The sequence below is a fragment of the Dendrobium catenatum genome, unplaced genomic scaffold (genome assembly GCF_001605985.2).
Source record: "Dendrobium catenatum unplaced genomic scaffold, ASM160598v2 fragScaff_scaffold_637, whole genome shotgun sequence".
NCBI classification, from domain to species: Eukaryota; Viridiplantae; Streptophyta; class Magnoliopsida; order Asparagales; family Orchidaceae; genus Dendrobium; species Dendrobium catenatum.
The window spans coordinates 2349983-2422071 of NW_021319099.1; the positions used below are offsets into that span (position 1 = coordinate 2349983).

Genomic DNA, 72089 nt, shown 5'->3' on the forward strand with positions numbered 1-72089 from the left:
TATATATATATATACTGGTAGGGATGACCGGGAAAAGCTCCTATAAAACCTTGAGATAATTTAATTATTATTTTACTGAAGTTCGAATTGGATTTAGATTTGTTACTAGTATTTGAATGATTTAATATTATTTGAAGATTTTTTAAAAAATTTCTTAAGTGTTTAGGAATTTTTTTCATCCTAACAAATCTAAGTGAGAATGAAAAGGTAAAAGCAATCATGTGTATTGTATTTTGCTTAGAGATCGATCGGAAAGAATATCTATAATATTCATTCAGGGTATACTAATTATAAGAAAATATACACTTTTGCACGCAAAGATTTTGTTTGGGAAGACATTTTTACTATTTCGTAAAGCAATTTTTTAGTAACCACATAAAAATCATATGATGATGCAAGTAAATCCTTCGATTTCACATCAGTTTCTAGTTGATTATAAAAAAATTCATCAAAGGATTGAATTTCTCCTTCTTCCCAATTAGTATTTATGAAAGGGGAATTTTCGTCATAATTCAACATAGGATATTTCAACCGCACAAATTGAAGGAATATGAATAGAAATAATAGGTAACATATTAGAAACATCTAAATTATTGGAAGGTTTAGAAGCTTCCAAAGCATTGACCATAACAATAGAAACCACAGATATATTTTGATCCCCGTTATTCTTTCAAAACAAATAATGTCATTATGCAAAGTATTCTCATAATGCTCAATGATGCTATTTTCATAAACTACGTATCTTTAGAGGAATTGTTTGACTCAACCTGAAACTCAGAAGAAATATTATTTAATAGAGCAATTGTGACATTAGGATTAACTCCAATACTCTCATTCCGACCATCCTTGTAATTGTTAATACTATTAGGAATAACAAAATGATTATTTTCATTCGATATAGGATCTTGGGCAATAATCTTATTTCCGATAGGAACATTAGCAACTGAAAAAAAAAAATCATTAATTTTCTTCCTCAAATGGTGATGAAGAAAATAGTATTCATTTTTAATGTGACTCAATATTTTATAATGCTCAAAAAAGAGAGGGAACTCTTCCATCACAACTTTTTGCACATCTCCAAACATTTCTGGACCAAGCCATTCAAAGTTTGGGTAGTTGCTTAGTGATATCAAGTTCCACTAGGACTCTAACAAGTAGCAACAGAGGGTCAAGTATCGCAAGCATCAGTATTATCAGTTTTAAGAGGACACCCAAGAAGGGACCTTAAGCCATAAAGAATCCTAGGTGAAAATAAATTGGGCCTCAAATCGAGGAATGAAATCCAAATAGCAATAATAGATGATTTTACAACAATATAAAACAAAGGTGACCATTTAATCAGCTTTATAAAGCAGTTTGAAACATAATACGATCAGTGACAAAAAATCCTATTATTGTCAAAATCATTAGAGAGTTTAATTAAAACATGATTTTTTTGAGGCTTTGCTCTGATTTCGTCTTTGCTAGGGTTTCTCTCGCCCCTGCGTGGTGTCTCTGCCCGTCGTGGAGTTTCTCAATTTCGCAGTCAGGGAAGTTTTCCTTCATTTCTCTTCATTGTCTCTTAATTTCTATATGTTTTTTTAGCCGGCTTCCCGATTTGTCCTCCTCCAGCCGACTACCTAGAATGGATGTAAATTGAGTGATTGATCCGAACTTTTTGAATGGCCATTTGAATTCTCGTTGTTTTTATCGGAGGAGGAGTTTCTTACTTTGGCAGCACCTTTGAGGTCATTTATTATTTTAAAGATTTCTTGGTACTTTAATAAACTTACACTTTAGTTGTATTATACTTGTTAGATTCATCTAACCAAGACTGTCATCTGAAATTTTATCACACAAAAGCTTGAGGGAATTTGAACTCTTAAATAACCTTAAAAATTTTCAAATTATACTTTTGAGTGTTTGGCATAGACCATTTAGAATAAAATCATGGTGTTGTTTGCATGGTTATATTTATCTCACTAAATTATGATCTTAAGTTTGATGAAAAGGGAGTTTGGATGGTTTTAAAATCAATCTCTAAAGTTTTAGCCAAAATATTTGGGTGCTTTATATCTAATAATTATTTCAAAATGTGTGCTTAGTCATATGCATTTTATGGCGATGAATTAGTTTGATCATAATTTCACCTTTTAGAAGAGTCATCAAGTCTTTTGAGATGTAGGTTACAAGAAAGTGCTTCAGGAGGTTTTCTAAAATCGCTTTGCTTAAAATTATTTAAAATGATATAAAATATTACCTGCAAGAGACTTATTGGAGCTTTTATTCTGTACGGAGATCGGACGGGAGAATCGTCTGGTTAAGCACTGGGTACCCAGTTGTACCGAGTGCGGGTACCGAGATGGATACCCACCAATGGAATGACGTGGTGCATTTTTATTGGTCTCCGGACGCCCTCCGTGCTCCGCACAGAATAACTCTTCGACTTCTTATTGGGCTTGAATGTGTCAAATTTGAGTACATTTTATAAAATAATAATAAAAAAAAGCCATATGGTTAAAAAAATGCATATAAAGGTATGTTTGAGCTCAAAAATAGGTCCACATAACTACAAACAAACCAGTCAATTCATTGGTCGATCAGCCAATGAAGCTAGTGCATATAGTTCGCAATTTATAGACATGTGGCAAGCGAAAATTTCATCGCTTTTAATTTTAAATTTTCTTCTTTTTTACTTTTGAATTTAATTTTTTTTAATAAAGTTTGACTACATAAATTTAAAATCTTAAAAAAAAATTCAACATATATTAAAAATCTCCAAAAAAATTTAAATATTATTTCCCTCCACAAAACCCTATAAATGCATTATTATGTTTGAATAGAGATCATAATTTTGTTGTAGACTATAACTTCACTTCAAAAAATGGCCAAAAATTTTCTTTTGAGAGACATAGCTATGAGTGACACCCAAGATTTATAATTTTTATTATGAAGCTCTAAGATTTCTTTGTTGATAAATAGATTAATCCCATTTGAATGATTTTGAATTGATGAGAGACATTTGATGTTCCAAAATTTGCATTGATGCTCCACATCTTTTCCCCCAACTAATTTCTAGTTAGTCATCAGTCATATCAATTAGTACTTTTTCAATTAATAAATTATTATTATAAGCGGCTTTATTAAATCAATAAAGAGTCATTACTCTCTGTCCGTCAATATAATTGTTCATCTGTTATAGGCTACAACCGGGATAACATCACAAATCATCTTTAAAAGAAAGCCAGTCAGCCCACCCTCATGCATAGGGTATTATGTTTTAACAGTAAACCCATTTTATAGTGTTAATAGCTGATGTGGGGAGAATCACCAAAGAAGCATGATGGAGAAGAAGGAGAAGAGCTAAACATCTATTGGAGACCAAAAACAGTGAAAACTGTTTCAAATTCCAAAAATACTAATTCATTCATAATTCCTTCATACAACTATTATATTTATAAGCTAGCAAAAGGCACCTAGAGAAACCTAGAAAGTTCTAGAAACTTGTAACAAACTCATAACAAACTAATTAATATATGTCTAAGGAAAAATTTAGTTAAGATGCTCTGCATCAATAGCTAGCATTTCTCGCTTATTCAAACGACACAATCAAAATGCAGTAGGAAATAAATCAATTTTGATTAATACAAGAAAATTTATAAAAATAATTAAAATCATTGAAAGTTAAAATGAGATTTGAGTTACTTAGAATAAATAGAAGAAATCTTTAAACATAAATGACAGATAAAAAAGCCCAAAACAAACTTTTCTCCATTCCCTCTCTTCTTCGACAAGACACACGTTGAAAATCAGATTTTTTTATCTAAAAAAAAAATCATTTCAAAAAAATTTGGATTATTATAAGGGTTGTGACTTGTGAAGTAGTAGAAGCAATGGTGTGGTATTGATTTGTTACTAGCATATTTTATTCCAATTTTTCTCTTCCTATTATAGTATTATCTCTCTTAATATTATGTGATCTTAGTTTATTGCTTAATTATTTTCTCTTGATTATTCTTTTCATTTCTTTCTCTCTTTATATTCATTCATGATTATTTTTACTTATGATATCTAATCATTTATATTTTTGACACCTTTAAGTATCTACTAATTTTAAGGTAGATCATTCATTCATGATTGATTGATTTAAATGCTATATATAAAAATAAGATAAAAAAATAAAAGACTAAGATTTAATAATCAAAAATGAAAGTTGAGATATAATCTTGTTGGAAACACTAGTAATTTTTTTGAATAAATATGGAAATACTCAAAATATATTTTGATTGGTTATTTTATTTTATTTTTATTTTTATAAAATAAAATAAGTTTATACATATATTTATCATTTATTTTCATAATATCCTTTAAAAAATAAGTGAAAAATCTCATATGTTATTTTAAGAAAATTATAAATTACACAAACTTCTATATTTTTAAATACTTGGTTAAATACATTTTCTAATGTAAATATTATTTTTGAAAATAAAAAATAAAAAATTTAGCGACATGCCCTGTAATTATAACAGCGGCTGAAAATTCAAATGACCGGGTCAAGTCCAATAAAAGATACCAGCAACCCAAATCAGAGCAACCAGGCAATTTGGAACAAGATCGCGAGCCCGCGGCGGAGGAGATAGGCAATTGCAGAAACAACAGATAGGCACGCAAGAGGAGATTTCGAAATACCAAATGTGAACACTAAAATCTCTTGCCAAATTGATCGATTCCTCGGGGTTTGAGTTTTGATTCTTTTCGTCTCTCTTCGTCAATTCATCTCTTTTATATATCTTGCGGGTGATTGCCCTTGTTCCAGGTATGCCGAATTCTTTTGATCCCCAAAAAGTCATTCGTCTTTGTTGGTTTTCCTCTTCTCTATTTGATTTAGGGTTTGTTTTCCTTGTTATTTTGGAATAGGATTGGTGGGGTATGAGTTCTTAATTAAAACGCCGGTTTTGTTTGGGGATTTGGAAATACGTTATGGAGAAGGAGAAGAATTCTACGGGCGGGTCTAAGGTTTTGGAACCTAAAAAGGAGAGGAAGCGACGGCTTGTGCTGAGCAGCGACTCGGAGACGGATGGGTATGTAACTTCTAAACCATTGAAGGCAGATGAGGCTGTCAATGGCGCCCCCGGCTGTAGTGGAAGCGGAAAGGAGGAGATTTGTGGAGTAAAGGAGGAAATTGAGACGAAAGTTGATATTCCTGGTCCGAAACTGGGCATTGAGGAGAGCAAAGCGAAAGCTTTGGAGCTGAGGTTGGTTAGGAAGAGTAGGGAGGCAGATGACGTGAAAGTAATTAAAAAGAAAATGAAGTTAGATTCAGAGGATTGTGCTAACAAGCAAACAGAGAAATCTTGGTCAAGTAATAAGCGTTTGAGCTTGAAACATAGGGATACGCATATTCATCGTGCCTCCAATAAGGAGAAGTTTTCCGAATTTGGTTCTGATCCAAAGAGGGTCATGGAGACTGGTGATGCAGAAGTTAGTAAAAGGAAAACAAAACCAGAGCTTGTTGGTAACACTGTTCTGAAGACTGGAGGCAGTAATAAAATGTTGGACTCTATGAAACACAGGGGTTATAGTAAGGATGGTGTCAAGGGTATCTTGGAGGGTTCGAGATTGACAACTAGAGAGGCTAAACAGAGGGGCATCGACAACTCCATGGAAAGAAAATTTCATGTCAATCCAAATAAGAGCATAAAGAGAGAGGCTGAAAATATAAGGTCCATTGAGCAATCGGATCAGAGAAAGTTTCAGAAGCGAATGGATAATAGAGTTGCTGGGGTTGATGGAAAAATTGAGAAGAATGGTGGAAGATCACCACATGAGTACGTTAGGGTGAAAGGTAAGAGTGGTGTTTTGAGGGTTTTGCATGGTAATAAGGTGGGTGTCTCTGGGAATGAGACTGTTCGAGGTGACATTGAAGGTCACGCTACGGGGCTGACATCTTCAAATACGGAGAAGTTGAGTAGATCAAATGACCAAGTTGAAAGACACCGTCCTGAGAAATCAAAGTTCTTGATCAAGTTGGGTAAAAATACTGGAACAGTTTCTACAGAAGGAAGAAGCAACATAAAGGTTGTTAAAACAAAACCAGATAGCCCATCTCAACACACAGGTTCTAAAAGTGTGCATTCGATGCATAACAAAATTAGCTCTGCAGCCAAAGGAGAGAGTGCTTCTAGAAGCTCTCCTACAGTTAAACGTGGTGCAAAAGAATCAAATGCAAGTCGTAATGAAGTTAAAAGGAAAGTCAGGGAGCAAATTAAAACTCTTCTTTTGGATGCTGGGTGGACTATTGAATTAAGACCCAGAAAGGGCAGGGATTATGAAGATGCTGTGTATGTTTCCCCTCAAGGAACAGGGTATTGGTCAATTACAAAAGCCTATGATGTCTACAGAAAGCAGTTTAACAGTACATTTGATGACAACGAAGGTCCTACAAAGCAGTCTAAACCTAATTCTGGAGCTGCCATAGCTCCTGAAGTCTTAATTTTATTGAAAAGGAATGTGGTTAATAAAAGAAAACTGAAGAAAGAAGCAATAAAAGTTAAACAAAAGGTTGGTATTAGCAGAACCAAAAAGGCCAAGGAAACCGTCAGAGTAAGTTGCTCTGGAGATAATGAATCTAGCTATGTTGTTAGAGAAAACAGGGTCAGGAAGAGGCAAAGCAAGAGTATATTGCTTGATGGGCCCTCGGCTAAGAAAATGCAACTAATAGCTAGAAACAGAAGGAGAAGCGGTTGTTCTCTCTTGGCTCATGGTTCTAACCAATATGAAGAATCAGAAAAGAGTGATTATGCTCATTATGTTTGGAAAAGAACAGTTCTCTCTTGGATGATAGATATGGGCGTATTACCTGTTTATGCGAAGGTTAGGTATATGCACAAAAGTAAGAACAAGACATTGCTTGAGGGACGGATTACAAGAGATGGTATTCATTGCAGTTGCTGCAGTAAAATTCTCACAGTACCAAAGTTTGAGATTCATGCGGGCAGCAAGCTAAATCAGCCTTATGAGAACACATTAGTGGAGGTGTCTGGATACTCCCTTTTGCAGTGTCAAGTAAATGCATGGGCAAAGCAAGAAGAGCATAAAAGACGTGGTTTCTATAAAATAGACACTGATGGGAACGACCCAAATGATGATACCTGCGCCATATGTGGTGATGGTGGCGACTTAATTTGCTGTGATGGCTGTCCTTCAACTTTCCATCTCAGCTGCTTAAACCTTCAGGTGGGGAAATATCTTTATTGTTAACTGTTGAAAAGTTAATTTTATTATGACATGTAAGCAAATCATTAGATTGCATACAGGCCAAGGCAGACTTCCCTTTGCATCTTGTTTTTTTTTTTTACTTTCATTATATTTTACAGGCCATATGTGGCGACTTCCCTTTACCACAAATACAAGGTTCTGATTAATTAACCATTTTCAGAAGCCGGTCCCTCCCTTTCTTTTTTGCCTGCCTTCTCAATTTTAGCTCTGTTGTTGTGCTGGAAGGAAAAAGGAGGTTTTTTTATGGTGTTTTTTGTATCATTCAGAGCCTTTTCTGTTAGTTGGTTTGGTTGTGGTGAGTTTGATTTGATGTTTTTGTGTTAAACATTTATTGTGGACGAAGATGTGCATATTGAACTCTTTATTGCCCTGATGACTGTATGCCTGCTCTATTGTATAGCTGTTTTAAGTACAGGTCTTTCTCTATGCAGACGCTTCCTCTTGGTGATTGGCATTGTAAAAGTTGTTCGTGTAAATTCTGTGGCATGCTTCATAGTTCTGCCTCTCCGTGTAAAAGTGTGTCTACATTATTCACATGCTCCCAGTGCGAGGAGAAATGTAAGTGTTTCTGTCAATCTCATCAGAACATTTTGTATTAAATCGCTCTTTTTAAAAAAAAAAAAAAGTAGCAGTGAGTGATTATAAAGTTATAGTTTAATTGCCTACTTGCTTTCACGTACTCTCTGTAGATCATGAAGAGTGTGTTGCTGAGAAGGATGCTGTTTCTGCTACACCCAACGGTTCATCCAATCTATTTTGTGGGAAAAGTTGCCGAAAGGTAAAATTAATATATATAATGTTCTAATTTCCAGAGCCTTTTTTAGTTTGAATATATTTTATCATTTTTTATTGTGAACTGATATATATTTTTAATATATTTCAAAATATCTTATATATTTTTGGTGGCAAGCTTTTTTTTATTTATGCGGAGAAAAAAGATGAGCTATGCATCATGAACACGGTAGGCAGCATTTTGTTAAGTAGAGACTGGCTAGGTGGATTTATGTACCACCATAAAATTATTATATATTTACATATCTATCACATAATTTTTTTTATTTTATTTTACATTTTTAATAGTATCTTATTCTTTAAATCACATAAAAATACTATTAATATGAATTTATCTAAAGCGCAATGCACTTTTACATGCATTTGTTTTGCTGTGATTTAGATACAAGGGTGTTATATAAATAAATATAAATATTTAGATGTTATATGTGTAAGGACATTAGAATTTTTCATACGCATTTAAATTCCCCTAAAAACTAATGTGTAACTTTGGGTATTATATATGATGCAAAGGTCAGCAAGAAAACTAAAATATAATAGACAAAATGTTGAATAACTAATTTACCATTTCCCACCATTTTTTAGTTGCCATTTTTGGAAATGTACTACTATTGTTTTGAATTTTTTAGCAGGACACTGCTATTGAGGCATCCACTTGCTCTTTTTGGAATTTAACATACCTTTCATGCCACATAAGCATGGTGTTAATGCTTAAGTGACATTGACGTCAAGGCCATGATAATTATTAATATATTTGTGTTGCATTGATGAACTAAGATCATAAGTCATAGTGGTAGAACATTTCTTTTACTGAAATTAGTGGAAATTCCATGTATGGGCTTGGTAGGTATTTTTTCTTAAAAGTAACATAGCAAATTGATTGGTTGCATGCCAGCTTTCGAGTCATCTCAAACTTTAACATGACCGAAAATGAATCCAAATATTGTCATTTCTTTAGGTGTTCAGAAAGTTGCAAAAGCTTATTGCAGTAAAAAATGAGTTGGAAGCTGGATATTCTTGGAGCATCATTCGGCGCTTTGATGATCCGTCTCAATCTCCATCTAAATTTGCTAAAAGGGTTGAAAGCAACTCCAAAATTGCTGTTGCTCATGCTGTTATTGATGAATGTTTTTTGCCTATCACTGATCATAGAAGCGGCATCAATCTGATTGACAATGTTGTGTATAACTGCCGGTAAGTGTCAGTTTTTATTTATTTTGTTAGTTATTTTTTAAAGTCAGTTTGGCATCAATCTGATTGACAATGTTTCATCAAGATAAGCATGCACTTGTACATGATAGTAAGTGGAGGGGGTATCTTTTGAATTTACTTTTTCAAGGACATACATCATAACATTCAAATGATTGGATTATTGGCAATCTATATCACTCTTAATGCTTGAAGGATTGACGATTGACAGCTTGCTGTTTCAGTTTTGTGAAGATTTATAGTTGATCATATTCATGGAGTTTTGTTATAATTTTCTTGTTTAAATTACTATGGAGTCATCCTTTTTTAATCCTTTCTTTTTGTTCAATTATTTAAGCTATTGAAAGTTGTTCCTATGCTTTTTTTGGCTGGTTATGGGAATTTAGCAATTTTCACATGTTTCACAGATCGAACTTCAATCGGCTTAATTATAGTGGATTTTATACTTTTATTTTGGAACGAAGTGATGAGATTATTTGTGCCGCATCTATCAGGTAATTATTTATCTATTTTCATTTTTTTTCTTTTCTTATCAATTAAGTGGTTTAAAATATTGAATTATCCGATGATTACTTTTTTTCTCCTAACAGAATACATGGGACAAGGCTGGCTGAAATGCCTTTCATTGGGACAAGGAATATGTATAGGCGCCAAGGAATGTGTCGTCGACTTCTTGAAGGAATTGAATCTGTATGCCCCTTTTTCTTAAATCCCCGACTCCCTATTTCTATGGATACTTGTAAATCTATCAATACATGATACTTGATGCACTTGCACAATAGACCGTATGAATTGGTGCTGATGTGGCCTGAACTTCTCTGGCTTTTTTTGCCAAAGACCAACCAAAAAATAGCACAACGTAATGAGGTAATATTGGACAATACAGATAAAACAAGTGACTTGCTAAATATTTTGATCTTAAAGTAAGTTATGCCATCCCCAGGAACCTGGTTTAATGAGTCAGTTTTTTGTTTCAATAAGTGTATTGAAGCTTACTTTAAAAAAAAAAAAAAAGTATTCCAGTTTGTGTTGAATGCTATTTTTACTAGTTAATGTGTCATACTTTAAAACTTTGGGAGAGAGTTATGGAGCATAGGTTACGACGTGATACGAATGTTTCTCAAGATAAATTTGGATTCATGCTGGAAAGGTCTACTGTGGAAGCTATTCATTCATTGAGATGGTTGATGGAGAAGTTTAGAGATAATAAGGAGGATCCACATATGATATTTATTGATTTAGAGGAAGAATATGATAAAGTTTCAAGATAAGTGCTATGGAGAGTTCTAGAAAAGAAAGGTGTTAATAATGCTTATATTCAAGTCATTAGGGATATGTATGCATGAGCTGTTACTTGTGTTCAAACATAAGGTGGTTTGACCAAGCATTTTCCTATTTCAGTTGGATTGCATCAAGGATCAGCCTTAAGCCCTTATCTTTTGGCTTTAGTCATGGATGTTCTTAATAGACATTTGCAAGAGGATGTACCTTGGTGTATGCTTTTTGCTGATGATATTCTTCTTTTTGATAAGACTAGGGAGGGAGTTGATGGTAAACTCGAATTATGGAGGTCAACCTTTGAATATAAAAGTTTTCGTTTGAGTAGATCTAAAAACCGAATACTTGGATTATAATTTTAGTAGTAATAGCTATAATGGTGGGTTTGTGAATTTGAGCTATCAAGTCATTAATTAGTGTACTTGTTTTAGATATCTTGGATCTATTATAATGGTGAAATAGATGGAGATATCATTAATAGAATTGAAGTAGGATGGTTGAAGTGGAGGAATGCTTTGGGTTTGTTATGTGATTGAAAAGTACCACTCAAACTTAAGGAAAAATTTTATAAGATGGTGTTGAGATCTGCTATGCTTTATGTTGCAGAATGTTAGCCATTAAAAGAGAAGCATAATATTAAGTTAGGTGTTGCTGAGACGAGGATGCTCAGGTGGATGAGTGGATTTACTCTTAGAGATAGGATGCATAATGAGCATATCCGTGAAAAGGTTGGAGTAGCTCCAGTGACAGATAAGATTAGAGAGAGCCGCCTTAAGAAATAGTCCATGAAAGAAATTGCTAGCGGAAAGAAGAAGCTGCTGATAGTGGAAACCAAGAATCCTGCATATAAGCTATAACCTGCTAGACTATGGTTGCAACCATTGGTGCAGCTTGCTAGAATTGGCAGCTGCTAGGCATAGGTTCCAGATAAGTTGAAGAGTCAATGGATGGAATTTTAGTGTCGATTCACAAATAATTAGAGAAAGATGGTTGTGGGATTGTCGAAATGACTAGTAAAATATATAGCAATAGAACTGCTAGCATCATAAATCAAGAGGAGAATGGTGGAATAAGAAACTCCAACTGACACAATTTATTGATTACAACCAAAAAATCAAAATTGATTATTGCAAATTTCAAAATTCAGACTAATTATGATGAAAGGAATTTGACTTCATATTTTGAGATTCATAACACTGATAATGGATGAAAATTGTGAGGTGCTTCTCCCCCGCATTATGGTGGCAGCTGGGAGTTTCAAGAAGCATCTCACCTTGGAAGTTGTGATGTTACTTCTAGCAGTGCTGCAGATCTTGGTGAGGGCGAGGTTGTGGGCATGTGGGGGGAAATCCTCAGTGGCAACAAAGGAAAGTGACACATGCAGCAGACGCTGGAGGTAATAAAGTTGCTGGATATTTTCATCTAGCTGATGGAATTACTGGAATTGATGAAGTCTGTATAGTGGAAGCTCTTGAAAATGAATTACCAGAGTTCCTCCTGCTTGATATCTTGCAGCGTCCTGGCTTAAGATGTCAATGAGGGACACCTTGATTATTAAAACCTGATATGACTTATGAGTTTGCACAGTCAGCGTTGATGTATTTGACTGGCAATTTTAGATGGTATCCAAAGAATAAGGGCGTAACTGGACACTTTTTGAGAACTGATAGATTTAAATGCACCGTAGGGATAATTGAGGACCAGATAGCACATCGTATTATTGTATAGGGGCCAAAGTGCAATTCACAAATGAATTGATATGATTTTGAAGAGAGAAAGTTTTGTGCTATCTTTATTGATAATTATTGTACTTGATCTGCAACCAATATTTTAATAATTTATGCATCAATGTACAGCTTTAATATTAATTGTCTTAACATGAACTATTCCTGAATTTTGACTTGTTTTGAGAATATTTTTTTCCTGTCTGATATTCAGGCGCTGTCCTCTTTTGGTACAAAAATGTTGGTAATACCTGCAATATCTGAGTTAACAGACACCTGGACTACTGTTTTTGGTTTTAAGCCGCTTGACATTTCACAAAAAGAAGAAATTAAGTGTGTGAATATGTTGGTTTTCCCTGGCGTTGGTCTGCTACAAAAGTCATTGATTAAGAAAGAGTCAACTTTGCAACGTACAATTCCTGAGCAAGGTAAACAATAAGCAACTTATCTTCCTTGGCATCACTTTCAATCTTTTTTTTAGCTGCCAAGCTAGAATCTGAGCTGATTCCTCATGATTCTTTTGAAGGAAACAAATCTGAGGCCCAGCTGTCAGTTGTGGAAGACCTCAATGGTTCAGCTGTTGAGGTTCTCTGTACTAAAGTATCGACATGTCAGGAAGAAGGTGCAGAAATTGCTATCCCTGCTTTGGGGCACCCTACTCCTAATTTTTCAGCAGATGCATCTGGATCGCATGCACGAGAATGCTGGTCTTCTGATAGTACAGCCGATGCCAAGTTAAATATTGTTAAAAATGTTTATGGTGGTAGCTCAGTCACTGAAAAAGAATCGCAAGTGGGTTTTTCAGAGAAGCAGACTGTTTTTATTGAAGAACCTAATCATGAGATGGAAAATGTGAAAACCACAGTGTTTTCAAGTCACAACTCTGATTCTGAGCTTTTAGCAGATGCTTCTATATCTCGACCTTCAGGATGCAGGTCTCAAGAAAATCCATTAAATTTGATATTATCTCCTGTTAGGATTGTTTCTGGCAATAATCCTTTGGAAGATGACAAGCTTCCACTGGATGTAACAAGTAAACCTATAATTGAGCCTCTTAGTGGCTTGATGAATGATGCTACTAGGAAAAAAATTGAGGTTACTGATGAAATATCTTCTGCTGTTGCTAATGATGTCATTGTTCTGCGATGTGATTATGAAGTTAATTACAGCGCTAAAACTGACATTGCTTCCAGTGTTGGGCTTGCAGGAGAAAACAGTGAATCTAATCCTCTTTCTAGTTGTAATACTATTCCACATAATTTGCAGGAGCCATGTGTAACACCTAGTGTTGTAATGGTTCCAAAATGTAATTCTTTTGGCAATTGGCAAGGCATTTCAGCTGGCTCCTTGGAGTCTCGTCCAGATACAAACATAACTAGTTCATCTCCAGAAATGTGCGATTCTCAGTTGTCTGTTGTTTGTATGGTTCAAGACAATCTTGCTACTACGGATCAGGCTGTTGATGTTCCAATCCAACTGCAATGCTCAGATGATGATTTGAAACTGTCCAATCCATTTATTGATACTGTTGAAACGCATGCAGATGGAGCTAAAGCTATAGTTTCTGTTAATAACATGGTAAAACCCGTGCCTGGCATTGTTGATCTGAAAACTCATGTGAATGAAGAGGATGTTAACATTTCTGTTGGTGTTGAAAGACATTTAAATGCTTGTTCTGCTAAAAATGGCCCGGCTTCTTCCTTGGTCAGCAGCAAAGTATCTGGATCTTCTGATGGTATTGAGACTACCCATCAACTTACCTTGCAGGAGAACACTGAGCAACTTCAATTTCAAGTTGAACTTCATGGTGAAGGTGATCGATTTGCTAGGGTTGAATTGCATGATAAAAACAATTCTACGAATGTCCAGCATTTTTGTTTAACTGAGCATCAACTTTGTTATGATAGGAATGTGCTAGAAACTTCTCATGAAAGTAACTGGCTTCCTTGCTCATCAGAGAAGAATATGTGTGATCTTATTGGATCTCATGCTAGTGCTTCGATCTCTGAGAACACTGATAAATCTGCTCATGTTGATCATAAGCCTAGAAACTGTTGCACATCTGAGGTTACAAACTATGTGGGCACAAATGAGAACACTCAATTTGATGCAGTTTCGTGTCCTGCACTGGACTGATGATAGCCTGCATCATTCTGTGGTAAAAGAATCCGTTCTACATGTTCTTTGTAATGTTTCTGGCTCTATCAGTGGTTTTGTGAGCACCAGTAATACCTCTGAAGTTTCAGCTGAAAAAATTATCGTTTCGAGTGAAAGTGGATGAGAATGTTGCAGTAACTACTTGTGAAGTTGGTATTGATATTTGTACTGATATTACTTATGATTGTCATGAGGGTGCATGTGACATTAGTATAGCTGAAGGAGATTTAGTTGTTGCGGAATTTCATATTTTTAGCCGTTCTTCTGTAGCCATACATCCAAGGTGGTCACGTTGCCTAAAAGATGATTTTTGAATTTTGAAATTAGCTTGCACTGTTGTTTAATCAATTTTCAAGCATGTTGGTTTTCTTGATGGAGTAGTTCACACAATGAACAGTGCTTCAAGGATGCCTACTCAACCACATGCCTTCACTGATTATATTGTAGAAATTTGTTCCGACTGGTGAATGCAATGGTAAGGATTCGCTTAATTAATTTGTCATGTAGTTTTTTTAGTGACGTGTAATTTGATGCAGTTTGTTAGTATCTTTGTGCATATTATATTGGTAAACATGAATAAAAAAATGAATAATTCCCATTTAGTGGGATAAAAGCTTGATTTTGTTGTTGTTGTTATTGGTAAACATTTATTATTGGTGTTTTCTTGGATGATCAATTTATTTTTTTTAAGCACAAATAAACTACTTGTGATAGTCTGGCTTACAAATAAAGATTGAGAATGCTTCATACATATCACTCGATGCATTCAGTAGCTGCAGCTTTTTTTTTTTAATAACCTTTTGAGATTCACATGATTTAGATTAAATCTAGCTCCCAGGACAAACTGCTAAATGGAAGTAGACCTTGCATTTTATTTCGGGTTTTGAAAATCTGTTGTCAAACACCCCACTTGTCCCCATTGTTTTCCCCATCAATCTTAATCCATACTAGTGGAGACAATCGTAAGTTTTGTCAGTTCAAGCTATTTTGTTCTCAGTTTGGCTTGATGCAAATTGTTGTCTTACCTAGGGAATTCATTTAAATGCTTTAAACACTTGTAATTACCGTTGTGGAACTACAATGGCTGTACTGCAGGTCCTTGTAAAAGTTGAATAAAGTTACCATATGCATATAAGTTGAATAAATTTACCATATGCATAAATGCAACACATTGATTTTTTATGTTTGTAGGTTTGAGCTATTTTACTGTGATGATGCAAAACATCCTACAAAATATATTTGTGACGCTTCTTCTTGGAATGCTTTTTCTCATAATTCCCTCGCTAAATGAGAGCTTCTCTAGATTGTTTAGGTCAGATGGGTCTGCCCATGATCACGCATGTGTGCTTATATTTCAAGTAGAAAAACTGAATCACAGCGATAAGACAGTCTGCTAGATTAAATTGCAAAATGCAATCTCGACTTGCCCTGTATGTGCTAGTGCCATGGTCCCATATTGCTATATTGTGCTACGTTATGCTTGAAATAAAGGAGCCAAAAAATTTGTTCTTAAAGGAAAAACAAAAGCCTATTATATGTCTTAAAGAAAATTGCAAGTTAAAATAGCTTATTAGAAAGTCTCAGACTCTTAATCTGCAGGGGAAGATGGCTAAAAAATTGTACTGGATTTCAGTTCTAATTTGAATTTGCAGAAATGCTTAATCTGAACTACCATACTATATCCATGTTATAAGAGCAAGCTGAAACAAAGCTCCATTCACTCTTTATGTCAAGTCCTGTTAAAAGTTTAAGCTTAACTAATTCAGAAAGAAATTTATGAAGAGCTAAAAAGGTATAATATTATATTAAATATGTACTAGATATGAAAGGGTATCAATTTAACCATTAATCAACTTATGAAATTGATAGCTAAATTTTAATTTTGTATTTTAGATGTAGTTCAATTGTAAGTTATCTTGATATTTGAAGTTCAAGCTAATGCTACAATCAGGAAAAAAACTATGGAAAGATATCAGATTAAATTTTATAATATTTGTCAATTTAATCTATGACCATGTTATAATGGCGAGAAAGTGTAAAATTTCTTTGACGTTAAAGTTGGCTTAGTCCCAATTTCGGGCAAAGTTAAGAATCATCCTATTGTGAGTCGGTTTGTTAAGAGTCATTCTAGAGTCAATCAAGATAGAAATTATCATGTAGCGTTATATGTTAGATCATCCAAATTTCATGTATATTGAAAAGCTTTTTCCCCATTTATTTATTAATAAAAATTCAAGTTTGTTCAAATATGAAACTTGCCAATTGACTGAACATATAGATCATCTTACCCAATTATTTTTTACCAACCTTTTAAACCCTTTGCCTTGATCCATAGTGATATTTGGGGATCCTCTAAAGTTAAAAATATAAGTGGTGCAAGGTTGTTTGTGATATTTGTTGATAATCATACTAAACTCCCTTAGGTTTATTTAATGAAGGAAAAATCTAAAGTTGCAAGGATATTCATATCATTTCAACTGATGATTCAAAACTAGTTTGATACAAAAATTCAAATCTTGAAGTCAAATTATGGGAGGGAGTACTGTCATTCTATCATGAGAGAATACCTATTAAGTTAAGGGATACTCCAAGTGAGTTCTTGTGCATTTATGCCTCAATAAAATGAGGTAGCTTCGGGAAGTTGTCAGATATATTATGTTATTCACAAAGTACCAAAATATCTATGGGGGAAGCCATTGTTACTACTGTATACCTAACAACTAGGTTACTTACTCGGATACTAAAATTTGAAACAGCTAGACAAACTCTACTCAAAGCCTATCCTCATGCTCGGTTCATATCATCAAATCTTCCACTTAAAGTTTTTTGGTGCTATATTTTTGTTCAGATCTATTCACAAGATAGGAGCAAGCTTGACCCAAGATAAAAAAATACGTTTTTATTGGCTTTTCCCCAACAAAAAGATATTACAAATGCTTTTGCCCTACTTCTAGAAAGTTATTTGAAACCATGAATGTCACCTTTTTTGAAAACAACCATACTTCACTAGTTCTGAAATTCAATGAGAGAGTGAAGGAGAATTTCGAACTTAGGAGTGGAATTCCTTATTATACAACCAAATAGAGTCCAGTCAAAATCAACAAATAATACAAGAAATCCAAACCAGAGTATTTTCCAAGGTATATCTCTTATGTCTCAAGCTCCACCTTCAGACCTATTACCTCCACCTATAAGTCCTAATCAATCCCTGCAAAGAGTAGCAATTAAGGAACAACAATAAGTATACTCAAGGAAAAGAAAGAAAAATCAGCATATGCAGAGCATTGAGACACATCTTGTACCTGTCAAATCTCCTTCAATGGATCCAGCAACTGTAGAGATTCATACCGAGGAGAAAAATGAGGAATTTCAAAAGGAGATAAAGTCATCAAATGGCCAAAAAAATAAAAAACTTTCTCTCCTATAGCAGATTATAAAACACTTATCAATTCTTCCTTTCCAAGTTAGATGATGTGCAGATTCCAACCAATATTCATGAAGCTTGGAATCACCCAGGATGGAGACAGGCTGCTAAAGAAGAAATTATGTCCTTGGAGAAAAATCAAACATGGGTGATTACAAATCTCCCATTAGGAAAGAAAGTTGTGACCTGCAAATGGGTGTTTATCGTAAAGCATAAGGAGAATGGTAGTGTTGAGAGGCTGAAAGCTAGACTTGTTGTAAGAGAGTTCACTCAGTCTTATGGAATAGACTATCAGGAAACTTATGCTCATTTTGCAAACCTCAATAACATTATGATTCTTCTTTCCTTAACAGCAAATTTAGATTGGTCCCTACATCAACTAGCTATCAAGAATGCATTCTTGAATGGGAACTTGAAAGAAGTCTACATAGAGATTCCAATGGGGATTCAAAAGTCTTATGGAAGGGACAAAGTGTGTAAACTATTGAAATCGTTGTATGAATTAAAGGAATCTCTTAGAGCATGGTTTGGAAGATTCTCAAAGTATGTAAAATGCCATGGTTTTATACAATGCCAAGCAGATAATACGTTGTTTGTGAAGCAGTCAGAAAGAAACAAGATAGTAGTACTGATTGTATATGTGGATGACATCATCCTTAATGGAAATGATATAAACGAGATAATGAAAATCAAATAGGCTCTATCCAAGGAGTCTGAAGTTAAAGATCTAGGATCACTTCGATACTTCCTTGGTATGGAGGTAGCTTGATCAAGCTAAGGTATATTTGTTTACCAACGCAAAGATACCTTAGATATACTGAAGATTGACCTATTGGGATGTTGATCAGCCAGTTCACCTATGCATCCTAAGAAGAAACTTGGGATAGAAAAGGAGGGGGTTCTAGTATATAAAGGAAGATATCAATGTTTGGTAGTAAAGCTTATATACCTCTCCAACACCAGTCTAGATATTGGGTTTGATGTGAGCATGGTGAGCTAATATATGAGTAATCCTACGAAGGAGCACATGGAGGTAGTATTTCAAATCTTGAGATATCTCAAGAATACTCTTGGAAAGGGGCTATTATTCAAGAAAAATGAAGATAAGAAATTGATCATTTATTTTGATGCAGATTGAGCAGGAAGCCAGGTTGACAGTCAATCGACCATAGGATATTGGTCATTTGTGTGGGGGAACTTAGTGACATGGAGGAGCAAGAAACAATATGTTGTTTTTACAAGAAATGCGGAATCTAAACTGAGAGCATTAGTAGTTACTATTTGTGAAGGTATTTGGGTCTGGCAAGTATTGATTGAACTGAGAATAAAAATTGAAGCCACGATAATGTTGAAATGTGACAATCAAGCCACAATCAGTATAGCCAAGGGTCCAGTACATCAAGTATTGATTGATAGTGCCTTTGTTAGAACATCGGCAAGCTATTCATGAGTTGGAGTATATACTACTTCAATTTCAACAATATGTTGTCTTTACAAGCAATGCGGAATCTAAACTGAGAGCATTAGTAGTTACTATTTGTGAAGGTATTTGGGTCTGGCAAGTATTGATTGAACTGGGAATACAAATTGAAGCCACGATAATGTTGAAATGTGACAATCAAGCCACAATCAGTATAGCCAAGGGTCCAGTACATCACGACAGAATAAAACATGTTATCATTGATAGACACTTTATATCTGAGAAAATAGAAAACTCTGAAATTGAAGTAGTATATACTCCAACTCATGAATAGCTTGCCGATGTTCTAACAAAGGCACTATCAGACTCTCTTCTTGATAAGTTTGTTTTCAAGTTAGGATTGCACAACCTGTACAACCCAACTTGAGGGGGAGTGTTGAATCACACAGCGAGGGGCCAACGACTTTGTTATTCTAGGCTCTAGCATTATTTATCTTATCCCTATGAAGTAGAGAATGAACTCAAAAACTTCAGACCCATAAGCTTATTAAGGGCTCATTTAGGGTGAGTGTAATTGTTTGTAAAAGTAGTCATAGAATCATTGTAGGAAAGCATAATTTTTTTAAAATAGTTGTGGGTATTATGGGTTTATTCTTTTTCGAAAATGTCAAACATTAATTTTCTTATGGGTATCATACTCTAGCAGATCTGATCATCTAAACTTGCATCCCACTTAGAAAATTTTGAAATACAATAAGAAATTCGTTGTCAAATAGGAGTATGATACTTCTCTGAAATACATAATAAAAAAAGTTGCCCCAAATGAACCCTGACTGTGCTTTTAAAATTTTCATGAAAATTCTTATTAATAGAATCACTGGGTTTTTGCCTACTTTGATTGATACTTCCTAAGGTGGTTACATTGCCAAAAGAGTTACTATGCATTACATTATTACAACTCATGAAATTATTCAGTCTACCCTCAATAATAAAAATGGGAAATTCATCTTCCAAGTGGATCTTAAAAAAGAATTTGACATGTGTAATTGGAACATCCTTTTTAAGTACCCTATCCATGTTTATTTTTTTTGTTTTGAAATATCTCACTTTTGCAAATTCTTAGATTATTGTCAACAGATAATTTAGTAAGCAATTCAAATGTTTCAAGGGCCTTAGATGAGGAGATCCTCCTTATCCTCTTTTATTCACTATTATTAGTACTGACAGCCTTCACAAGGTGAAGAAATTTTCCTGAATGATTGTACGAAGGAAATTCCACCAATGATTCTCTTTATCATCATTTGAGCTTTGTTCTATTTCTTTCTTTTTTTCCAATATTTGTATTGTTTGTATTGTTTTTCTTTGTTTTTGTTTTCACATTTATAGTTATTATTAATTAAAAGAGTACCATTTTTTCCTTGAAAAATCGAGGGAAAGAGATTGGGAGAGAATGATCCTCCTCTCAAATTGAGAATCAATTATATCTTACTTTGTATTTGCTTTTGCTTTGAATCCACTGCTACTATCTTTCGTTTTGAATTGATTTCATTGAGAATTTCACATTATTTCTGCTGTTTTCATCAATTATTGCTAGAGTTGCTTGCGAACTCAAGTATTTCCTACCACTCCCATGGAAAATATTTCTCCTCTGAACTGTAACTATATATTAAGATTTTCTACTGAAGAATGAATGTTTTTTTTTTCCCTTCCATGCAGTTACAGAGTCAACGCTCATCCAACACGGCGTCTATTTATAACATGTAGATATATGTGGAAATTGATGCGTCGTATCCATTTTTTGTTTTTCTTTTCTGGGGCAAGTAGCCAAGAATCATCCTTTCTTACAGAGGAGTGTTTTAAACATTTGTTCCTGTTTTGGACAAGGAAAGATGCTTTTTTTATTCTCCTGAACTCTTTTTATAGACGATTATGCAATATATGCCAATCTATTTTTTACATGTTCTTCCATTTTACTTCGCTAAACTGAACCTTCTAATTTTTTTGGGACATTGAAGTCAATTATGGCAAACTCACACACACGTCACATACGCAAGACTCGAATCCGGGACATTTTAGTTGACAGTCAAAGCTCCCAACCAACAGATCAAGATGAACTGCGTAAACCTATCTAATTGGATGTTTGCCACGAAGATCTTTACATTTTCCCTTTTTAGCATTTTTGTTATGAGAGTACTGGAATCAAATCCTTCAATATCAAATTTGTAAATAAAAGCAATCAATCAGGCTGAGGATGGATAGAATGCTGTACTGATGGACAAATTTACTATTTGCAATGTTGAATAGTCCTATGCTTTGGACGAGCTGTATATTATTAATGCCTGATATGTGTGTAACAAGTGATTCTGTAATTGGAGAAAGATTCTTAGCATTAATCTTAGGCTTCGTTTGTGACAATTTTCTTATTACTTCTTACTGTTACGTTTCTTGTACAAAAATTTAAATTTTTGTACTAGAAAACAGTTTTAAGAAGCAATAAGAAAACCGTCCCACACAAACCTTAATTTGTTGCTTAATTGTTCACTGTGACATAATTTTAACAAATCCTCAATGTGAGGAACTTGCTTTTGAACTGTGATATTGTCTGGATAGAAGAACTTGCCAACTGAGTTGTGGTTCTAGAAAAACTGTTGCTCAGGCGTCACTGAACGAATTCATTCATATCTTCCTAATTTTTAAAAATAGGTTCCTTACCCAAATCATTCTTCTCAGCCTTATTCTTACTAGCAAATTTTACATCCACCTGAGATTTATTTACTTCCCTCCAAACCGTCTTAGGAGTTGTAACCGGGGCATCAGGTTTAGCTTTAACATTAGGAGTTCTGTACCCAACCCGAGCATTGTTGGGTCTTCTTCTTCTAGTAACAATAGTCCATTCTCCCTGGTCTTTATCAATGGCCGAAGAATTCTCCCAAGAAGAGCTCGCATCAGCATCCAATTTAACTTCTCCACCAGCTTTGGTGCCATCCACCGTGCCAAGTGCTGAGCCTGCTGAACTGTTCTGTTTCTGCTCACTAGAAGCCTTCAATTCGTGATGTTTAGACAGTTCACAAATTTCCTTACATAATTCTGCTTTGTGTCCAACCTTGCCACATCTCAAACATATAATTGGAATCCCCTCATATTCAATAGGTTGGAAGAACGTCCCCCCCAACCCTTGTGCCCACACTCCTTTAGGAAGCTTCTTTGACAAATCCAGCCTAACACATATGTGCGCAAAAGCACACCTATTCCACAGCTTAGTTTGTTCGTCCATGAACAGAGGTTCACCAACTCCTGCAGCCAGCCTTGCTAAGTTAGACTCATCCCAGTATTCTAGTGGCAAGTTTGGAAGCCTGATCCAAACTGGCGATGTAAACCTTCTTGAGGATTTAGCCGAAAAACCTGTAGTCCACTGTTCTATTCCTATGATTTGGCCTGCAACATACCAAGGCCCCCCCACCAAAACATTGTTCCTTGCTTCTAAATCAACAAACCAGCATAAGAAACAATCCGATCCCATCGGTGTAATTTGTGTCAATCCAAGGTGCTCCCACTTTCTTTGGAGCTCATCCTGCACTACCCAAAAAGGCAATCGACATCCCAATAGACTTCCAACTAAAGCTCTGTTAAGTTTCTGGATATTTCCCCTTGCTTTATTCAAATCCAGTTTAACCAACCCATCTTCCCGCAAGAAGTTTCTAACATCATCACGCAGGTCCAATTTAATAGGCATAGACTTACTCCACGCATTTGTTGCTTCCCTGATCTCATCAACTTCTCTTTTATTTTGACCTGGAAGGCCCATATGTCTGCTGAGTGATAGGATTTTCCGATGAAGCATTTTCCCGAACACCTGATGTTCGTCCAGGGACGTAGGGGAAGTCACTACCACCAGCAACTACACGTTCACCCCTAGTTTTCGCCTCAGCAACTTTGCCAATAACACCAAAGTTAAGTCGTGGTATAATTCGATCAGCATCCAAACCAGTATCACAACTTTCCGGAACTAGAGAAACTTTATGCAAATCCACAATGCGACCCACATTGCCAAAAGTAAACTGAAGGTTCTCTGGTTCAAAAACTGGGTTATCCAGAATTTTACTTACCTCCACATGTGCAATAGAGGAAGGCAATCCTCTCTCATCAGAATCCAGTAAATCAACCCGCTCTGCATTCACATTCATACCGCCTTGTACACCCGAGCTCGCAGCATCCATCTGGACCATCAATCCAGCATTATCATTAACCTCCTTCAAAAATTCCTCAGCCTCACTTCCACCCAGAATTTCCATGGTCTCATCCAAATCAGACGAATCCTGCAATGACATATCCCTTTCCACCATCTCCGCATTCGAATCCACATCTAGCTCTTCACTTGAAGCAGCCTCCTGTCTAGTGGTCTTCTCAGATGCTACAGAACAATACAGTCTAGTACCCCCAGATCTGCCTGGAGATCGAACGTAAACAAGCCTTTTCCCTTCCGCTCCAATATCCGCCAGTCCTCCCAATCCAGCTAAGGAAAACCTCCTTTCACTTCCAATCCCTCCGCTACTAATCCCGTCAACTCCCAAAGAACTCTCCCCAACGACATTCTTCCCTCCGTCAGAACTTCTCCGCCGACCATCTTCCCTCCCTCCGCCGCTCCTCGAGGGATGACGAGGGGGTGACCGCCGGTCACCCCCCACCATAACCCAAGAGCCTTCACAAACCAACCCCACCGGCAAGATCTCCAATCCGAGAGAAAAAATTTTCTCTCGAGCAGCGCCGCGCTTTCGTTCCCAGAGCGATTCGCGAGCCCCAAGAGAGAGAGAGAGAGAGAGACATTCATACTTGTTAAAAATAGTTTATTAGTCTGCTTGAACCTCCGCACTCGTTCTGGGTACCGAGGTCACAGAGCCAGGAGCTCATCTTGCTTTGACTATCAAACAACAACCACAACAACATTAAGCCTTTATCCCACTAAGTGGGGTCGGCTACATGAATCCTCTTTCTTTATTGTGTCATATTAAAAGTCAATTTCTCATTTAAATCTACTAAAGAAAGACCATTCATAATATTTTCTAACCAAGTCTTTTTAGGTCTACCCCTACCTTTCTTAACATAAGTCAAATCTAATACCTCTACTCTCCTAACCGGGTCATCAGAAGGCCGCCGTTTTGACTACCAATTAAAAAATTTTGGATTCAAATTTTGTGTATGTGATATTTATAAATACAGGGCTACGGAGTTGTGTGCAAATGGTCCAAGTTCTCTATTCAAAGTTTAGGGTTTTTTGACCCTTCATTTGGAGAAATTATTATGTGCGATATCTAGTCATAAAGAATCGTCCAGACTGTGAGTGTACACACTGTGTGTATATTGATTTGACATATACTGTATATAAATGTGTATGTAATGTGTACATTTATATATCTGGATGTTTTTTTCCTGTCTGAATGTCGCATAGAATAATATCTTTGTCATCGGAGCAAGATAATTATTCGCTAGTCTTGTTGTGTTCGAGTCAATATTGCAATAAATGTAAGTTTGAGCTAATTTTATCTAATTAAATTCCCAAAAAAAAAATTATCTAATTAATTATACTCAGGATCAATGTCTTTCATGGAGCTCTCAGCTCATTATATTCTCCAATTTTTTGTTATCCCATTTTAATGGCTAAAAGCAAAAAATCTTAATGGATAAATCATCATTAACAATAATAACAACAATAGGCTTTTATTCCATTACATGGGCTTAGAAGACATGAACGCATTGGTTGACCTACTAATTATTTGCTAAATCTTTTAAGGGCATCTCCAACTGAAAAATCTATTTTTCACTTCAAAATACAATAATAGTTATATCAAATAGTAATTCATCTTCAATCAAATTTTATTTCTAATAAAAAAAATTGTGTATATTATTTATCATTTTTGTTTTTATATTTATTTTCAATCAAAATGGGCAAATGTCCAGTGCGACGCAAATATTAGCATTGCATTGTTCACAGTTGAGATAAAACGCAAAAATACGTTCCATGCTTTTACATTATACTTTTAATTGTAACAATATTTTCTAGTTGCTTAAAGATATATTCAACCATATTTTTTGTTAAATCTTCATGATTATGACCGACATCTCCAGATCAAGTATCGTAGAAAAAAATGTTTATATATATATATATATATATATATATTGACATAGTGGGTGACAAAGAATTATAGTTTGTTTGCATCTAAACTTCTACAGGGAACTGTTTTGGAACCCTATTCTCACATGCTCATGGTGCACGAGTGGCCCGTCACTTGTCCAAGGTTTAAGGCAGCCATTAGAAGGGCCAGTTTGCATTATATTTCACCGTTATTGTACATTCAGTTAGACAATCATTTGCTAACAGCATTGTTGAGTGTTAGTGCCCAAAACGAACACATTCCATTTGGTTGTCAGTGATATGACAGTCATACTACAAGATGTTGCAATGCTGATGGGCTTACAAGTAGATGGTGATGCTTTGATTGGTCCATCAAAAGTTGGAATGGGAAATTGATAGAGTAGTTAGTCGTACTGTTGTGATGATCTATTAGGGGGCCATCCAGAAGCAAATGTGCTGTACAATAACCTAATTGATCCTAAAATTTCTACAACTTTTAGGATGGGCCAGGCTCATTCCTAAACATGCATGCCGTTAAGATGGTTTCGCTGGACATTCTATTGAAAAAGTTACACATAAATGGATGATGTGCTCTTTTGGCATCATGTACGCCCCTACATCCTCTTCATCATTGGCTGCTTCTTACTGCCTGATATTTCAAGATTGGAGATACGCCTCCAATACCTCCTATTACTATAGGTCATTGAAGTGTTCAGTACTTACTTAGTGAGTGTAGTGTTGGCCCACCTGTGTAGAGAGTTATCAGAGGCTACAAAATCTAATATGACGAAGATTGCTGGTTACAATATTTATTACAAATTTTGTCATGGGAGCATATACATGTGGGGCGTCCTAGGCTGCACTTTCTAATCCCATACACAATAGAGGGAGCCAGCATCGGAGTGAGGTCTAAAATTTTTTGCCACCAAACCTCAACCATCTATGTTTAATTTTGGTTGTTTAATGTAATGAACTTACAAAATGTGATATCTTTCGAACATATGGAATTGAGGAATGGCCTAGGAAAGACGAGTAGGAAATGTAGACATGAGTAGGAATGAAATTGCTGGTCTACTCCAAATTCAGGTATGACTAAAACAAATTATTTCATGTTTACTCATTTGTAGAAGGATATTCATAACAATTAATGTGTATATCAAATGGGAGTAGTATAGATAGGCCATATGTACTTGTTTAGCATGCAAATACTTGGAAGTTATGTACATTTGGATAGCTAGGGCACCATTGATTTGTTGTAAAAGAGTAGAATGGAACCTTCTTGATAGAGTGATTTGCTAATTCTGATACTTTCCCAGAATGGATGTATTGCCAATGTAACATACTTTTGTTAGGGTAAATAGGCTAGACAAAGCAGACGTGGATTGATTGCTAAATCATTAGCAATATGTTACTATATGAGAGGGTAGAAGGGAATTAGTGGTGTATGGCAAAAGTAGAGTTGATGCAGGGGATCGTACGTTGAATCGGTACATGCATTGGTATACTTCATGGGCTACGTTATACTTGTTGAAGGTGCCCTGTCAGGCACCTAATACTTACTATGCAAGGGCTTGAGCAGAATGACTTATGGTAAACACTAACACTTACTTATTATTTAACGTTTATCTAATTATCGCATATATATTATAGGTTATTATTAGTTATATATACATCGGGAGCATATCTTGGAGATTAATGAGTTATTTCGACATTTTTTTTCTGGGCAAGATTCCAGTTATGACATGTAAAGAGCTATAAACAAATTTGAAGAGATCTACAATGCACTCCGGAGCCAACTATACATTATAGATACTCAATACTGTGAACAATCTGATTTTGTGGCCACCAGTTTAGAAAGTTCAGCTACATATGATAGCTCCTCAGACTTCTACATAGGTCCATCTTCACTTGCAGACTTTGGACCATCGCAATAATTTAGCAGTTCTCCCATAGAGGGTTTGTGTATCAAGACTGAGTACTAGCAATGGTCAACCACTGAGATTCATTGGGGTCCATCTGATGCAAGTAATTTATCACATCAATGTACCCCAATGCCAACTCAGCTGTTCACTTCGACATATATCCCACCATTTATACATCTTAGTGTCCATGTTAGTGATGACCATACTACCGATCATGTCGAAGACACATCATGAACTTTGTGATAGTCTAGTTCCTCGTTCAGATCACTTAACCCCAAGAACATATGCGTTGCCCCATAGACATCAAAAGAAACGATAGGTTCAACCTTGGCTAGTTGTTTTGCATTATGTCCTATATTAGCCTTGTTTTTGTCTATAATACTTAATGCAACTAATAGCTCTCATATTATCAGTACTATCTATATATTTCGATACATGAATTTTCTATGTCGACGACTTAAAATCTTTTTAATTAAAAGGTTCAGTAAAATATCATTTGCATCATAGAAGTTAAGGCAATTTCATAAAACTTAATTATAAAAAGTTTAATAATATGACCATACTCTACAATCATAGCAAATGTGAGGGCTCCACTATCTTATTCTTAGCTTTTTAATTGTGCCCACCTCATTTACTATACACGTGCTCAACCCGCTCAACCCGCCCTCCTAAACAAGCTCACTAGCCAACCCAGCTACGAAAACAGCCACGTCGTCGACAATGACACATCAGCAACCCAATCGTTATCAATATTTTTTCTCATCATCTTCTTCACCTAATTAAATTAATCGACGTATCACTTTTAAAAATGTGTTCATCAAAAAACTATTTGAATTTGAATCAAGTCAAAGTCTTCCATTTGAATTTGATCCATAGACTGATCTAATCATAACCAGAATATATAATGACCATATCCTTTCTCCCTCTTCCTCGATTTTAATAAATAAATTATTAAAAATAACTGAATTAGTAGTTTAAATAGTTATCTAAATGCTGAGCACTACAAATTTATTTTAATTTACTCTTGATAGGTAACTACTAGGTGAGCCGTGACTAAAGAGCCTTTCCAGCCCCAGTGAAACCCTATGCCAGCCACGAAGAAGATGACAAATGAGAGGACACAGCAGACAATTAAAGGCTCACCACGATTCTTTTGGTTTCCCTTTCAAGAGGAAATGGGCTGATCTCGATTCCCAAGGAGGATGTCCTTGCCTTTCGCAACTCAGAAGTTCTCGAGCAAGAAAAGAAAATTCAATTATTGCATCAGATCACCTGACAGAGAGATGCGTTCGGTCTCTCTCTGTCTACAATAACCTGTGCTTTACTGTAGCACTGCTACAGTAAAGCGCAGGTTACTGTAGTGCTACAGTAAAGCGCAGACCGAAGGCATCTCTGCGTTCGGTCACCTGACGCAATAATTTGCCATTCTTTCTAAAGAAGGCATCTTTCGTTTTTTAGGTGAGTTTTGCCCACTTGTTTGATTTTGCGCTGGTCTTTTTGAAGTGGAGATCGATTGATTGGAAGCTCGTCTATTCATACCTGAAACCTAATTTCCAAAAAGAGGTTTTTGGGTCTTTTTTTAAGCAGGATTGGTAGCAAGGGAAGTAAAGCTTTGATCTTTTTTTCTAGGTTGCCGCTTTTCTTACATCACACGTTCGCAACTCTATTGAGCTTTTCCTTCCTGCGACGAAACAAACTCTTCTCCTTTTCCTTTTGAAAGATTGAAGGACAAGGGTTTGTTTTTTTTTCTGAACTAGTGCAACGAGTGGGATCTGTGGTTGATGAATTGGCCAGAGATTAAGCCGGGGGTGGGGTTTTGCTAATGATTGCGATTTGTTTGATGCTGGGGATTTTTTGATGAGGGTGAACACCTCTCCTTTCCACTGCCCTTCATATTGCTTCTCTAAGCCAGTGCCACCACCTCGACCACCGCCACCCCCGCCAACTCCTCCGGTTCAGTACCAACCTTTAGGTTTGGAAACCGAGGATTCCGACCACCATACGTCTTGTAAGTCTTCTGCAGGTTCTCTTGCTGTTGAGGAGAAATTATGTGATGGCAAGGTCGAGATTGATGAAAATGGCGTAGATGGAAGAAAAAGGGAATTTATTCTAAAGAGCAGCATGAAGAAGATGAGCTCTTCGGCTTCAAAAGATATCGTCCGAGAATGCGTCAAGTGGATGGATGACCTGGGGGAGGAGCTTGTGGAGATCAGGGAGTTTGATCCAGTGTATGATTCTTAGCCATCTACATTTTTTTATCTCTTTTCTTTTTTCAGTTCAGTGAATCATGTTGGGATTGGCCAAATCTCTTTTTTAAATATAGAATTAATTCCTTTAATTCTAATTCCTACCCCAAATACTTGAGGTTTGTTGGAAGCATTTGATAAATGAATATCATAAAATTAAACTTATATATTGACCTTAATGTTTTGGGATTCATACACGGTTTAACTTTCTATTTATATTGAAGGAAATGGATGCATGATTCATAAAGTTTTAGTTCCTAGCTATCTACCGTGGTTCAAACAACCTGAGTTGGCCTATTTTTTGTACTAGTGGCTTCGCACAAACCATATTTTTAGACTTCTGATAAATGGAAAGATGAGGGAGGTTTTAAATGCTTTGGTTTTTTAAGTTGATTACAATCATATGATTCATATTTAAGATGATTCGTGATCAAATCACCAAATTCATTTAGATGATAAATGGAAATGGCGTCTCGGCTTATTCCAAACAAGACATCCTTTTTCTAATTCGAGAAATCAAGATTTATTGTCCTTAAAAAGAGTTAAAGAGATTTGATGAAGAATACTTTGTTTTCGGGGAAATATTTATCCTTTTAGTTTCTTAGGAATTTTCTCTCTCAATGAACTCTACTTATCTCCTATTTAAGACCTACAAATGCAGAGATAATTCCAAAGAGGTAAGAGATTTGGTTTTTCAATTGAGATCAAATGTTGAAGAAGACACCGTAACCTTGCAGCCATGGTCTGGCATCTCTTATCATATGGACTAGCCTCTAAAGATTAAATTAAACGAATAGATGGAATTGCCAACAACTTTTGTAGAGACATAGAAATAGGGTTGGGAATTTTATGGTAGGGTGAGGTAGTGATTATTGTGAGGAATATCAAGGGGGCTAATTCTATTTTAATATAGTTTTATATTAATAGCTTAAGGGTTGCCTTAATGAAGAAGCAAAATATTCTACTTAATATCATATTTTTTATTTAATCCATTTATATCATATTTTTTTATTTTAGAATTGTCTCTAATCTTTTTAGAATTAAATATTCTAAGTAAGACTTTTTCAATTAAAATAGCCTAAACTTATACTTCAAAAAGTATGTATCAAATGAAAGAGGAGCCCCATACATCCTTGGTTATCCATAGTTTGGTAGTTACCAATATGTTTGCTTTAGATGCTTTAGTCTATGACTCTTAATGGTTTGATTTTCTAACTCTAGTGGTCTGACACTCTCATTGTGTTCATTTTTTTCACAATGTATTTTTTTTCAAAATTAGTTGTCTGACATTCAAATCGTGACCTTCTTTCTTGTAATCTTTTTCCCCTAATCAGGATGCATGCTTTTGGGTGAATTCAATTTCTATTTGATCTTTAGAGTTAGAGGTGGGGAAATCTAAGTCTTCACGTGGTCTTACTAACTTTGGAAAATTTTTAAAAGGAGCGTAGTAATAAATTAAATTAGTAATAGGAATGGAAACTGGAAAAAATTGAAAAGGAACAAATCTGGAAAAATGTTTTCGCATTTAGAATATGTAAAACCGTTTTACGCATCTAATGATTGCAAAATGAAACGATTTTCCGTTTTGCATTAAATAACGAATTTTTTCGCATTTAGAATACGTAAAAATGTTTTACACATCTAATGAATGTAAAAAATGAAACGGTTCCATTTTATATTAAATAATGAAATTAATGTACATAAATTACACGAAGATGCTTTACGTATTCAGCTAGACATGGAAAATGGAAATTCGGCAGTTAGCACAGAGTTTCAGGCATTCAGGGCAAGCAATTGAGTGGTGGTTACTTAATTTCGGATGGAAATTTTGGGATACTGTCGAATATGGAGTGTTATGTGAGGTAATGGCTAGCAACTTTAAATATAAAGTTAATAAAATAACAGACAGGTGTCATCTATTATTGCCTATATACTGCTATAATTGATTCAATAATGGTGTAATATCGTTACTTTAACTATTTTAATTAATCTAAAATTATAAATTCTTACCTCTCCCCCTTATTATAAATAGACCAACTGGTTCAGAAAAAACAAAGTCATAATTCGAGAGCATTTGAGAAGTAGGTGAAGGAGTACAAAAGACAATGAGGAGCCGAAGCTACGAAGGTTGGTAATTTAAATTAGAATTTATTTTTGTATGTATGAATTTGTTAGGAAACACTCGAAGATTTCAAATAAATCCTGTCAATTTTGAAAAAACAGCGAGAAAACTCTTCCAAACTCTAATGAAAACCAGAAAAAAAAAGTTTTTATGCTCCGAAATTGGTTTCTTGTTATACCTGACCATCATTGCTCTCTGATGTGTGGAGAATTGTAGTGGTTTTGAAAGCCAATTTTCCAATGTTGTTGTTCTCTAAAACATGCATGTATTTTGAGCCAGGAAAAGTTTTCCCCAGCGCATGCCCACAAAGTGGGCTGCATTTACATTGGCATTTATTCATCAATAAACAGTCTTCTTGTGCTTCCTATTGGAGCGTTTAATTATTCTTGTTGGTTTACTAGATGAGTTCTTTGCATATTGGAAGTAAAATTAGTTATAACATTTCACTAAAATGTCATTTATAATACAGTGAATCAGGAGAATTTGATGATGAGATGAATGGCTATCCAGCCTGCACCTGTGTTATTCTATGAGCTCAGTAAACAATCTCGAGTATTCTTTAAGGGTCTGAGAAGTTCTGAATTTTGTAAGTTCTATCGAGCAAAGACCTCAGATTTCTGCCTAAGGTTTGCCTTTTGTGGTTTACATTTTATTTTCTGAGGTGCTTTGTTCATCTTCAGCTTTGTTGGCTGCAACCATGTTAAGTTTGTATTATTGTTTTCTTGGGTTTCCAGCAAAGTTAGTAATCAATCCCAAAATTGTATTACGTTCAATCTGTTTGGAGAATGGGATGTTTCTTTATCGCATAACATCTCTTAATATACGTAGAAAGAATTCTTATAGCTTGCATTGAACTGTAATGCTGTATGGTATTGGTGTTTGCATCCAGTATTTTGGTGAATCTATTGGTGTTCCATGAAGTATTATGGAGAATACTTCTTTGCTTGTATACTTCATGGCCCGGCTCTTCTCAGGACTAGTATTTAACATGTTCTTGCAAAAAACATGACTCGTAATCTTTATTTAGTAATTACTCTTATGATTGCTTGTCCCATTACGCATTTTCTGTGTTTAATGGCATACATGCCTGGGTAGTTTATGCCATCTAAATGGTTCCATCAGTTGCTAAATTTCCATTCCAACAAACCTCGTACACTTTAAATAAAACCATGGTAATCTGCGTGAGGATGGTGGTCACCTTTCAAAGCTGGTTCTCAAATTTTGTGGTAGACTGATCACCTCAGAGTCAAATCTCCCGAGCTCAAGATGATATTACAGCTCCAAGGCAATGTTGAATGTAGAGCAGAGATCCTGTGATTCATGTTAGAGTTGGCACTTAGACTCCAGCTGGAATTCCCTATCATCTCCTATATTCAGAGGAGATGCGTACATTATCCGTAAGCTCCTCCCATTGTTGGTCAGCAAGCTAGGAAGGAATGCATTCTGTCATCGATCAGAGAGTTGAGTGGTTTTAACCTTGAAGCTGTAAGCTTAAGTGACATCTATCCGAAGCTATCTCAGTGGGCATCTCCTCACTGCAGATTGAGCTAAAGTTGGAAGATTCTTGTTTATTTGTGAAGACTGTCCTTTAGAGCTCTTGTGCACCATTGAGATTTCATCGAGACCATCACTTTATGATCTATCTTTGACTTTAGTTTTGGTGGAATAATGAGAGAGATTGCAGCAGTTATTTGGATGTGAGAAATCACGCCACAAAGTTCTTAGAAATTGTTGGTTCAGGTGATAAGAACTTGAGAGACGCTTACGTTGGCTTTCAAACCAGCACTAGCTTGAAAGGTACTTTTATTGCATTTTATTGCTTATCCAGTGTATTCCCAAGAAAACCTTCTTTTCACTGGCTGGTTATTATTCTTATTGATGCCAATTTTGGTAGTTTATGATTTTAACTGTTAATTTTGCAGTCTCATTGGAGGGTGTCAACTTGGTCTTTCTGATTAGTTTTTTTCTTCTGCTTATCCCAGTAACTGAAATTCCTCATTGTATTAATCAAGCAATAGTTGAGTGCCAGTGGGGTATCATTGATAAATACTTCATAAACAGAATTTTTAAATTTTTGTTACTAATCTATAACACTAGTCATATTCATCTGGTAAAAGCAAAGATAATGATTCTAGGTCAGTTCTAATTATCTGTTCTTCATCCTTAGAGAGAATGTTTCTTATTAGGACTAGCATATAGTAATGTTTAAGCATTTGTCACGCCATGTGATTAGTTTTTCCCCATGCTTATCCCATTGAATGAAATTTCTCATTGTTTGAATCAAACAATAGTTGAGTACCAGTGGGGAATCATTGGTAAATAACTTCATGAACGGAATTTAAAATTTTTTGTTACTAATCTGTAACTAGTCATATTCATCTGATAAAAGCAAAGATGATGATTCAAGGTCAGTTCTTTTATATGTTCTTCATCCTTAGAAAGAGAATGTTTCCTATTACCACTAGTATCTATCCTTCTTTTTTAAGCTCTAGATCTATCCCTTTTTTTTTTCTTTAAGCTCTAGATCTATCCTTGATCCTTCATAGAGATAAGGAGAAAGATGAGTACCTCACAATGTTGCAAGATTAGATTATTCAAATGATCGAGTTTTACCTTATCATGGAGCTATTTCTTCTCATTTTTTGTTATATTTATATTTTTCTTTGGATGAGCGAATTTAAGAAAATCAAGGGTTAACCACTCCAGTTGTATGTGGGATCCAAAAATTCAAGCCTCGGCCTCTCTGCGGACCCCTTTCTTTTCGTTTTCGGGTCGTCGATGAAAGTTTTAACAAGTTCCGAGGCAAATTTTCAGAAGGCGGATTAGGTTTGAAATAAGACACTACCCAGAGATTTTGCCCTCATGTTACGATGACTTTGGATCTAACTTCTGATTTTCTATAGCACAAATCCCTATAGTTAAGTACCCCTCCCAATAGTGAGAGAGAACTTTCAATTAAGGCTAGTCATCAAACATATACGTTGATAATACATTGTATATGTTGTATAGTAGCAACATGATTTGGGCATTTAAATTTTTTATATTTAAAACTAGAAATTTACCACCTTGCACTTAAAGCGGATGGTGGGGGAATGATGATAGACTCGATTAAGGAACTGTCCTGGGTCATCATGGTCCATGGTCTACTTAGTTAGAGGAGTTAGTCGCCCAACCTGACAGAAGAATCCTTGTCGGCAGCTATAGGTTGCATCGTTCAAGGGAACCTTGTAAACTTGGGGTGAGTATTTATCTAAGGGAATAAATTTGAATCCACCTTAGCTAACATAGAGCTTTGTGCCCTATCGATTATATCATTATCCCAAGGATTTGAAGCTATTGCAGAGCGTAGGGGCTGTGACCGTAACCATAATACAGTGGAGTCGTTTGACCAAGCCATTAGGTTAGAGAGTCGAGGTCATAATCGTTAACCACGCGGAGCCATCTAGCCAAACCTTAAGTTATTTTTGGAGCCATCTAGCCAAACCATCGATTAGATGTCCAATGTCATGTCCTTACTGGCACTCACTGACAATAGACAGATTGAGAATGAGTCCTAGTGATATTCTCGGCCGGACATTAGCTCTTTATGAGTTAAAGTAATTTTTCAAAATTGTCCGTCTTGGCAAGCTGTTGCAGTAGATGGTTTGATTTTATTTAAGTGTTTTTGTGATTTATTTCAATTTTAAACATTTTAGATTTTGGGGTGATTTCTAGAATTTTTTGAATTTTTATGTGCATTTGGGAGGCATTTTGAAGTGTTTGAGGACCCCTCCGATTGATATTTTCTGTCAACACGGCCATCATCAGGGTAACATCATTGTCATTTGAAAATGTATGTATTTTGTAAAAATTTGGGGGCATCTGAAAGTATAGGATCTCCTTCGGCTAAGACAAACATTCAATACGGCCATGATCAGGGTTTTTATAGACAACTTCATTTTACTGGTTGAGCCTTGCCGACTTTGTCTACTAGCCGACAGAGAATCGAGTCCGTTATTGGCTTTATGCTTTTATTAGTGAATTTTCTTAGTTATAGACTTTGAAGGCCCAATATAAACGTATTAAAACAAATATATTGGTCGATGCTGTGACTATATATTTATTTGATAGTTAGAACTGTGTGGACTTCTTTCTACTCGCATAGAAGGATCAAACTCAAACTTAAATTTATCATTTGACCTGCGTAGCATCCTCAGACGTCACGTGTGCACTCATAACACGTTCGTCGGGGCCCATTTGGGTATTTAGGGGGCATTTTTATAATTATCTGTTGAACATTGTCGACTATATCTAATTGCTGACAGTGGATTAGGTTTGTAGTAGACTTTGTGCCTTTGTCAATAAATTTGCTCTGTAATAGGCCTTGAAGGCCTAATATGAACATATTAAACAAATATTTCGATCGATGTCGTGACCGTATGGTTATTTGATAGTTCAAGGTGTGACGACTTCTATCTACTCACATAAGGATCGAGCTCGAACTTAAATTTATGATTTAAGCCGCACAACATCCATAGTCGTCACATGTGTACTCATAACACGTTCACTGCGGCCCTTGCGAGTATATGCTTTTACATGCAATCTGTATAATGCAGTTATGCGATTGTCATACATATACAACGAATATGTATATCATATATGCATATGTGTATACGCATTGCACGAGAGCTTGCATGTTCACTTGATAAGCTCTACATGTTGCAATGCGTGCGAGAAGGCATTTTAAATATTTGACATCGATCAGCCATGCAAGTAATTCATTTTAGTGTGAGCAGCATTATGTTGGAAGCTTGTAGTTGTCTTTTTGTCTGCTTGCATGAGTATTGCAGATCTACTGGCACGGTGTTGCAGCTTGTGGACGTCTTTTGTCTGCCTTTACGAGTGTTGTAGATCCAGTGGCATGGCGTAGCATCTTGTGGACGCCTTCTATCTGGTTATACGAGTGTTGTAGATCCAGTGGCGTGACGTAACGCTATAGGTCATTTGTCGCTTTATTCAAATAGTACGACTCTTTTTCCAGAAACCTCAATATTTCTGGAGGGATGATAAAATGAGATTTTTTTTCTTCAACTGCTCATTCTTTGATTCTACAGAATCATTCATAGAATCAATCAACTTCGCATGTTTAGTGCCACTATTAGGGCCTTCCCTTGATAATACGTCGGCGGGATTTCTTCTTACACCGAATCTTTATCCCAACTGTCACTATCAAAGTTTCTGAATTTGTCAATTAGAAAACTTAGTTGTACTTGATCAGCAAAGCATTCAGCTCCGGTAGAACGGGCACACATCTATGTTTATAGGAGGTTTACAATACTTGCAGCATCTGTATCATTGTAGGTATGTTGATGTATTCATTTGCAGTGAAATGACATTTTTTGTGTGCAAGCCATTTTATTTGTTGCAACCCCTTATCAGGATCTATAGGGGCTTTGTCATATTCATTGCATATTGCATTGTGCATTTTTGTGAGAAAATTACCACTCTCCTTGCATACCAATTGTCATTGTCTGCAGGTGCTCGCATTCATTGCAGCTCTTTTGTTCTTGCTTGTCAATTATCACATTGCATGCGCATCTATGTTCATAGGGGATCCACCATACTTACAGTGCATCTATCACAACTGCTTGTAGCCTTGTAGGTGTTTGTAGGAGTACTATTGTATGCATTCATTAGTCCTTGTTTGTTGATGATATGTTTGTCATTGCTTACATTCAAGTCAGTGCATTCATATATAGTTTGATGTTAGATGTCGGCTGAGTTACATTTATCGCCAACTTTCTCATGCATATTGGCTAGTGAGTTTCCACTCAATGCCCCTCTATCCCTTCTGCTTGCGAGCTTGCGAGGGAAGAGTGTAATTGTTGGATAACTGCTTGTATATGCGTCCAGTTAATACAACTTCTTCTGATATATTTGCAGAGGGGTTATTGCATCTCTCATCAGCATTTGCAGAGATTTTAGTGCATTTGTTTAGATTTGAATGACACAATTGTATGCAAGCTGCACAGGCTTCTGCAAATGCAGCATGATTGGCAATTCATTGCATGATCAATTATCGTTCCTTGCATGATTGATTACCTCTTGGAGGGATGAGCCTGACTACTCCTCAGAAAGGATACGTCTAGTTCCCTCTGAAGGACAAACCATCATAAAAAATTTTAATATAATTGATTCCCCCTTGGAATGACGATTTTGATTCCATCCTCAGAAGGATGAGTTTGGTTCCCTCTTTGTAAGGACAAACCGTTATAATTTTTTACCAGAACAAACTGCCTTCTTCGAAGAACGAGTCTCATTCCCTCCTTAAAAGGACAAAGACTATAAATTATGTTAAGAATTGACTCCCTCATTGGAAGGATGAGCCTAACTATTTGGAAAGAGTTTAGTTACATCCTTAGAAGGACAAACCACTATTAAATATTTTGAGAATTGACTCCTTTCTTAGAAGGATACGCTTGATGTCCACTCCAGAAGGCAGCTCATATTACAAAGTGAACAATATACAGGGTACAGGATAAATCATCGTGGAATCTTGTACCTTTTATCTGGGAGCCTTATTAAGCAGTAACATTTGACAATTTGGACTAAATCCCAAGGATGCAATGGGAAGATCGATCTTCATCATATTAGAAAGAAATGTTTAAGCATAGTATGTAGAAATTTTCTTCAATTTACTAATGTGGTGTAGATAAAAACCAATATATTTTGTACATTTTCCGTTTCCATAGTTCCACATGATCTCTTTAACTCAGGTGGTGGATCAAGACAAGATCATTTGAATGACTTGGATTTCAAACTTATTAAATGAAGTAGGGCTTACGCTAGAAATCTCTCCACTTTAAAAATATTGAATTCTAAATTTTGGCCAATAAGACGGACTAAGGTTCTCAAATATGTATTCGAGAATAAATCATTATTAAGTTTTGGCGTCTGATGAGCGAAGGGAAGATATAAGCTTTTAGTGATATCACATATAGATCAATATGGCTTATCAATTGACCTTAAGGTTAATAATCTGGACCCAATCAAATGAATCAATAGCTAAGTTGGATGAACATATGAACTTTGGTTTTGGTTATTCGGATAGGCTAAGTTAATGTTACTGAAGAAATGATCCAAAAGATAGAAAATACAATCAGACGCAAATTTAGAAGATTCATATTTCAAGTGGTCAAACCACATGCCAGAGGATAAATTGTGGTCGCTTTTAATAATGATTGAGGATTAAATTTGCAAGATGTTTTTGGGGATCATCTAAATTTGTTTAAATTCAAGATTTAAATCAAAGTTGAGAATTGAATTAATAAGCTTGATTTTGGATGTGAAAATAACTAAGTCCTCAGGACTACTACCACAGAGAAATAATACAATTGAGGGACATGTGCTAGGTATATAGACAACATCAAAACTTTTTTCCATTATGTAGGGTCAGTTGTGTGAATCCTTGTTTTACCTTGTGTCCTGTTAAAAGTTAAATTCTCATTTAAATCTAATACAAAAAGGTCATTTCTAATATTTTCTAACCAAGTCTTTTTAGTTCTACCTCTACCTTTCTTAATATAAGCCAAATATAATACATCTACTCTCCTAATCGGGTCATCGGAATGCTGTCGTTTTATGTGACCAAAACATCTAAGGCTATTCTCTTTAATCTTATCTTTCATTGGAGCTACTCCAACCTTTTCACGTATAAATTCATTTCGTATCCTGTCTCTAAGAGTAAAGTCACTCATCTACCTTAGTATCCTCATCCCTATAACACTTGACTTAATATTATGCTTCTCTTTTAATGGCTAACATTCTGCACCATAAAGCATTGCGGGTCTCACCATCATCTTATAGAATTTTCCCTTAAGTTTGAGAGGACTTATCTATCACACAACAAGCCCGATGCATTCCTCTACTTTAACCATTCAACTTGATTTCTAGTAATAATATCCTCATCTATTTCACCATCACTATGAACAATAGATCCAAGATATCTAAAACGTGTACTATTATTAATAACTTGATCGCCCAAAGTTACAATCGCCCCACTAGTTCTATTACTATTAAAATTACACTTAATATATTCAATTTTAGATTCTAACGTTGACCTCCATAATTCAAGTTTACCTTCAACTGCCTCTCTAGTCTTATCAACAAGAAGAATATCATCAACAAAAAACATACACCAGGTTACAACCTCTTGTAAATGTCTAGTGAGAGCATCCATGACTAAAGGAAAAAGATATGGGCTTAAGGTTGATCCTTGATGTAATCCAATTGAAATAGGAAAATACTTGGTCAAACCATCTTGCGTTTGAACACAAGTAACAACTGTTGCATATATATCGTTAATGACTTGAATATATAAGCATTATTAACCCCTTTCTTTTCTAGAACTCTCCATAGCACTTCTCTTTAAACTTTATCTTATGCTTTCTCTAAATCAATAAATATCATAAGTAGATCCTTCTTATTCTTTCTATATTTCTCTATCAAACATCTCAATAAATGTGTAGCTTTCATAGTAGACATATTCGGCATGAATCCAAATTGATTTTGAGAAACATTAGTATCATATCGTAACCTATGCTCCATAACTCTCTCTCTCTCTCATAACTTTAAAGTATTACACATTAACTTAATTCCTCTATAATTCACACAATCTTGTGCATCACTTTTATTCTTAAAAATATGAATTAACACATTTAATCTTTAAATTAATATTAAAAAGTTTTGTTAGCCAAGAAATAATACAACTGAGGGACGAGCTAAGTATTTAGAGAACTTTCAATTTTTTATTTATGACCTCCTATAAAGAATATCTAAATGTGATTTGAATGATATCTTAATCAAGGATTGGACCCCAATTAATTTTAACAATTTGGACCCAAGTTGAAAAGTCGAACGAGTTAGCTTGACTGAACAAGCACTCAAAAGGGGCTAACTTCAATGAATTAATTGCAATTAAAATCCACTGTACAATATACTTCTATAGTGTAAGCATTAAGGAAAAAAAGCTTTTGGTTTTGTTAACCCATATCAAATTTGATTTTGTAACTAGACTTTGGACTTGGAGATCAAGGAAGTTGAGGTTGTATCAAGCAGACCTTAAAAAAAAAAAACTGACCTTATAACTCGTATGCTCAACCCTTCGGGATTTTGGGGCTCTGGCCACAACTTCTTGTAATGGTACCAATTTTTGGGCATACCACTTGATTTGAAGGGCATTGTTCATGTCCTTGCTAGCACAAGACATTCGAAAAGGATCACAATATATACTTAATATGATTTGGGATCTTTGAGAGCCATGATCATAATTAAAATTTATCCCTTTTTTTTCATTTTCGTATGAAAGTACTTAGCTAACAATAAAGGCTTCAGATACTGTCAATTACATAATTTGTCAAATACAACTAGCATAGAACACTATTGTGAGTTCCTTAGCAAAATTATAGGGGATCAGTTTCATTCAACTATTTGGGAAAATGTTATTGGTTCTTTCTGGGTATGTGTTGTCATTTTCTTAAGCCTGAGATCTTTTGCGGAACATCTTTATGAGCTGCTGTTTAGCTTATCTACTGAAATTCGTCTAGTTATAATGTTTGCCCATATTTGTTTGCATCAAATGTGTAATCCTTGTCATGTAATAGAAAAGAACAGATGAGCACTATCTATCTATCTTCCTTTATGCCTTGTTATTTTTCTTAGTAAACAAGCCTTATCACTACTGGATTTCTTTGGCAGGCTGTGGATTGTGAGAGATTATTACGTGCGCTTAGAGAACCGTGTCCGGTTTTATCTCCGTGAATAATAAAAGGGCTGCAAAAGCGCAGCGGTGAACAATAAAACTGAGCTTTTATTATTCACATATATAAAACTGGACGGTTCTCTGTACCCGATTTTCACACGTAACAATCCATCGTGGATTTGGGGTTTTTACTGATGCTAATATTTCTAGGACTGTCAAAGCAGCTGGCTGCTCCATCATTCAACTGTCAAAGCAATGAAAGCCACAATTGCCTTCAATTGCGATAATTTTATTTCAGCTGGCAGGAAATTCAAGAGAGAGGAAGTTGAATTATGCTTTCAAAGGGGCTTTTGGATATTCAAAATTTTATAAGCTTATATATTAAAGGATTGATTATTGCTCCAAGTAATGTTGTTATTCATACTATCTGAGAAAACGGCTGTATAATAGGAGAAATTATTCTGTGCGGACATATGGATTGTTCGGAGGCAAATCAGTAAGCGCAACATCATTCGGTACACAACAAAAAAGTGTGACGTAGTGCGTTCTGATTCGCTTCTTGACGGCATCAGTATTCGCTCAGAATAATTTCACGTAGAATAGACCATATGACATTACTTTCTTTTTACTTGATGATTGAGGATAGTATACAGAAGATCCACAACCTTTCTCTTGTATTTTGCTTCTGCTATAACACATTCCTTGTTAGACAATCTGCTGATGGAAGAATAGGAGGAGAATGAGCATGAAAGGTTGAATTGTTGCCTCCGCCTGTGCTGAATTTTGGTGTTTTATGTAAATATAATAATTTTTTTATCAATTATGTATTTGATACCAAAATTTCTCATTCATATTCTATTAATTCAGCACTTTGTTAAGCCAATTAGCTTTGGTGGATTAATCTTAGATTTTGCTTGAAATCATTTTTTTAGTGCTTTATTTTTTTATTCAAAATTACTGTTTTTATTCAATCACAATCAAAAGGTTTGTTATATTTGAAAGTTACTTTTTATAGTACATTTTTAAAAAAAAATTAATATATCCACAACAATTTTAAAACCGCCTTTATAAAAAATTATAGCATTTTCAAATGGACCCGTAATTTTATTGATGGACATGATCTAACATTCAGCAATCCTTAATTTTAATAACTAATTTTGCTTAATCAAATTCTCCTGTATGAGAAATTAATTTGTGCATAGACCAAAAGTAGAATGTTGTCTGAAGACTGATCAGAATGTATTTCGTCAGCAGTATTGAGCCACAGTATCGAGCAATGTTGAGGTGCAGTATCGAGTCAGTGGGTGATGTGGCATATTCTGGTTGATCTCTAGATGATATTTGATGTCTGCACATAATAATTAATCTTCTTGTACCAGGCATGTTTTCTTATACAAGTTCATACTTGTGCAAAACATTATTGGAGGACTACAAAAGCAATCAAATGATCAGAAGAATATTAAGTCAACTTAATAAAAAAATATTACCTAAGTTTTTATTTAAATAATTAATGCGGGCGATATTAATTTAAAGAGCCGTTGATCCAAATGATCACACTAATCAAACGGCTAGGATCTGTCAAAGAAATCAAAGAATGTTCAAAAGTCTCTCTTAAGAGGCCAAGCCGCCAAGTCACGTCTAATATTTAGAGCACCTTCTAGGAAATTGAGGAGACAGCTAAAGTTGAGGTCATGTGTGTGATCGCACGTGGCAGCATGCGAGCAGAGTCTCCGCACGTGTGGACGCTCATCCTATTTTATAGTCAGACGAGAGGCATTTTCTTCACTAAAAGTGCATGTATGTTCTGTGGAGTACTGGAAAAATATAAAGAAATATGAAGTTTTTGAGCTTTATATCTTCTAGAAATGAAGTCCATCTCTAATAAAATAATTTTTAAAGTTTTTAAATTTACTGTTGAGCTATTTTTTAATCCATAAAATTAATTTTTAAAAAAATTATATTGGATCATATTGATTTTAAGAATAAAATCATATATATATATATAAGTCTTTATATTTTACATATAATGCTCATGAAATAACTATGAAATTATCAATGAAATTTCACTCGGGACATTTAGAGTACATACATGGGGGTTTTAAGGAAAAAGATAAGATTATTAATGATGCATAAAAAGGTGATTTAGGGGATCTTTAAATTATTCCAAAAGGCTAATCTTCTCATACAACCTCCCTAAGCTTTTGGAGGCAATAACCATTTTTAGAAGATTTTGAGCCAAATTTGAGAAGAATTTTTGTCCCAAATAAAGTATTGATTTTATTGAAGGATGAATTATCATCAACACGAATAAAATACTTCTTTGCCTCAAGGAGGTCCATATTGACATGTAGGGAGTAGTCACATCTTTGGATTTTAGAGATCGTGAGTATTTTCGGGCTCTTTGGTTTTGATGTTTGAAAATAGAGAGTATTTGACGAATAACCAGAAAATTTATCTAACAAAATATATATTTTAACATATTTTTCAAATTAAAAGCATCACAATATTCAGATAAAAAACTTTAAGACTCGATTTGATGAGCAGAAAATTACTAAGAATACATGAATCAAATTCCAAATGGCTTTAAATGAATAAAAAACACAATCAAACGGCTAGGATCTTTTTAATAATAGCAAGACGAGCAAATGCTTAAAGTCTCCAGCCAAGTCACAGAGCATCTTCTTGGAAATGAGGGAGGCAGCTAACGTTGAGGTGATTCGTGCGATGATCACACGTGGCAGCATTCGAGAAAAGTCGGTGCAGATGTGGACACATTTCTTTTTCATAGCGACGAATTTTCAACCGTAAGGTCTTTTCTTCAACATAAGTACTTGAATATTCAGTAGAGTGGGAAAGAAGATAAATATGAAATTACTGAGGATGTTTCTAGAAAAAGTTCTTATTTAGAGGCAGAAATTTATCTTTGATTTTTTATTTTTCAGTAATGTTCTCTATTAATTTACAAATCTTCTATCAATATAGGATTTTTCCATATTGAGATATATATACTCAAAATATGTTGAAATAAAACTTAATTATATATTTTGAAGGGCCGATTTCATCCTTTATGTTGGGGTCAAACAAATCAATTGATGGTCAATAGTGACAGTTGACTAGCAATCGACCTAGTTGGACTATAGTAGTAGATACGGATGTGTTTGATTGGTGAAAAGAAGATATTATTACGTGCGGACGCCGAATGAGTCTGACTGCGAATGAGGAGACATCACGTCATGCAAAGCACTGTGTATTCGATGATATGATGCCTCCTCATTCGGTATCTGCACATAATAATTTTAAGGTGAAAAGAGGGTGCTTTCTTGAAGTTCTTCATATCACGAGCATTGTAGAGTTGAAAAATAATACAATTTGATGGTCATCTTGTTCGAGAAAATCTTGGAATGACGTAGAACCTAGCTAATTTTATCTTCATAAAAAAAAACTTTTGATATGCAACAATCTTGGTTTAAGGTTTTTTCAACTTGATGAGAGAATTTCAATCTTATGGCATTTGAAAAATGAAGAATTGGGGGAGCTACAATGCTAATTTTTCCAAGAGGTTTTGAATTCTAGTTATGGATCATGAGAAAACAACTAAACTGTGCAATTTTTTAGGTGAAGTATTCCTCCATGCCATAAATAATGTTCACAAAATAAAAATTTGTGAAAGTGATGATATTAATCCTATAATGTTTTTTTAGTCACGGGTCACTCAAAAATGGCAAAAAAAAAAACTCAAATTTTTTAGAAATTATTACGTGCGGCCGGGTCCGGATGTACAGTTGCGTCCGGACTCAAATCAAATCGGGACACGTTGGCAATATATAATTTTTATTTTACTATAAATTTGTTGTGTATTTTCTGTGTATTAGCTATGTATTGATTAATTGTGTATTAAATACAAAGTCAATACACACTAATATATAATAAATACACAATAAATACACAATAAATATATAGTAATATAAAAATTTGTGTATTAGCCACGTGTTAGTTTGTATTAGCCATGTGCCCCGATTTGATTGAAATCTAGACTCAACTCTACGTAGGGATTCTGTACATAATAATTTCTTTTAATTTTGAAGTTAAATGTTTCTCTCCTCAAGAGAATATTAATATCATAAAAGATTCATGATTTAATGGCTAGTGGAATATGCAATGATTTTGAGAAAATTTTATCTTTTATTTTTTCCTAAAAAATCTGCAAACAATACTAAGCACCTTACTATGATCCAAGAACAAATCCAAGCTACTTTAGAGCAAAAGAATTAGCAAACAATCATGATCGATAGAGAAGAGGGGGGGCTAATATTCAAACTCCCTTAGACCAACCTAAATCAGTCTAATTCAAATAATTTAAGCCATAAGTATGACCATTATCATATTCACACTGTTTTCATTCCATCAAAATTTTCTCTTCAATTCACAATGACTAGATTATAAATCATCTGGCATTCTAGTTTGTATACATTCAAAAATAAGTTACAAAATTTTCAAATTTATATTTTAGCAATTTTTTGAATCCATAAATTGGGTTACATGAAAATTCATGCTCGATGTGATTGATTTTGAGAATCATATCATATATAAAAAAATTTATTACATGCGGTGTCCAGACACGCCTGGAGGCTAACTCGTACGGCCCACGTTACTAAATACACTGTACAATGAATGACGTGGCACGGTCGAAATAATCTCCTGATGCATCTGAACTTTGCACGTAATAATCTCATAGTTAAATACTATCAAAATCTCTCTCTCTCTTAGTCCGCACTCTTTTATTCTATGAAAGCGACTACAGGACTTTTATAGCTCCTTTCTTACCCCATAATAGACTATCCTTCCATGAATTTTCTTCAACACATATTCTTCATGAATACTACCCAATTCTAATTATTAAACCCTGCCTACCTGTCTTCCTTCATCCCCCACCTCTTCTCTGAAAGCTGTAGCAGAAGAAGAAAACCTATTTCTTCCCTTCTTATTGAACTACTAAATCTCAAAGCTATTCTTTGTAGCGATCTAGTGTCATCTACATCAACCACCATGTAAGCAAGCAATTTCTTCATAAGCTTCATCTCTTCCATCCTCTTTTTGTCTCTCTTATTATATATAACAGTTTCTTTACTGTTTTAATAGCGAAGTTCTTATTAAGATAAAACTGTATAATCAGAACCATGTAATCTGAGTACTGAATCATACAAAGTTTGTAGTTTACCTAATCTATATATCCTCTCTTTATCTACCTTAACTTCTATTATGGTACTGCATCATACAAAGTTTGAAGTTTTATGAACTAAGAACAACCATATATTATATATAAACCTACCTACTTAATCTGCCTGTTTTTTCAGTCTACTGATGTAGATTTGTAGCTGCCTTTCATGTGTGGTTGAGGTTTATCAGATTATATTTTGGGCATTCAAAATTTCAGATAACGTCCCTGCAAAATTCTGAGCTGATTGTTTTTTTCCCTTAATTCATGTAGTGGGGATCATAGTATGCTTTAGTTTTCTAAGTAATCTCTCTTCTCTCTCTCTCTCTCTCTCTTTCTCTCTCTCTCTCTCTCTCTCTCTCTCTCTCTCTCTCTCTCTCTCTCTCTCTCTCTCTCTCTCTCTATTAGAAATCACTTATGTTATCTGATTTACTTCACTTAATCATATCTATTCATTTTCATTTTTGATCATATCTGGTTCTTCGGTTCCATTTCAGAAACCGATCTATAATCTCATGAATACTCAAGTTCATATATTTAAAAAAAAAAAAAAAAGTTCATATATATTAAAAATAAACTCAGAAGTCCCAGACAAGATTGATGGTGCATTAACAAGAAAATAATTAACAATAATACATATAGGGAGATGAGCGAGGAACAGAAAGGTGGAGATGATGACCAAATTCCAACCATCACCATCCCGCAAGATGAATACGAGTGGACTAAGTACGGGCAAAAGCTCATCAAGGGGATTGGAAATAAGTACAGGTACGCATAATAAACATATAAAAGAGGTAAATATTTCGATCTTTGCACAAAAAACGTCACTTAATGATTGATTGATTGATTATAAGCATGCAAGCGTACGTGCAGAAGCTATTTCAGGTGTAAGAAGAAGGATTGTGGGGCGAAGAAGAAGGTGGAGTGGGCGCCGAGCAACCCGAGCGACGTCAGAGTGCTATATGAGGGAAGTCACAACCACCAGCCTGCAAGGATTACTGGTTCAGATCAAGTTGATGAGGCGGCGATGATCCAAGTAAACCAGTATGATTTAGCTACTCAGATCTTTGGATCAAGGAACTAACATTATATATGTTTGGGTTTGTGTGTTTGTACATGTTTGTATATATTTGTATGTGTGTATGTGCATATATGAGTGTGTTTTAACTGAAACCTTGCATCTGATCTTTTTTAACTTTCTATTCGAAATATATATATATATTTGAATATAGAGATTTGTTTAACATAGTTAGAAAATTTATCTAATCAAGCATACGTTGAACATATTTTACGGATCTTAAGGCACTTAAGTATCATACTAAAAATTTTAGGACTTGACTTTATAATTATGTGAACTATATTTTCAACAAGCTTATAGTTGAGATAATGTGGGTCAGTGATCGAGATGAAGTCAATGTTAATAAGAATATATGGACCAAAATCTAAATGGGTTTAAATGAAACATTGATAAAAAACATGATAAACAAATTTTAGAGAAATTTGAAGGGTCAAATGCCCTCCAAGTTTTGTATGTTCATAATTAAAATGAGTATATTGCCAAGAGGAATTCAGTGAACTCAATATCACTTAATTCCAAGAAGAGCAAGGTAATGAAATAAGATAAAAATGAAATGATAAAACGGGAGCTTTCTGACTATTATTAGGAGTGTTTAGATTTTCGACAAAATGATTAGATTGTCTCTAGAAATCTATAAAAATGACACATTTCTACACATTAAGGGAGGTTTTTTAGTGAAGATAGTTTATATACTTAAAAGAATAACCAAGCTCTTACCACCATTTGAAAACTTAATTAATTTGTTGTCATTGGGAATGCACTTGTCAAGGCTTCTCATCTTTCTCTCCTAATTGCATAGACTTCCCTCAATTTGACTAGAAGTACAATAGCATCAATCAACCATACTTCAACACCAAATTTCCGACGTAATCATGCATATGTCGTTGTTGTTGATTATTATCACTCATCCCCAATTTTTTGTCATAAACTGACGTGTCAAAAAGTATTTTCGCAGGTCATTAATGCTCATTTATCTTCATCTACTCGTCAACACCATGACCTTCCAATATTCTCCATCACCATATATATTTCACATGATCTCTTAAAATTCAAGCATTGTAATATATACACCTCCTTCAACATTGATCAAAGGTTGATCTTTGCTATCCTCAAGCTATCTACATGGTGAAATTATTTTAATTGAGTCAGACTTTGTGATTTTTCTTTTTTCATATTTTTTATATAAAAAATGTTGTCTTATATATGTTATAGGTCACATATTTTAATACATAAATTATCTTAATATAACAATAAGATGCTAAATTCTTTTTATTATCATGAGTATACAATAGTAGTAGTGTTGTTTTTCCTCTTATAATTTTGAAACTCAACCATAATTAATGTACATTTATGAGAATTGATTTACTTAGGCAAAATTGCAGAAAATTAGTATATATCCTCTTTTATAATGGTTGATTTTTTTTTTTTATTTTTTATTTTTTTTTTTTTTGGTTAAAACCCACAGATGGGGCCAGAGAGAGAGAGAGAGAGAGAGAGAGAGAGAGAGAGAGAGAGAGAGAGAGAGACTTATAATTTATAACAGCAATTGCAGCAGCCATTCAATCTCTCAAACTTGGAAGCCTCAAGAGGATATATAGATTATTTGCCTTAGGATCCATTTACATTTTTATATAATTATTAAAAAAATAATAAAGTTTGAAAAAATATGCTTAAAATATATATGATTTAATTTATATAATTTCTCAGTAATTTTATGAATTATGAACAGTTCATATATTTCTGCATGCGCAGAAATACTATGCTCGATCTTATCTCAAATAAAAATGTGGTTCCAAGCAATCTCAATATATATCCAGAAAAATAAATAAATTAGGTATTTATTACAAACAAAAATAGGCATTCATTAAAAACATTTCCTCTTAAATCACTACGGACCACGTACGTGCTGCTATTAATTTTCAATCTGCTTCAGCATTTGACAGCAAGAAGAGGAAAGGTTCAAGGAATATCGATAGGATATAGATATAATATATTTCAAAATATTAGAAAAAAATTAGAACCCAAAAATATATATATTGAAACGGGGTATTCACCAGTTGTCACCCCCGAAAGGGTGCTTGGGGGCGTGACAAATCCTCTCGGCATACCTAGAAGAGGCATCCACACCAGAAACCTCATGGCCCGCACTTGATTGGGCCCCACTTAAAAGGCGTCGCTTCTCGAGGGGAATCAAGCACACGTTGGGGGTCCCAACCGTACTCGTCTACTAAACAAGCTAAGCAATGGTGGATAGTCGAAAATATATTAGTTAGAGGTACAGCTCAACTCAAGAGATCTTTTATAACTTATAAGATATATGAACATAAAAGTAATGTTGAATTTAGAGCATATATAGAATTTTCCGATTACAAAAAAGGCATATGATTATTTACAGAAGAAATTTTACGAATAAGATTAAGCACATATTTTATGATTTATTGTTCTTTATTATTAAAAAATCAGATAAAAACTTATGAATTAGATTAATGAAAAAAGTCAATTAAATGTAACTTTTTTTTTTCTACATAGCTCTAAAATATTATGATTTACATATATCAAAATTTTTCTATTTAATTACATATATGCTTGATACATCATCAAAAAATTATCATGATAGGGCACGAATCTCGATGCAAAATCAAATTGGAAACTTCCAAAATTAAAATTGGGACCATCCTAATTAATTTCGATTTCATCAAACTTACAGTCGAACTGAACGTCTCAGAAATACGAACCAACGACACCAAATTCGACTCAAGCGTCAAGAGGATCAACAATGGGTCGATGAGCGAGTTAGGAGGGCATATGTAAGTTTATAAGATTATTATACTTACATGAATATTATAAGTGATTATTATACTATGATTAATCTTATGTTATATTTTGTAGGATAAGTATACAAGACTTAGAGAGAGCCATGGTGCAGCATGTAAGAGTTCCTCTGGAGATATACATATGTTTATGACTATTGCACATGGTCCCAAGCTGTAGGTGGAATGCATAAGGTATATGTTTATGAATTAGGCTCACAAGCTTATGCGTACGAGGGACAATCCTCTTATGCTACCAGCTACTCCGTAGGCAACCATGAGAGTTTATATAGCCAACAGGTGACTAAACTAACATATGAGTTAGAAAATGTCTAGAAAATACAAGCGAAGATGAATATTCATATACTAGCTGAGCTTAATTAGGAGGTTAAGGGAGCAGATTGGCGGAAATCAAATTGCGCATGCATCGGCCGAGTATGTAGCTAGGACATATTCCGCCTAAAGTGTTTATAAAACATTTGTTTGATGTATAAGAACAATTGAAACTGTAACAGTGTTATGACAATTGTAGAATTTAATGGAATGTTGTTGTATATTTAAGTTATTGGATTGTTTGTTACTATTTGATTAGCTTTGTATAATGCTTTTAATTGTTGCTTGTAAGTACTGCTTGTAATTAATTATTGCTGTTGAAAAGCTTAATTATCGATTACAGGTGCTTTTTTTTTTTTTTGCTATAGATTTCCGGTGTATTTGCTACAAACTTTCCATCGCAATTAATCTTAATACGTCGATCTAGTATCGTTGTTTGCGACAGAACCATCCATTACAAATATATATATATATATATATATCGGTGGATTTGCGATGGATTGTATGCCACAATTTAAGATTGATATTTCGTTGCAAAGTGCGGCAGATTTTCCGTCGCACAATCACCGATGCCGTCACAAATCCGCTGCAAATCAGGATTTGTAACTGATTTCTCTTGTTTTGCCACGAATTATTCGGCCGCAATATATACAATGAATTTCCTGTAGTGAGAGCTGTAATGCTAATTATCTTTATGAGTTTTTTATTCAAGTTTTTTTTTTTTTTTTTTGCATTCAAGTTTTTTTTTTTTTTTTTGAAAATGAGTTTTTTATTCAAGTTATGAGCAACAAAAAACTAGTAAACTTCATTATTTTTGAGGTGAAATACTCTCAATGCTACTAAGGGTTCGTCAAATGAAAACTGACAAGAGTCACAGCACTAATCCAGTAATCCCCAAACAAATTTTAATTAGGGTTATGGGCCACCAAAAATAGCGAGAGAACACCTTTTTTTTTGTATGAAATATTCCTCTCATGATTTTGTGGCTTGTGGGATGCTCAATGGTTTGAGAAATTTTAATATTTGATTTTTTCTTAACTAAATGCACAGAGGTGCCCAACCAACCCCCCTTAGGCAAATCTAAATCTGTCTAATATATTCAAGTAATTTAAGCCCTAAAAAACCTCACAGTCAGATTCTCACAATTTTAATTCCATAGAATTTTTCTCTTCAGTTCACACTGTGACGACTATGAATCCTCTGAAGTTCATATGCCCTCTAAAATAATTTTCAAAATATTTATCCATTCCTTTCTTTCTGTTCGCATTATTTTGTTCTATGAAAGCAACAGCAGGACTTTTCCGGTGCACCTCTCACCCAGTTATAGACTTTCCTTGCTTGAATTGTCTTCAGCACATATTCTTAATGGCCACTACCATTAATTCTAATTATTAAACCCAGCCTACCTGTCCTCCTTCCCCCATCTCTTCCCCGAAAGTAGCAGAAGAAGAAACCCTATTTCTACCCTCCCAATAGAACAAATTCTTAAATCTCGAAGTTCTCTTTCTCGCGGTCTTGCGGCCTCACTTACATCATCCACCGGAACACCGCCATGTAATTAAGCCAGTTTTTTCCTTGAGAGCTTTACGTACCTATTCTAACCTTTCTTATCTTTCTTATCATTAGAACTCTTTTAATCAGAGCTTCGTAATATATCTGTGTACTGAATCATCCGAAGTTTGTAGTTTATCTGTTCTATCCTCTCTAATTTATATCTCCTATCGTTTATTATAGTTTTGCTACTGTTTCAAGAGAGAAGTTCTACTATTTAGAAAAAATACTTCAAATCAAAACTTTGTAATCACAGTACTGCATCATAAGAAAAAGTTTGCATTTTTATAACTATCTAATGAAACTGCTCATTTTGCTCTTTTTAGTCTGTTAATGACGTGAGTTTATCTTGGATTAATACATATATAGTTGGCTGTAGCTTTCTCATTAGTCTCTCTCTCTCTCTCTCTCTCTCTCTCTCTCTTTCTAGCTTTCTCTATTAGAAATCACATACGTTCATTAACTAATTAACTTCACCAGATCTATACTTTTTTATATGTACTATATATCATACTGATATAGATTGATATAAATCATGAGCAGCACTTATCATATATTCATAGCTTCTTCTTTGCCGAAATGGAAGCTGTACATAAGAGCGAGTATCATTTTAATCAGAAACCGATCGATAATCTCATGAATACTAAGAAATGGTTTCAAGTTCATATATTTAAGGCAAAAAAACCCTCAAAATCTCATTTTTTATTTGATGTTCATAATTAATAGGACAAAGAATAACAGCATATATAGGGCGATGAGCGGGGAGGTGCAAGGAATAGATGATGAAAAGGTTCCAGCCATTGTCGTCCCAAAAGATGAATACCAGTGGAACAAATACGGACAAAAGCTTATTAAGCGGATTGGAAATAAGCATAGGTACGTGCAGAAGCTATTTCGTTTGTATGTGTCAAACATGCTCATGGCTTAATGATTGATTACACAAATGCATGCGTGCAGAAGCTATTTCAGGTGTAAGAAGAAGGATTGTGGTGCGAAGAAGAAGGTGGAGTGGGCGCCGAGCAACCCGAGCACCGTCAGGGTGTTATATGAAGGAAATCACAACCACCAGTGTGCCAGGATTGATTCAGATGAAGTTGATGAGGACGCGATGATCCAAGCAAACCAGTATGATTTAGCTACTCAGATCTTCGGATCAAGGAACTAACAAGTAGATAAATTCATATGTGTGTTCCTAACTGTCATAATTTTCTGTTCGAGATGATCGAAGTCATGTTCATCGTTGAATATATATCTGTGATGTAGTGAGTTCCTGGATGTCTAAAATTTTTCTGAAATTAATAATCTGTATGTAATGATGTGATGAGTTATGATAAGTTTACAAAGTATATTAATATATAAATGAATACCTAATTATTTCTCAATTGTACTGCAGGCATCACATTGATCTCCATTTGTTATAAATTTCTTATATAAGTGTTATAAGAGCCAGTACTTCAATTGAGATTATGTCTTTCAAAAACTTTACAGCATCCATTGGTTTTTAGTAAATTGGATCCCTCTTCCCCTCTACTCATTTGGTGCAGTTTCCCTTTAGCTCTTAGTACTAAGGCATTGTTTGGGACAAAAAAAACGAAAAAAGATATCCTTTGGGACAGCTTCCTTAATGATTTGTTTTTTCCAATTCATAACTATAATTTCTTTTCAGCAACTGCTATTTCGCTACTTTTAAAAAAAATTTGTACTAGGAAGCTATTTTTTATAAAAGCTTTCAAAAAAATCATTTTCCCCACAATAACTTAATATATAATTACCTTTACAAAGAATATTTGTTGTCCCAAACGGACCCTAAAGCTATAGTTCTAACGCTCTCTCTTCACCTTGACTCATGCACGATATGTCCCTATTGACACATCTTGATGTTTAACATCATTAGCCATTAGCTAAGTAAACCCTTAGGAATAGTTTATCCTTTATTAGCTTAGGTGTATGCTTTTTAGAGTCTTCTATTATGTTTATATATACAATATATTGTAGAAAAGGAGGGATGGTTGATGAATTATAGTTTTTGAAGCTTAGAGCTTGTGTTGTTCCCTGAATTGTGAATTCCTTCTAGCAGATCTGATTCTTCCGCCGATCCTCAACATCACATCTCAACCATCAACAAGTCTTTATTTAGTCGGAGTGGTAGCCTTTTCACAGGGGTATTTTTCCTAGTTGTAAGGTTTATTTTTATTTTTTTATTATTCAATCAGTTACATTATTTTTTGATCTATGCATTTACTTATTTTTATTTTTTTTTCATATTTTTTTTACGTATGTGGTTTTTAATAAATTTTGTTCATATACTATTTATTTTAATTTATTTTAGTTATGTTATACTAAATTCAAGTTTTCAATAAAAGTAATGATAATAATACTTTAGTCTGATAAAAAAATATGCTTAGAATTATTGAATATAATAAACAAAATCTTATTATGCTAGTATACAATCAATATAAACTACACACATACAAGCCACATACTTATAAAATTATTTATATGATAAACTTTTTATACATGGATATGCAATAATAATGTTCGTACTAATATATTCAATAGATATTTAAGAACACTAAACTCTTTCTTTTGCAATAAGAAATTTTATGTCAATATTATTTGATGAGCCAATTAAGACAAACTCTACTTGTAATGTTCTGCAGAGTGGGCTGGCGGGTAATGTTATTAACTTCATTGCCACCTTCAGGAGCTCCACGTACTCCTGATACTTGTGGCGCTTGGAAGTTTGGAGGATCAGGGGGAGGATATAGAATAGATGGGGGATTGAACGAGAACTTTATGGATTGGATCCACTCTCACGAGAAGCTTTTTTGGCAGACGCGAGCCCTGGCCTCCTTGGGCGGATTCCTCCTTTTGCTCAAAGTACGGAAAAGCTTTTTGATGTTTCTGAAAGGAAGAGATTTTCTCAAGTACAAAATCTAAGTTTAATATATATTGCTTAATTAAAAAAATATACACACACATCACGTACATATGCTAGATTCGATTTCAAGTCCTGTTGATTGATAGTCAAAGCTCTCAACAAACAAATCATGCAAGATAATTAAGCTATGTGCAGTTGGAATTCATGCTAGACATAAAATATAACTACTAATGATAACATGCACCAAAAAAGAAATTCAATTTGATAAGTCTACATTTATTTTTTTCTCAATGTCATTTTATATTTATATGAGCTCATATTAAAAAAATTCCAGCATAACCCTCTAATTCTCCAATTCTAAAACATTTTCTAAATTCTAAATATAAATTGACAAATCTTGAAGTTGAATATCAATGCCCTAAGTGAGTTTCCACTTAGGCAAAATTTTCTTTTGCAGTGTGGTACTTTAATGACTATTAATTAATTAATAATTCTTCATTTGAACTGCTTAATTAAATGTTCATTGACCTTGAAGTCTCGATTTCGGGTCAACTTTTTGAGTTAAGTCATCTTAATATAAGTTAATTTTTTTTTACCAATTTTATTCTTATTGTAAAATAGTCAAAGGATTTGGCACATGCCCATATATTTAATGAAAAACTTATATGATTCAACTGAATTTACATCTTCCAGAGAATTCTCTTTGCTCTCTCAACAAAACAGTTCATACTTCACCTAATTTTGCATGGAAATTAATATTTTGTTTGGGACGATTTTTTATTGCTTATTAAAGCAGCCTTTTAGTTCAAATATTTTAATTGTTGTACTAAAAAATTTCTTTAAGAAGCATTAGGAAAGCCGTCCCAACAGGGGCGCGGAACTGCTCTTTAATTAGGGGGGGCAATTGCCCCCCCCCCTAGGGGGGGCAATTCCCCCCCCCCCCCCCCCCCTTAAATTTTTTTTTTTTTTTATTAGAGAGGGCCAATTAGGCAAGTTAACTCCCTAAATATCTTATTTTGCCCCCCTTGCCCTAACTAGCCGAAACCACACTCAGAAAACAGCGAAAGAAATCATGCTTGCGCGAGACGGCAGGCGAGAGGGAAGGCTTCGTCGTAGTTGATTCGCGCAAGAAGGCGAGAGGGAAGAGTCCATTCCGACTTCCGACGTTCGTGATTCGCGACTGCCTCCGGCATCGGGAGATCTAGGTCAGTTTTGATTTTTGAACACATTGATTGATTGTTGTGTTTGTTATTTTTGAACACAATGCTGAATATGAGAAGAGTTTTTTATTTTCCTTGCTTAGGGAAGAGGATTGAATGTGTTCTTTTGGAAGTATATTATGTTTTCTTTATTTGCACTTGTAATAATGAGAAGGTTTTGGCTCACATTTTTCTTCTCTGTTTAATTTGCTTTGATATGGTTAATCTGCATTTGTAGCTCTGTTCATTATTCTGAAAAGCTTGCTTGTTAGTTGTTATATAGGTTATAAGAAGTTTGGGCAGATTTTTTTTTATCAGGTAAATTTGCCTTCTGTAGATTTGATGGAAGATGATGATATTAGGGAAGATGAAGATTACTATATTTTATCACTACAGGAAAACAGCTCATTTCCGACAGAATTTCCGGCGGAAGTAAATTCGTCACAAATTTCTGGCAGATTTTCCGGCGGAGTTCCGGCGGATTTATTTCAACGAATTTCCGACATAATTTTTTATTGGTTTCCCGACGAATTTTTTCCGAAGAAATTTCTGGCGGATTTCCGACGGAAATTAAAAATTAAATATTTTTTATTTTAAAATATAACTTAAATTATTGAATTTAATAACTTAAATTATAATAAAATAAATTATAATTTAATTATTTAATAACAAAAAATGAAATGATTTAAATTTAAACTTGAATTATAAAAAAAATTAAAATTATTATATATGTTAGATTAAGTTAATTAATTTTAAATTTTTTTGTTAAATTAAATTAACTGATTTTATAATTAATCGGTAATAGCCTAAATAATATAAAAGTAACAATATAACAGGTTTTGCTTTCAGAGCAGTTGGCAGGCAAGCGCGCGTGGGGAGAAGAAGTGGGGCCGCGGTTTCGAATCCCGCCGAAGGCGAGGGGGAGGGGGCGGCGCAAGGTCGCCGGTTGCATCGCGGCATGCGGGTCCGGTCGTTTCAGGCGGATTGGTTCACCAGCGGCATCGCGGGGCGGGGGTCGATTCACTCGGCAGGCGGGTTGGGTTGTTTAACGGGCGGCAGGACGGGGGAGAGGCAAGTCGCATTATCACACTGAAATTTTTTTTTTATCGGAGATTCCGGCGTATTAAACATTTCCTGGACAGTCAAATATTTTCCAAGCGAAATTTCCGTCGGAATATTTACGCCGGAAGTCCTTTGTAACGACGCGAACGCAAACCGGCGCACAACATCACCGAGCCGGAAAAGTGCGCCGGTGAAACCCAGATTTCCGTCGGATTTCCCACATGTTACGGAGGTGCCCCGGCGCGATATGATGTTCGCCGGTAAATAGCGTGGTTTTCCTGTAAGTGTATTTGAATTTGTAATCATATTTTTTGTTGTAATTTCAAATAGTTTGGTTCGTTTTGAGGGGATATTACTTATTAAAGGTCCAGACAAATCATTATCAAATTATAAGTGTCCAGTTAAAGACAAAAAATGTGAAAATTTTGGTGCCCTCCCCCCCTCCTAAAATGAAAGGCTGGTTCCGCCCCTACGTCCCAAACGAAGCCTAGCTTTAGACTGCTTTCTAAAACGGCTTTTTAGTATAAAATTTTCAAATTCAAAAAATTTTTGTGCTATAAAGCTGTTTTAAAAAGCTACAAAAAGCTGTTCCAAACAAAGCCTAAGAGATATTCTAGAGAGTAAATTAATAAAATAATTACTTGATTATGTTTAATATTTTTCTAACTTCATATTTGTTAAAAACAATTTTTGGTTGAGTAATATTGCACAGCCAAAGAAATTTACCAATGATATTACGATTGATCACAATTTATTTTTTGAATTTTAGTTTTATAGTATTATCTTTTAACCTATCAAATTTAGTTTTAGTTTTATCAATTGATTAATTTTTATAACAAATAACTATTTTTGATGTCTCAAAAAAATTTGTTTGATTGGCATGAATCTCAAGATTTAAGATAGTATTTAAGTTGGAAACATTTAGAATTAACTTTAATTAGACTAATTAAGCTTTAATTTTAACAAACATATAATTAAATGGACATCTCGACGAGATAAACTCGTTGATACCACAAAAGGTCCAAACTGACTAGAAATAAGCTTTAATCAAGCATATGAAATATATTTTAGAAATTTTTGAATATTGATTGAGACATTAAATAGTCTTCATATATTACGTGCTTATAGTCAAATCAAGTGGTTTGAAAAGATGAACCAAATGAGCCCAAGATCGTTAAATTATGGTATCATTAAGGCAGTCAAATATTTGATAAACGGCCTATATATAATCAAGAAGATCAAAATAGACTATATGATGGAATGTTGTATTCTAGCTAAATTAATCAAAATGTGCCTCTCACCAAGATTATAAATATCGTTTTATTCTCTATATAAGAGAGGCTCAAAAGTTAAGATAACGAAAAAACTATATGTCATGTCTGTTGATTCTGTTGTTTACTGGATAAAACCTAAACCTCCCTATGTCAAACTTAACTCTGATGCTTCTGTTGGTACTTTAAGGGCTGGTGCAGGTGGTATTATCCGTGATTTTAAAGGAGACTTACTGGCTGCTTATGCTGCTCCTTTGCCTCATTCTGGAGTTTTTAAGGCTGAACTGAATGCCTTACTATTAGGCCTGGAATTATGCCTTAATATGGGTTATAATTCCGTTTGGATTGAAGTTGATGCTATGCTTATTATACAGTCTATAACTCATGATATGCCCGGTAACTCTTTGAATTTCTATCTTAACAGGAAAATTAAGTCTATTTTAAACCTCTTAAATTTCTATATTTCTCACATTTACCGTGAGGGGAATGTTTGTGCGGATTGGTTGGCTAATAAGGGCTGCTCTCTTAATTGTTTTGAAGTTTTTGACTATATCAATTTAGATCAGACGTTGAAGGGTATGATTGTAATGGATAAAGCTGGGATGCCTTATATCAGGTATGGTTAATCCTCTGTTTTTATTTTCTGTTTCCCTGCACTTTGTTTGGCTGCAGGGGTTGGTTTTAATGGTGGTATTTGTTTTTTTGGAGCTTTGCCAGGCTGAGTTTGTATTTTCTGTTCCTGGGTTGGGGAACCCTCTGTTCACGGTTAATAATTTTAGTAATATGCTGGGGTCTGATCTGTATCTGCACTTTGATAGTATTCACTGTTGGTTGGTTTGTTTTAATATGGCTTTTAATATTTCTTCAATTCCTTTGCTCATTCTTGGTTCGGGTAGGTTTATGTATAATCTTTGATGTAAGTGTTTTGGCTGGAAGTTGAAGTATTATTGGGGTGTTTTAATTGATATGAGTTGGGGGTGTGACAAGGTTGCTGATATGTTAAATTGGAGATTTTTGAAGGGTAATGAAAGCTGCTGTTTTGATGGTTTTAAGTTTGATGGGAACAATATTGAGAGAGCTGGGTTTTTATTTCTTATTTACTATAGTATCTTTCTCACATTTTTTTGGAGAATTCTTTGCAGAAAATCCAACAAGTATTGTACCTCGAGCTTAAAAGACTGCAAGGTATTTTGGTTTTCCTTTCTGCAATTTTTTTCCCTATTTTAGTCTCAAATTTTGCAGGAGAGCTGAGCTGAATGCTACTACCTTTCTCTTCCTTTTTTGGGTGATGTCTACTCACAGCCCGAGTGATTTTGATTTTGCTGGTTCTTTTTGTAATCCTAGGAAAAGGATCCTCCGGCTCATAGGAATTTTGGTTTCTTTTTATCATGTAGCTCTTTCGAGCATTAGAGAGCTGGAGGAGCCTTCTAAGGACTTTGTAATCGAGTTTTTAAAATTAACGCGTAGGCCCCTCTGTGGGTTTTAACAAAAAAAAAAAAACGAAAAAACTATATGTCAATTTCCAACGATCATGATTATCAATAATCACCGCCACCATCGTCAGTATTTCAATCATCTAACTATTATCATATGACTATTAACATATAACTCTATCGTTAGGCTTATCTGATATTTCTTCACTTAAACAATTAATATATCTTTTTTAATAATCAATTTGAGCTTTCCAAGGATTTTAGACCAATTTATCCTTATAAAATTAGTTTAAAAATTTTTCTATTCTAGTTTATGCTCTTGTATTTTACCATCCAAAAATATATGCATGTGATTTTACAAATGTATGGACAAAGGAGATGAACTTTTCGTTTTCATATTTGCTTCTTCTTATAATTATCAATGACATTAATTGATAGAAGTGTTAGATCAGGAAAGTTCTTTGATAAATATCTCTAAATAATCTGATAAAAAAATTTTAATTTAAAAATCTAATTAATCATTACATTAAGAAAATAAAACAGATATTTAGATGTACATATATAATGGAACCATTGCGCTTAAACTCATTCGGATCATAGAGAATCTGACAATCAAGTCGGTTGCTTCTTCCACTTAAGCCATATAATTGGCAAATTCTTCGAAGTAAGTCGACAACGTTATTCAGTCAAGTCGGCTATTTATTCAAATCAAGTCAACTATTTGGTCAAGTCAGCAATTTCTTCTGATCAAGCCAATGGCTTCTTTCAGTTAGATCAGCAACTTAGCCATATCTTATTGGCTATTAACCAAATGACTCATAATAAGATTTTTTTTTATTTAAAATCATAGAGGGGCCTGAGCATTAAATAAAAAATTGGGTACAAGTCCTTAAAAAGTTCTTAAGCTCGCTAATGCTCCAAAGAGCTACAATCAAAGAAAAAAAGAAAATTCAAATGAGCCGAAAAACCTTACTACGTTACAATAGGAAAAATCAAACCAAAAGCTGAAGGGGCAAAGCCCAGATCCAAGAGGACCCACTTGAACCCATTAGAGAGCCATTGAAGAAGCTAGAAAATCATGCAAAAGAAATAAAACAACAAACAAACAAACAAAAATTGATATCAAGAAAAGCTGAAACCACCAACAGGAAGAATCAACCAAACCATCACGAACCACCACAACACCTATCAGATAGAGTAAATCCCAAATCCTAGATAGCAGGCAACCAAAACAAAAGAAAAATGCAAAAATAGAGAGACCAATTACAAAAAGGGAAGAAAAAACTAAAGCAAAAGATTATTTCTTTTTTGATTTTCTATGACTTCAGTTTCCAACAATCTTTTAAAATGCTTCATCATCGATATGAATCACATTCAAGCCAGACAACTTCTGAAAATCATCTCCATGATCTTATTTTTCCTCCCCAAGAGCCCAATTTGCTAATGAATCACAATCAGCTGACCAATCTGATTGGTCCACACAAGTATCCATTGGTATGAGAGCCAAATGAGCACTTAACACATAAATAGAAATAAGGGATATGAGGACATCTATGATAGGCATAGAATCATTCACCTCCACACTTTAAGAAAGCACATCTAATTCATTAGAGTCCAAAGTAGACAAGTCAAAACTATTCACATTTTTCCTTAGAAGGTTCAAAGCCATCCACACAATTAACAACACAATCTCGCGTGATAGGTTCAATCAAAGTGAGAAGCAATTCTATAGGGGTCTGCATGAAATTTTGAACAAGGGAAGGGGCCTGAATTAAGGGGGTATGATCAACAACCACCAACTAACCCAAATCAACATTAACAGAGGGCTCAATCCCAACATTTTCACACAATCGTTGCTTGTCAGATATCACAAAAGGAGAAAAAATTTAAATCATTAGAAGCAAAAGCTGTTGAAGGTTTATCATCTAGGGCTTTCATAATACCCTCCTTAATCAAAGAAACATTAACACTAACATCAGAAAGACCAACCAAATCATCAAGAATAATCAAAGAATTATTCCTAAGATTATCCTCGGTGATCTAAGGTACAGTAGAACAATCATGTGAAACATTGTTGTTATTACATATCAACATTAGTCACAGGCTCAGTAATATTCACCGAAGCAACATTTAAAGGAGGACGAAGAATACGACAATCAGCTTTTGAATGACCCAGAGATTTGCATAAAACACAAGAGGAGGGGAACACCTTCATGACAACTTATTAAATGTACCCAAGCTTTTCAGGGCCAAGCCACACTTTATCATGGTAGCTTTTGGTGATATCAAGCTCAACAAAATACCGGGCAACAGAAGGTGAATCATATTAAGATATGTTGAAGAAACATATGTAATTAAGATATATATATATATATATATCAAATCTTTTACCTTAACCCTATAAGTAATCCAATATGTAGTCAATCGTATAGACTTAAAATTGATCTGCATAAATAAAAGAACATAAATAGAACTCAAGATACATAATTCTTTACACTCAAAACTCATTCAAGTATAATTCCAGAGCTTTTGATCTGCTGTAAATTTTCTTCTTTCTCACTCTTATTTTTTCTATTCTCTTTTTCCGATAGAGTCAACTCATAATATTCTAATAATAATTTACAAATAGTTCTAAATTCAACACTAGTCATAGTCAAATTTCTTTTTGATAATTATAAACTATTACAAAATAATCATATTAGAAAAAATAAAATAAAATAAAAAGTTTAAATAATATATTTTACTAAAAAAAATCTCTGTCTCTCTCTCTCATACTGTTGCATTTAGAATCCAAAAAGAATTTATTTGTCATTGACAAAGATACACAAATTAAAGGAGATGAACTTATCGTTTTTTTCTTTGCTTCTCTTTAAAATCAATGGCAGTAATTGATACAAGTGTCTGATCGTGTAAGGTTGCTTTTTTGGTCTTTCATCATTGGTGTGGGCCCCATGTCCCTTAATTATTTATAACATAATTTCAAATTATACAAAAAAATTTAAAATAATAAAATAAAAAAGGGGAATCCCAACCATTTTTTGTCTACATATTTTCTATTATTGTTATAAATATGTAATGGGCCCTACTTACAACTTCGTGGACAAGTAATCATTTTGTTATTTACAAATTGTTTATTTTTCTTGTATTTGTTTCCCCGAGAAATAATTAGAAAAAAAAATAGTTCTTAAACCTATTTTAAGATAAATGAAATGCAAAAATTATTAATACTTTACTCATTTTAAAATTTTAAATATTTTATAATTATTTTTATCAAAATATCCTAATAAATATTTATTTTTTTTAGAAAACTTATATTAATTATTGATGAATTGTTAAGATTTTGTTCAAATAACTTTATCAAAATATCCTAATAAATATTTAAAATTTGTTGTCAAATAGGCCCATCTAATGTTACGGTTGTTATAAGTATAGTGATGTAATGCTATTTAAAATTAAATTATCATATTCTTAAGTTTGATTATGATCTGCTTAGTAAATTAATTAAAATGATTGAGAAATGGAGATTTACTAACAACTTTTTTTATATGATCTGAGAACTTAACCACTGAATAATTTACAAAAGCTTGAGGATCTTATACAGACTTTTTGAAAATAGTTAATAATATCACTTAAGAAAATTCAGTTTGATCAGCATGGATCTTAATTAATGCAATACATAGGAACTTTTAAAATTAAATTCAAAATCATTCGAACACCGGCTTCAAGAAATTAATAGTCAAATTGATTGTATTGATAAACTAAATCAAATAACACTAAAGATGGCCCAATATATCTTAGTCCAAATAAGGCCGACTCAAGGACTTGAATGATAGCTACAAGCTTTGGATGAATCAAATGGCCTTTAAATCTTACATGTTTATAGTCGAAACGAGCAGCTCGACGAGACAAATTTAAAGAGCCCAAGATCACTTGATTATGAGGTTATTAAAGCAATAAAATGATGGATAATAATTTATGATAAAAATTTGACATGATTTGCACAATATAAAGTTATGGTATTTTGGTTAAATATATTAGAATGCCCGCTCTAAATGTACTATAAATAAATCACCACTTTTCACATTAAGGAGCCTAGAGAGAGAGAGAGAGAGAGAGAGAGAGAGAGAGAGAGAGATGATGACGACATCTAGAGCTCTACTTGATGTTCGACGTCGATTACCACTGACAACACCGCCATCGCTTGGCTATTGTCAACCATTGTCTCCAGATTGTCGTCGTCTGATCATCATAATCCATTAAATGTAATATGATTGTTGTTATCGTCCAACTACCATCAATGACATCTGACCAATACCATCAAATTGTTGCATCTCTAGAATTATCAAACATTTAAAGAATTATAATTTTATGTTACATACTTTGTAATATCATCTTCTCCAATTAAGAGGGAGAATATACTCTCATATACTATTAATTTAGTGACAATTTCATATAGATCAAGACCTTATGATTTTTTTTTCTTTTTTAGATTTTCTACTTAAAAATTATGTGTCTACGGCATTTTTTATTTGTGTGTTGGAACAATCATATCAGACATTTTGTCAGGAATCATCAGCCTCATATCTCATATCACAAGTCATGTGACTTTCGTGTAAGATGTTGTCACTTTCTGCTCGTCAGCATATCATCTCATATCATACAATCTATTTATACCTCTCTTTAATTTGTATATCACTTAGGTTTACACAATAAATCTCATTTAAAGGAAAGTCAATCGATCAACCCTCCTGTATAGAAAAAAAAAATTCTCCAACCAATCTGAACCAATCAATCATTCTAGGCAATCTTTCTTGCTTTTACACACATTTCATATCTTATATATAATATTATTCAAACATCATGGGCACATTATAAGCAATGATCATAATATATAAATCTATTCAATATACTCATCAGTATGTATAGTATGTTAAAATGCATGCTAAACTAGATCAATAATAAATTAGTGCACATCATATATTTCAGGCCCAAAATGTAGTACACTTACTCATGATCATTTTAAACAGCATTTTCCCCCACTTATTTCAGTAAAATAACTTATATGCAAAATTGTCCAATGAAATTTAATATGATCCAAAAAAAATATTAAGAGTGATGATATTTATCTATCACATATCAAAATATACATGATACGTCATGCAAAAATTATCTTGATCGGGCACGAATCTCGGGGCAAAAGCTAGTTGGAAACTTCAAAAATTAATTCCGAGAGCACCCGAACTCCGATTTCAGTAAGCTTGTAGTCGAACTGAGCGTCTCAGAAATACGAACTCAACGACACCAAATTCGACCCAATCTGAGCCCAAATGGGTCCGAATCATGGACCCGAAGCGCTGTCGGAAGGTTCAAACAGCAATTTGAGTTACCAAACGGTCTCCGATTTTGACGAGCTTATACTCGAATCGAACGGCTCGACGAGACAAATCCAACGAGCCCAAGATCGCTGAATTACGACATTGTTGTATTTTATCAGTTTAAGAGGGAGAAAATTGGGGAAACTTTAAAATCATTGAAAAACATAGGTAGAATTAGGATTACCTGCCATGATCACAATTGGGAGTGGTTTGAATGGACGACCGATGTGGATTCCCTCAATTGTGGACAGTTTATTTAGTATTTGAATGTCTTAATGATATCAGAATTCGACAATCTTAGGCTCGTTGGATTTGTCTCATCGAGCCGCTCGGTTCTATTATAAGTGGAAACTGTTTGGTAATCCAAATTATGTTATGAACCTTCCAAATGTGCATCAGGTCGGGTCTTTGATTTGGACTCATTTGGGTTCAGATTGAGTCGAATTTGGTGTCGTTGGGTTTGAATGTTTGAGACGTTCAGTTCGACTATAAGTTTGTTGAAATCGGAGTTCATATGATCTCTGATTTAGTATTTTAAGTTTTCAACTTGATTTTTACTGGAGAATCGTGCCCGATCAATATATTTTTTTAAAGATATATGAATCTTATATACCATATATTAGAGGTCGGTCGCATCTTCATGGGCTTTCCAGGAGAGCTTTTATATATGAAAATAAAAAACAATGGATCCAATGTACTATTACTATACACCAACTCTATCAATATAAAACAAAGTTTTTGGGTAGGGGTGTCAATATTAGACATGATAGAAAATTCGACTCAAAACTGACTCAAAAATTTTTGGTTAGGGTCAACTCGTTTCGTAACGTGTCGGGTTTGGGTTCCAAGATTCAAATCGTTTGAAAAAAATGGGTCTAGTCCGGGTCAACCTACTAACCCAAAATTGACACGGACTGACCCGGAAACCCGCGTTGCGTTAGCTCTCGTCGGCGTCAAGTCCCGCGTCACTTCAACTTGCGTCAAGTCGTCAACTTTCGTCTGCGTCAATTCTCGTCGTCGTTCGTGTGTCGTCCACCATTTGTCATTCATGTGTCATCCACAGTCCGCATGCTGACCTCAGTCGGAGGTTCTCACAACTTGCCAGTATCTGGGGGATTGATATCACTGTGCTGTCGTAACATTCGCCATCGTAGCTTCTGCAAGACTGACTCTGCAGTCTCTACCGCTTCCTTCGCAGTCGCCGCCATCCGCTGCGCCATCACCGCCTCTGCCATATGCAGCCTCTCTCGCCTAAGCCACCGGTCCAGCCCACAATCGGCAAAGGTCATAAGCCCGTGACCCAAGTTGGCGGACCGTGTCAGATTGACCTGGGTCAGAAGCAGGTCAGGTTCAGGTCCAAAAAAATGATTCGTTTGTAAAAACAAGTGGGGTCAACTTAGGAGTTGTGAATGGCGATAAAAGCATTAAGGATAATGGGGTTATTGGTCTTGCAGAGGTTTCTGAGGCTATGGAGGAGGTTGTGCCCCCGGTTGTTCATGCGGGTTGCTCTTCTGTTGTTGAAATTCCGCCTGATACTTTGGTTGAAGTAGTGGGCATGATTAATGGTAAAGGTGCTATTGTTGCTACGGATGAATTTGTTTTCTCTCCTTATGCATTACCTTTTGTTCCTGAGGTGTTGGATGGGAATGTTCGTCAGGAAATTCTTGTGGATTCTTCGATTTTGCTGGTGCCGGAGGTAGGTCATGGGGCTGTGAATGTTGAAAATTCTGTTGTTTTGCCTGTTCAGGATGCGGTGAAACCCAATGATAATGTTATGTTGTTTGAGAAGGAGGGTGGTGATGCCGATGGTTTTGTTTCTGTTACTGTGGAGCAGGGTGGGAGTGATGCTGGTGGTGTTAAGTCTTTAAATTGTTTTGTGGAGATTCCTGTGAAACAGGTGGATTCAAAAGAAATGGATGATTGTGTGAGTAAGGATTCGGGCAACGAGATTAGGGATCAAAAGAATTGGTTATGTGATTCGTCTGAGGAGGAAGATTATTCTGAATCGTTTGAGTCGGATATGGATTTTTCCCTTGATCGTTCCTCTAATGCCTTTAGGGAAAAATTATGGGGAAGAGGTCGTCGCAAAAGATGAGTCGTATTTTTGCTCGCTTTATGGTTTTTGTTTCCGTTGGAAATGGTTGGTTTGAAAGTTCGTTTTGCTGCTTCGTGAGGCTAAGGGCTATGATGTTGTCGGGGCTCGCGCCCCGATCGTTATTTGCTGGTGGCAACCGTGGGTGATTCACTTGCTGGATGGTCCGTGCGGAACGGTTTGGGCGTTGGCCTCGACAGTGAACTAAGCCCGCTATGTTAGCTTTGATTTTGTTGTTTTTTTTTGGAATTTTGGTTGTTTCCTGTATTTTGCTGGGTTTTTATTCTATATAAAGGTTTATTTTAAAAAAAAAAAAAAAGTGGGGTCAACTTGTGTCAGGTCAATTTCGAGTTCGATCCGACCAGACCTATGACCCTATTTTGACAGCCCTACTTCTTAGTCATAGTAGTACTTCTATAATGCAACTCATTGTATTTATCATCGCCATCAGCCTCATTCCGAACATCCATCACTGGTATGTTGATGGTGATGGTGATGATGAATGCAATGCCATTGACTGCATTGATCCATATCATATACCTTCCGCTGATTTCTTTCCAACAAATTTGATCAAGAAAAAGCACCAATTTTAGGCATATTTTTGAATTTTAACAAGATTATATAATGGTCTGGAGATATTTTAATTCATAACTGTTAATTTGAATAATTTAGGCTTCATTTGGGACGGCTTTTTTATTGCTTTCTAAAACGGAGTTTTAGTACAAAAATAAAAAATTTGTACTAAAACATGTTTTAGAAAGCAGTAAAAAAGCCGCCCCAAACGAAGCCTTAATTTCTTATCAATTAAACCACAATTTCTAAATAAAAAATTTTCTCAAATCAAGTATTAGATATCCCCAATAATAATAAAAACTTCTGAAAACTTTCAGCTCTAAATTTGATCAAGAAAAAACACCAATTTTAGGCATATTTGCATGAGATATTTTTTATGAGTTTCAACCTAGTGAAGGATCTCTCTCTCTCTCTCTCTCTCTCTCTCTCTCTCTCTCTCTCTCTCTCTCCATCTATATGATTTGTATATTTCCTAAGAACTCTTCCAACCTAAGTATATTGACTAAACTAGACATTGGACTTCATCTTCATTAGATTACAACCAAAGTGGCAAAATTTACTTGTTCAAAAGTTAAAATTGTTGGCATCTAAGGAGGGCCACTATAGTGACAGATATTTCATTTTTAAGATTATATAAATACAACATTAATGGTTGATGGAGTTTGGTTATGGATTAATTAAAATAATAATATTGCATAAATTATTTAATCTCTTTTTCTTATGTCATATCTTTATATGACCTAAGATGAGTGATATTTTAACCTAATAATAAAATAGAAATCCTAACCCTAACCCTCGTTAGAAGAAAATATGGAGATACTTGCGGGTAGACTGGTGGATTGGATTTTTGGATGAATCATTCCATTGAGCTCGGCCCTACCCGGCGGTTTTGTGTCTTATCAAATGTTATTTTTGTATTGTCTTTTTAACGGACATTCAACTTAAAAAATAAAAAAATTCCCAGTACATTTATCAGTTGATGAAATTAAAGCGCTTCTAATTAACAGGAGTACGTTTTAACGACAGATACAAATCAGCTAAAAATATCTCATGAATGAATTTTTGGTTAAAGAAAATAATTACCCTCTATAGTTAGCAATTTACATGTGCCAAATAATTTAGTATTTTTTATTAATACAAATTTAATTTAATTTCATACTGTCATGACCGTGTCCTAGGTCCTAGATCAAAAAAATAAAAAGTTGCATTATGTAGTTGATAGTCAGTATAAAACTTGTCAAATAATTAAGGTATGAATCTTTTAATATATTTATAATAAATTTAATTTAATTTATCCCCTCTAAATAAAAATAATAATTTATATCTCATCATTAAGAAAATATATCTTCCTCTTTGTAGTTCGGGATATATCATTGAATAGCCTGTTCTTTAAATCTAGTTGGTTAGAGTTATGTTAATTATTATTATTATTACTATTATTTTGGGGAACTCTGTTAATTATTATCATTTGGCATTAATCATATCATCATTTACACCATTGAAATAAAGGCAAGTGTCAAATAAAATATAAAAAATAAATAAATAAGAAGTTTCTTCGTTGGACACGACACGTCATGACAATTAAATATAATCATGAAAGCTATTTTTATTTTAATTATCAAATAGAAAATGAATAATTAAAACATCTATTTTTAAATATATTTTATTAAAAAACTATTTCATTATATGAAATATACTTTGATTTATTATTAAAAAATTGCCTAAATTCTAAATTTTTACTGAGAAAGATTCCAAAGAAGTCATTATTTAAGCAAATGATGAATCCTGGACATTCATCCAATTCACTACGGTTAATTACCAGTTTAAATAACACTCTCCGGCAGTGATTAGAAGGATGATAATATATTATTTTATTTTTTCTTAAGGATAAAATAAATTTTTTTTGTGCTAAATCATGAAAGAATCTTAGGTTTCGTTGCAAAATTTCTTGAAAGCAGAAAAAAATAGTAGTTCAACAAACGTTTAGTTGAAACAAATACTTTAATGAGATGGGCATAACGTTGCTAAAAGTGCTTTGAAATAAGTCCAAATTAGCTTTAAAATCAAATGCTTGAAGTGAAGTTTGAAACTTCATGATATATTTGAGAGATTAAATGATCTCCTAATTATATTGTATATTTGTGGTAAAAATGAGGGTCACGATGAGAGAAATCCAATGAGTCAAAGATCTCTCAATTAAAGTATTTAAATTTTAAAAGAACAATATATAATTAAGAGAATAAGAACAAGTCATCCAATGGAGTGTTTAAAGATTTTGGCTAAATTGCCAAATTATATCTTTCAAAAATTATAAATAAACTCTCATTTCCCTTAAGAAAAAGTCATAATGTAACAACTCAAAATGTAAAAAAAAAATAATAATAATAAAGATTTGAATTCATGTTTTGTATATATTTACATGTATTTGGAAGTCTTTTAATGTTTCAAAATAATTATGTGTGTTCTAGAATGAGTTCTAAGGATCTTGAGTGAATTCAAGAAAAAAAAATGTTACTATTTGAGCGTCTCACCTCTTGGTGACCGAGGGGCTGTAGCATTGCTACAGTACCAAATGTCAAATAGTGACATAGGAGCGCTCCTTTCTATGTATTTTGGAAAAAAAATGAATTGATGCCGCAATGTTAGGCCATTATATTCATTTTTATATACTTTAAAATCCATTATTATGTTCATTCATTTGATCATAGCCGCCGAAGTAGAGAGGGGTTTTTGGAGAGTTATTAGAGAGAGAAACTGCGTTGTGAACCTCATCGGGTCATTTTTAGCCATTGGGTTAGTCAGGAAAGTTATCCAGATCGAGGTATGTCACATTATTTCTATCTCAGTTTTCAAAAAATATGATGCTTTTAAAAATTCTCCAATTAAATTTCTATTTTTGTTAGCAAAAATATAAATAACTTTGTACTGGTACAACTTTCAGAGTGTAAACTTTTATATGTTATTGTGATTGAGATTATGAATGTTTTGAGTATTTTATAAAAAAATTTATATCGTGTATTTTGGAATGTGTTGTTTTAATTGAATAGAAAATAATATGGACTTTAAAAAATAGTGTTGAAGTATGATTAAAGTCTTAAAATGATATTTTACCCAATCTTTGGTGCTTTCATTATGCTTTTGAAACTGTGCATTTTTACTCATAATGCATTTTGTTAAGTATATTATTAATACAATCATTGAGAATGAATATTATTATGTGATTGATTAATAGTTGATCATTATTGCTTTTATTGTAATGTATGCAGAAACATATTGATCTGTTGGTTGAAAATTGATTAACATGTGTATGATGGTGGGCTTATTGCTTTTCTTTTAAATATAGTGATTTTGTGTTATCCTTAACGATACAATGTTATAACAACTTTAAAGCAATGATTGGGAATTATAAGAAATTATTATGTCGATGGATAAAGAATGATGATTATATTTATTGTGCTAATGATTTTTACTAGCAGAATATCGACTAGTGAAAAACATTATGATAATCAAGACTTATTGGTTAATTAGTGTAACTACTAAAATTCATATAATTATGAATTCATTATTTATGTACAACTTTACTAATAATGTATTGACTTATTATTACTATAGGAATTAATGTTATAGCATTGATTTATTAGTATTGCCATTAGATTTACTGGTATTGATATGTACGTACACTGATACTATTATTAAACTATTGTTGATACCACTATTGATTCATTACTACTATTATTGTTATTGATTCACTGTACTAATTATTGATACTAAACACATGTTATACTGAGCATGCGAT

The 72089-nt window shown here is 34.3% G+C and overlaps 4 protein-coding genes across 9 annotated transcripts; 3 read left to right on the top strand and 1 right to left on the bottom strand.

The window, feature by feature from the left end:
• Nucleotides 1–4540: 4540 nt before the first annotated feature.
• LOC110102614 lies at nt 4541–21219 on the top strand. Of its 2 annotated transcripts, none has more exons than XM_020831022.2 (10): nt 4541–4795; nt 4897–7215; nt 7689–7815; nt 7947–8035; nt 9008–9243; nt 9666–9752; nt 9849–9948; nt 12475–12688; nt 12787–14892; nt 20978–21219. In XM_020831022.2, exons 2-9 carry the CDS (start codon nt 4960–4962, stop codon nt 14394–14396), a joined length of 4719 nt encoding a protein of 1572 aa, XP_020686681.1. In that variant the 5' UTR covers nt 4541–4795; nt 4897–4959; the 3' UTR covers nt 14397–14892; nt 20978–21219. The 2 variants fall into 2 exon arrangements, with proteins under 2 accessions (XP_020686681.1, XP_028551306.1); XM_028695473.1 differs by lacking the exon at nt 20978–21219 and having other exon boundaries at nt 12787–14073; nt 14168–14310.
• Nucleotides 21220–21947: 728 nt separating this feature from the next.
• On the bottom strand, nt 21948–22994 carry LOC110102581. The gene has a single exon (XM_020830963.2). It carries the CDS (start codon nt 22992–22994, stop codon nt 21948–21950), a length of 1047 nt encoding a protein of 348 aa, XP_020686622.2.
• A 5754-nt stretch (nt 22995–28748) lies between these two features.
• LOC110102599 lies at nt 28749–32685 on the top strand. The gene is made up of 2 exons (XM_020831002.2): nt 28749–29541; nt 32151–32685. Exons 1-2 carry the CDS (start codon nt 29171–29173, stop codon nt 32212–32214), a joined length of 435 nt encoding a protein of 144 aa, XP_020686661.1. The 5' UTR covers nt 28749–29170; the 3' UTR covers nt 32215–32685.
• Nucleotides 32686–46275: 13590 nt separating this feature from the next.
• LOC110102623 (WRKY transcription factor 1) lies at nt 46276–53750 on the top strand. 5 transcript variants are annotated; one of them, XR_003700975.1, is made up of 3 exons: nt 46276–46468; nt 47278–47429; nt 47509–47817. XR_003700975.1 is itself a non-coding variant. In XM_028695449.1 (3 exons), coding segments are annotated over exons 1-3 (336 nt in total). In that variant the 5' UTR covers nt 46276–46466; the 3' UTR covers nt 53573–53750. The 5 variants fall into 5 exon arrangements, 2 of the variants coding, with proteins under 2 accessions (XP_028551282.1, XP_020686700.1); XR_003700976.1 differs by having other exon boundaries at nt 47521–47817; XR_002303850.2 differs by having other exon boundaries at nt 47278–47403; nt 47490–47817.
• Nucleotides 53751–72089: the final 18339 nt, after the last annotated feature.

What these genes read in the sequence shown, in the direction of transcription:
- LOC110102599 (XM_020831002.2), top strand. Translation starts at nt 29,171, where the DNA reads ATGAGGGTGAACACCTCTCCTTTCCACTGCCCTTCATATTGCTTCTCT. An exon ending in ATCAGGGAGTTTGATCCAGT is followed by an intron (nt 29,542 to 32,150) that starts GTATGATTCTTA and finishes TTTATAATACAG; the next exon opens with TGAATCAGGAGAATTTGATG.
- LOC110102623 (XM_020831041.2), top strand. An exon ending in GGGATTGGAAATAAGTACAG is followed by an intron (nt 47,404 to 47,508) that starts GTACGCATAATA and finishes GCGTACGTGCAG; the next exon opens with AAGCTATTTCAGGTGTAAGA.
- LOC110102614 (XM_020831022.2), top strand. Translation starts at nt 4,960, where the DNA reads ATGGAGAAGGAGAAGAATTCTACGGGCGGGTCTAAGGTTTTGGAACCT. An exon ending in AATGTTGTGTATAACTGCCG is followed by an intron (nt 9,244 to 9,665) that starts GTAAGTGTCAGT and finishes CATGTTTCACAG; the next exon opens with ATCGAACTTCAATCGGCTTA. An exon ending in ACGTACAATTCCTGAGCAAG is followed by an intron (nt 12,689 to 12,786) that starts GTAAACAATAAG and finishes ATTCTTTTGAAG; the next exon opens with GAAACAAATCTGAGGCCCAG.
- LOC110102581 (XM_020830963.2), bottom strand. Translation starts at nt 22,994, where the DNA reads ATGCCTATTAAATTGGACCTGCGTGATGATGTTAGAAACTTCTTGCGG.